The following is a 69,422-nucleotide window of genomic DNA, read 5'->3' on the forward strand; positions in this document are numbered from 1 at the left end:
CTGTACTGGGAGAGGACTCTCGGGGTGCTTGGCAAGAACGCGGACACTGAGGACAATACCAAAATGATAAAACCTTTATTGCTATTAACATAAAAACAACGAATGCAATTCTCAGAGGGGTCGCCGTGTTAGTCTGGATCTGTAAAAAGCAACAAAGAGTCCTGTGGCACCTTATAGACTAACAGACATATTGGAGCATGAGCTTTCGTGGGTGAATACCCACTTCGTCAGAGGAATGCAATGAAACGTATAACTGCAAAACAGTAAAAGAATTCCAAAACTCCTGGTGGGAACATTTCTATTCTAAGTACCTTAACCTAACATACTCACACCCTTCCTTGAGCTCCCGGTAATAGGAGGTGAAGGCCCAGCCTCGCTCCTGGCATGCCCAATAACACGATGGTGCCGGCTTCCCCAATGGTTAGGAATGGTGAGTAGTTGTATGATACTGCACAAGCTGAACTGATAGCGTGAGAGACGCTAGAGTAGAGGGAGAGATGAAAAGCACTCCAAGAAACCAAAGCTTCAGGCGTTAGAAGAGCTTAGAACAGGGGCAGGCAACCTATGGCACAGGTGCCGAAGGCGGCACGTGAGCTGATTTTCAGTGGCACTCGCACTGCCCGGGTCCTGGCCACCGGTCCGGGGGGGCTCTGCATTTTAATTTAATTTTAAATGAAGCTTCTTAAACATTTTAAAAGCCTTATTTGCTTTGCATACAACAATCGTTTAATTATATATTATTGACTTATAGAAAGAGACCTTGTAAAAATGTTAAAATGTATTACTGGCACGCAAAACCTTAAATTCGAGTGAATAAATGAAGATTCAGCACCACCACATCTGAAAGGTTGCCGACCCCTGGCTTAGAATTTAGAGGAGCGAAAAACCTAACTAACCAAGAGTTCTCTTATGAGGTATTTTATAGGATCCTGACCACTGTAATTCAGGCCCAAGCTACTATACCCAATTTCCGTACCCTAACAAATGTATGGGTACCCTTCTCCTATAGGTTAGTAGATTATGACACTTACTTTCTAACTACGCCTCTACCCCGATATAAAGCTGTCCTTGGGAGCCAAAAAATCTTACTGCATTATAGGTAAAATGACCCGGTTTACCTGGAGAGAAGACAATGGACAGAGGGGGGGGGGCTTGGGGCCAGGGATATCAGAGGCCCAGCTGGGAAGCAGGGGAGCTCTGGGCTGGAGAGGGGGAGCAGGCAGAGCCTACCCGGATGCAGGGGGACTGGGATGTGCTGGGCTGAGGGAGGCCAGGCCTGAGGCCCTGAGAGTTTCCTGTGCTGGGTTCAATGCTCAATAAACCCTCCTGTTTTGCACTGGCTGAGAGTCGCTCCTGGCTAGAGAACAGGGGGGCATCAACCCCTTCGGGGGGTGAGGAAGCCTGGGGGGTGCAGAGCGAGGGGACTCCCCGACGGGGCCCACGGCAGAGACAGACGCGCTAAGGCTCAGAGAGGTTCCAGGAGGTGGAGGGGCCTGACCCCGAGAGAGAGTGGACCCCCGAGAAGGGCTGTCGCACTGAAAGGGGCACCCCCCACGGACTGTACACGGCCAAGAGTGGGCACGATCTGTGAGTCCGTGACACACCTGAACTGGAATCCATCTTTAACCTGGTGCTTTTCCATTGAGAAGGAGCGGTGGGAATCCAGAGAGGGGCAAAGGATTCCCGCCTTGTGCCAAAGATCTATAAGGGGTGGAACCGAACAAAGGGGGCGGCCAGTCATGAGAAATCCCCTAGTTACCACCGGAGCTGGAGCTAACAAGGGCTGTTCCAGGGGAAAGGATTGGGCCCAAACTAGGAAGGTGTCCAGTCTGTGAAAGAAGCTTATTGGAACTGAGTGCGGTGAGCAGCTGGGGAGAGCGAGGGGGACCCTGGGCAGCGAGGGGCCAGCACAGGGAGACACCCCCAGCCAAGAGGCCCTGCAGGCCAGACTCGAAGGGGGATCATAACTCCAAGAAGGGGAACGATGCTGGGAAGAAGGGTCCTGCCACCTAGCGCCTGAGGGCATCTGGTCACCGCCAGAGCAAGTGTCTGAGCTGTGAGTGACGGGGTTCCCGGGGTGCAACCTGGCCTGTGGGACCGCTGAGCCCTCCAAAGGCACCAACCTAGGCTGCCTCTGACACTGTGATGCTGATGTCAAGCTAAGAACCTCGGAGAGGCTCTGCACCCACCCAGCCAGCCACAGGCAGGGACCCACCCAGCTGCGTTACATAAATAGTCTCCCAGACCCAGGGCTGGTGCAAGGAAGTTTAGTGCCCCCAGCCCCGCGGCAGCTCCCCGCTCCCCCTCCGCCCTGAGGCGTCCCCCCGTGGCAGTTCCCCCCCTCCCGGGGAGCCGGCAGCACCTCCCCACCCCAGCTCACCTCTGCTCCACATCCTCCCCGAGCACGCCACCCCCACGCTAATTCTCCTCCCCTCCCAGGCTTGCGACGCCAATCAGCTGTTTGGCTCCGCAAGCCTGGGAGGCAGGAGTGTAAGGAAAAATTAAGTAGGCCCAAAGTTCGACCAAGATAACTTTGGTTGAAATGACTGTGCACAAGAGGTAGGGGGACAGAGAGAATGGAAAATATAAGCGGAACAATTTGTTACAGTCAGTCGTACAGAATATAGCTGTAACTGCTAGTGTTAAAAAAGCTAGTAACCGCAAGAGTACAAAGTGTAAATAACAGAAAAAAGGCTTGTTTTGATGTATTCCTAATAAGGAAGTGTGTGTTTAGTAATTTATTGTGGTTTTGAGCTATATAAGCGTATGCATTCCCTTTCAAGGGGGTTGGCAGCTATAACTGGCTGTCATCCGCTGCACACATGCATGCTTGTAAATGGAAGCAGAGTCAGGATGAGCTCTACCCTGACATCTGGTGGTGAATTATGGCGAGTGTGGAAAAGAACCTCAGGGGCTGATCTTGTTTGCATAGGCACACCCACCCCGCCTGGCATGAGCCCCAGTGGTCACTTTGGCTGCTGTGGGATCCCCAGTTTCTCTGTTATTGGAGCAGGCAGAATAAAGTGTTGTTACCCTGATTATGTGAATCAAGGCCAGTGGAACTGTTTTATGACAGAGGGTCTCACCATCAATTAAGAGGCACTCGCTAGACAAGGGACATGGGTCTAGTTACATACTGCTGAGCTGAGTTTATTTTAGGCTAATGGTGTGTTGGTAAGGAGGTTCCTGTACTACAGGCTGAAATCACTGAAGAGTGGAGATTGCTGAATGCAGTATAAAGTAGTGGGGGAACCTGAAGATATGTGGTGGAGTAGAGCAGAGCAGTTTGTGGGATAGCTGGTGGAGCAGCTGGCAGAGCAGAGCAGTTTCTTGGGACTGTTGGAGTGGCCTACAGGATGGCGAGCAGAGCGGAGCAGTTTGCAGGATGGCTGGAGCAGCTCACAGGATGGTTGGTGGAGTGGAGTGGAGCAGCTGGCAGAGCAGAGCAGTTTGTGTGATGGCTGGAGTGGTTCATGGGACGGCTGGTGGAGTGGAGTGGCTCGTGGTGAAGGCTGCAGCAGAACCCCATGGAGAGGCGGGGCAGTCAGCCTCAGGCCATGTAAGGTGCCCCTTAACACCCCACATGCCCCTTTCTCCCTCCATCTCCACCCAAGCTGGGGTGGGGCAATAAAACTCTGCAGAACTTTTGAATTCTGGGGCTGCACCGACTAGGGACAGAGACTTTTGGGTTCTTGGACTTTTGGGACTTTGGGTGATTTTTGGGTTGCTGGACTCAAGAACCAAAGGGAAAGGACATGGCCCAATTTAGTGGGGTGGGTCTTTTGCTCATGGTTTGTGTTAGGAATCCTGTTTGTGGTGTTTCCCCCAACATAATGCCACATTGTTTCCCTCTTTTATTAAAAGGATTTTGCTACGCTCAGACTCCGTGCTTGTGAGAGGGGAAGAATTGCCTCTTAGAGGCGCCTGGGCGGCTGAAGGACATTTAACAGTGCCCCCAGCGTTACCCAGTGCTGTGTGAGAACGGAAGGGTGATGGTGCAACCATCACACCTGGAACCTGGCTCACAGCCCCCTGCTCTAACTGTTAGACCCCACTCCCTTACCAGAGCTGGGAACAGAGCCTCATGACCCCCAGCTCTCTACTGCTTTCTAGCCAATGATGTGTAAACAAAGCCTGTGTCATGTCCCTCTCTAGGGGCCTGCAGGGACCTTAAAAGGTCCCTGGGTCTCTCCCGGCTGGTGACCAGTTGGGGGCCTGGGATGGAATTTGTCTTTCTCTGAATTTCTTTTGAACCTGGTTGATTTAATTCACATGCCAAGAAAAGCCCCTTAGAACCAGGTGTTACAGTGTAAACCATCACCGCTCAGCTATGGCGCAAGGGGCAGGAAACCTGTGCGTCCCCCATTGCACGCGCTCCTCACAGGATGCCATGGTTTGTGTTGCACGTGGATAGGTTTGCAGGCTGAGCGAGAAGGCTGCAGAGTCAAATCCTCCAGCACCAGGAAATGCCACAGTTAAGGTTTCCCAAACACCCTTAACTCTGCCCCCTTGTGCACATGCATTATGATGCCATTCTTTAATTTTGTGATCACATACTAATTTTACCTTCATGGGTCATCAGCAATGTTTGAACCCAGAATGTAAGAAATAACAGATTGGGGTGGGATCTGCATGGAAATCGTGGTCAGTCAAAGATTGAAGACCAGACCCCGTGGTCTCCTGGCCCCAGCCTGGTGCAACTTTCCCCAGACTGCAGGGAAAGCTGTCCCTCCTCCCCACAGAGACAAGAACAAGCTCTGAGCTGCATGAAGCTTGGCCAGCGCTGACAGTCCCAGGGTTGGGTTTTGCAGGGACCTCAGCTTACTTTGACCGCACTAAATTTCAACTGCAGACTAGAGACAAGGTGTGATGGATGCAGGCAGACATGAGACTCTGTGGACTTCCTGTAGCTGGAGCTACCAGCTGAGTTACTTATTTGGGGCTCGGTGGAGCTGGTCTCCGGGGCGTTGATGTCAGCACTCAGGGCCCCATCATGGCATCTGCTATCACCGTCCTTTTCCTCCGTGAGTATCAGAGAAAACCAGGGCATGTGCCCTCGGGGGTGAGGGGATCCGAGACAAGGGCATGTGTGTGGGGGGAATTGTAAAGCCATCTGCTTACTTTGACCGCAGTAGATTACACCTGGAGATTAGAGACAAGGTGTGATGGACACAGGAAGAGACAAGATATCGTTAACTTCCTGTAGGTAGAGCCACCAGCTTAGTTCCTTATTTGGGGCTCGGTGGAGCTGGGCACCGGGGTGTTGGTGGCAGCGCTGAGGGGCCCCTCGCTGCCCTTGTCATGGCATCTGCTCTCACTGTCCTCTTCCTCGGTGAGTATCAGAGACAGCCAGGGCGTGTGCCCATGGGGGGGATCTGAGACCAGGGCATGTGCCCATGGGGGGGTGGAGGTGGGGATCTGAGACCAGGACGTAGGATCCAGTTGCTCTGGGATCTGGTCACTAATGAGCTGTCTCCCCTCCAGGCTGCTGGCTGGCCCGGCACAGCGGGGTGTGGGGAGGTGAGTATCAGTCTGTGGGGAGGATGGTAACATCAAGGATGGGGGAGGGGATGCATGGGGTGGGGAAAAGAGGAATTGAGCCCTGAACCTTCCCCAAAATTCAACCCAAACTCCCCCTGTGAGCTCAGACCTGGCCCCGTTCTTCTGTGACCCGTCCCCCACCACACTCCCCGGAGTAACTGGGAGCTGAATCTGGCTCCCAGGGTCTGACGAAGCAGCCGGGAACCATCCCCTGGTTCAATGTCCTGCCCCCGACAGGCTGTGAGGATCGGGGGGGGGGGGGATGTGGATTTATTTCAGCTCATGCAAACGCTCACAGCACCTGTCCATGGGCTCTAGATCCCCTCAGGGAACCAAACTGTCCACGTTCAGTGCCGCCATGGGCAGAACCCTCCAGATCCATCCCCAAGAGCTGCCTCCTGTGCACTCACAGCCCCCCCCCCCCCCGGCGTTCCCAAGGCCTGGGGAAAGGTGGGTCTTGTGCAATCCCTGCGGGTCACAGACTCTATTTCCCACCCCGGGGTGGGGGGCAGAGCTGCAGGGGCCCATGGCTCAGGCTCTCTGGCTGGCCTCAGGTGGGGCCGTGGGGGGGGGGCAACAGATCTCTCATGCAGCCGGGTCCTGAGCTAGGTCTGGGTGACCCCCCTGCCCCCGAGCCCCATGGGCAGGCAGTGCCAACCCTGGTAGGGGACAGACTCCTAGAGAGGCCGAATGACGGATGGACAGAAATGGGGGCAGGAGGAGTGGTGATGGTGGTGGGAGGTGGGGAGCTGTGTCTCCCCTGTTTAACTCCTGTCTCCTGTTGAAAGCAGGGCGTGAATACCCCAAACCCACCATCTGGGTGAGCCCCAGCAGGGTGGTGGCGCTCGGGGGAAGCGTCACTATCTGCTGTGAGGGTCGGTACCTGGGCATGGAGTTCGTTCTGCGTAAAGCTGGACACCCGAACCTGCAGGTGCGGATGGTGCCTGATGGGCCCGTGGCTGAATTTCCCATCCCCAGTGTCAGCCGGGAAGATGGAGGGAGCTACACCTGCGACTATCGCTCCATAATGGAACCGAGTCGCTGGTCGTATCCCAGCGACCCCGTCGAGATCATTGTAGCTGGTGAGGGGCTCGGCTCAGCGTCCCGGCTCCCAGCCCCACAGCCAGCCAGACCCACAGGGGATCTCTGCATCGATGGGACGCTCAGAGCCAGGCTCTGCCCTGGGCCCAGCAGAGGGGACGCCCGGCTGGGGAGTGGGGATGGAGTCACTGGGGGTTCCCCAGCCAGGGGAGAGCAGCAGCCACTGGAGATTTGGAGCTGAGGAAGGGGGATCCCTGCCCCCAGGGGAGCTGCAGAGCAGGGGGGGCTTTCCCAGGCCACACATCGGTTACGGGGTGATGGACGGAGCTGAAGGTTATAAACCTCAGTGTACAGTAGAGACTTGCACAGTCCCCTACAAGTCGGTGGTGGTGCTGTGAACAGAACCCAGGAGTCCTGGGCCCCATCCTCCCTACTCTCCCAACTAGACCCCACTCCCCTCCCAGAGCCGGGGACAGAACCCAGGAGTCCTGGCTCCCAGCCCTCCCGGCAGAGAAGCCAGGGAGTGACTGGACCCTGGAGACTGGACTGGTCTGTCACCCGCCGGGGAGCAGAGCTCTGGGCCCCAGGAGCTGGAGTTGTCCGTGTCTCATGCTGTGAGCCCAGGGCTGAGGGGAAACTCTGGCCCCTGTGGAAAGGGATCCAGGAGCCCGTCCGCAGGGCCACTGGGTCTGAGCCACCACTGAGGCCGCGTGGTGAGGATGGGCCCCAGAAGTGTGACGGGGCCTGTGTCTCACGGCCTGTCTGCTTCCCACTGCAGAGCCCAGCTACCCCAAACCCAGCATCTCCCTGAGCCCCAGCGGGGGGGTCTCCCTGGGGGGAGCCGTGACTGTCCGGTGTCGGGGGCAGCACAAGGGTGTGTGGTTCGTGCTGAATAAAGAGGGACGTCATTTCACATCTATGGATTCGGACGGGTTGGAGGTTGTGTTTCCCATCAGCGACGTTCACCAGGAGGACGGCGGGAGCTACAGCTGCTCCTATCACAGCAAATCGGAGCCGTTCAACGTGTCGTACCCCAGCGACCCCGTGGAACTGGTGGTGAGAGGTGAGGGGCCCGGCTCGGCGTCCCCGTTCCCAGCCCCACCCCCAGCCCGACCCTCACGGGGGCTCGGTGCCAATGGGACACTCGGAGCCAGGCTCTGCCCTGACCCCGCAGAGGGGACGCCCGGCCGGGGAGCAGGGACGGAGTCACTGGGGGGTTCCCCAGCCAGGGGGGAGCAGCAGCCCCTGGAGACTCGGGGCAGGGAGGCTACTTTAACGCTGCCCCTTGTGCATAGGAACCGGGAGTCACTATTTAATCCCGTGATCCCATCCCCTCTGTTCTCCAGGCCCAGCCCTAGGCAGTGCCCCGTCCGGGGCTGAATGAGGCAGGGGCTGCAGGAGCAGTGACTTGGTGGACATGGCGCTGGGCTGGGACCCAGGAGATCTGGCCCAGCTCCTGGCGCAGCCACACTCTGTGTGATGGGAGCACGTTGCAGTTTTTGAATACGTCCTTCCTTGTGAGTGGGGCCTCAATCTTGGGTGATCTCAGGCCGAGTGCCCACAAACCAAGACGCCCACAGTTAGTGGAGACGTCTGCAAACGCTGCCTCAATCGTGCTGGATCCCTTGTGTTGGGGGAGTATGTAGGGCCCCCGCCATGATCAGGGCCCCTTGGTGCCAGATGCTGCCTAAACACAGAGTGAAGAGACAGTCCCTGCCCCTGGGACCTCACTAAGGAAAGTGAATCTGTCTGTGCCTCAGTTTCCCCCCATGTAGAATGGTGATAAAGATTTCTCACTGCCTCCCTTCCTGTGTGGGGCTCAGGCTCTGCAGTGCCAGAGACCAGCCCGTGAGTCGCTCTGTGCTTGGGGGGCCAGACGCAGTGAATGAGGCAGGGGCCACACACGGCATATGAGGACCCCAAGAACTAGGCAGTCGGGGCTCTGTGTCTGTGGGGCTCGGAGCCCATCTCGCAGGGCCGGGATTCTGGGTGGGGGGAACTCTGGGATCTGGAAGAGAGTCTCCTCCAGGGGGCCCCTGGATCTGCCTATGGCTGGGGCTGGCCGGAGAATCATAGAATATCAGGGTTGGAAGAGACCTCAGGAGGTTCTAGTCCAACCCCCTGCTCAAAGCAGGACCAACCCCAACTAAATCATCCCAGCCAGGGCTTTGCGAAGCCGGGCCTTAAAAACCTCTAATGAAGGAGATTTCACCACCTCCCTAGAGAACCCAGTCCAGTGCTTCACCACCCTCCTAGGGAAATAGTGTTTTCTAATATCCAACCTAGACCTCCCACACTGCAACTTGAGACCATTGCTCCTTGTTTTGTCATCTGCCCTCTCCTGTGCGCAGATCCCAGCTTACCCAGACCCTCCATCTCCCTGAGCCCCACCGGCGTCATCGCCCCAGGGGCAGACGTCACCATCCGGTGTCAGGGGCAGCACCGGGACGTGAGGTTCTTCCTGCACAAGGCTGGAGACCTGAACCCGCAGCGACACATGGACCCTGCTGGGGCCAGGGCTGAGTTCCACATCCCCAGCGTGGGCCGGCAGCACGGAGGGAACTACAGCTGCAGCTACCGGCCCCGGTCAGAGCCCTTCGTCTCGTCGTACCTCAGCAGTAGCTCTGTGCAGCTGGTGGTAGCAGGTGAGAGGCCCGGCTCCACGTCCCCGCCATGATCAGGGCCCCGTTGTGCCAGGCACTGCATAAACACAGAGTGAAGAGAGTCCCTGCCCCTGGGAGCTCACTAAAGAAAATGAATCTGTCTGTGCCTCAGTTTCTCTGCCTGTATAATGGGGAGCTCTCCTAGCGCTGAGACTGCTGCAGGTATCCAGACCTCCTCCTGTCCTGGGGCCACAGTGGAGGTCCTGGTGCTAAGGCTTCCCCTGTTCCCCAGCCTCGTGCTTCTGCGGGGAGCAGGGTTGGGATGCTGGAGCTTCCCCTGTCCACTCGCCCGGCGGCCGGGGCTCCGGGGACTCCCACTTGGCCGGGGATCCTGGGCACGGGCCTTGTAAGTCCACTGGCTCATCCATCACTGGTCGTGGAGGGTGGGGGGCTATCTCTGAGTTGGTGTTTCAGCCCCTTCCCCCCATCCTGACAGACGCTGGTTCTATTCCCACAGGGGGAACCGACCCAACTCAGGCTGGAGCAGCGCCGGCTCCCACCCGCCCAGGCAGCACAGGGCCAGGTACCGGGGCGGGGGGGGGGGAGGGAATCTATTGAGTCACAGATTATGGGGCAGCTTCCCCCAGTGGTTGTCCAGGGGGAGGGATGGAGGCTGTTCTCAGGGGCAGTGACTCCCCACTCTCACCACCAATGGATTTGGGAGGGGAGCGAAGCCTCCTGCTCAGACAAGAATCCGCTGCTAACGGGGCAGCTGGAGGCCTCCTCTGGGGGCAGCTGGGCCTATCAGTGGCCATGGGGGATGGTGCCCTGGAGCTCCCTGCTAAGCAGCCAGGAGCAGCCAGCATGTTAGGCGGGATACCGGGCTAGATGGGCCCATTGGCCTGAGCCGGTGTGGCCGTGAGGAAGGGGGTGAAATGCCTTAGAAATGACGGCCAGGCGGGATCAGACAGCGCCCCCTAGCGCCGTGCTGGGGCAGTGAGGCCAGCCCTGACCGATGGGGAGAGCGCCCCCTACTGAGCTCCCCACCCTGCGGCCCAGCACCCCCTAGTGCGACAAATCCCCCAAATCTTGCTGGCTCTGACCCCACTTGATGCAACATCCTCCCCATAGAGTTTTCTGCTGCCTGTGCCCTGGGGTGTCCCGGTTGGGTGGTGTCACGGAGTGTGGGGGAGTCCGGCCCTGCACCCCTCTTCCTGGGACTCACAGTGACTCTCAGCCAGCCAGTAAAACAGAAGGTTTATTGGACAACAGGAACACAGGCTACAGCCCAGCTTGTGTTCAGAGCCAGGACCCCTCAATCCGGCCTTTCTGGGGGTTCAGGGTGTCTGGATTCCAGCAAGGTTCCCCTGAAATCCCACCACCCAGCCCCCAAACCGAAAAAACTGACCCAACCCTCTCCACTCAGCTTCTTTCCTTTGTCTAGCTCCCCAGGCAGAGGTGTTGACCTCCCCTCCCCCCGGCCTAGCTCATGTTACAGGCTGAATACCTGTTTCTCACCTAACTCCTCCCCGGCTCTCCCAACCCCCGCACAGACAGTCCCTGCTCCATCACACCTCTCCCCCCTTCGAGACTGAACTGAGCGGGGTCACTCTGCCCAGTGACCCAGGGAAGTTCGGGGCCCCCTCTCCAGGACAGCGCGTCCGCTATCAGGTTGGCGCTTCCCTTCACATGGACCACGTCCATGTCATAGTCCTGCAGGAGCAGGCTCCATCTCAGGAGCTTGGCGTTGGCTCCTTTCATCTGGTGCAGCCAGGTCAGGGGAGAGTGGTCGGTGTACACGGTGAAGTGGCGCCCAAAGAGATATGGCTCCAGTTTCTTAAGGGCCCACACCATGGCTAGGCATTCCTTCTCGATGGCCGCGTAGTTCTGCTCCCGGGGTAGCAGCTTCTTGCTCAGGTACACGATGGGGTGTCTCTCCCCCTTTTCATCCTCCTGCATCAACACTGCCCCCAGCCCCGCGTCTGAGGCGTCGGTGAATACCATAAAGGGCTTGTCAAAGTCTGGATTTGCCAGAACTGGGCCTCTGAGCAGAGCCTCCTTCAGCGCCCGGAGAGCCTGCTGGCACTGCTCGGTCCAGACCACCTTGTCTGGCTTCCCCTTCTTGCACAGCTCAGTGATGGGGGCGGCTATGGTGCTAAAGTGGGGCACGAACCTTTGATAGTACCCCACTATCCCAATAAAGGCCTGGACCTGCTTTTTGGTCTGGGGAATGGGCCAGTCTCTGATCACCTCCACCTTGGCTGGTTCCGGCTTTAGGCAGCCGCTCCCCACCCGATGGCTCAGGTAAGAGACTTCAGCCATCCCCACCTTGCACTTCTCAGCCTTTATGGTTAACCCAGCCTCTCGGAGTCGGTCCAGCACTTGTTTAACCTGGGACATGTGGTCCTCCCATGTCTGGCTGAAGACGCAGATGTCGTCAATATACGCCACAGAAAAACTCTCCATCCCCCTCAGTAGCTGATCCACCAGGCGCTGGAAGGTGGCAGGCGCTTCCTTGAGGCCGAAGGGCAGGGTCAGAAACTCGTACAGCCCCAGAGGGGTGATAAAGTCCGATTTCAGCCTGGCATCTGCGTCCAGCGGCACTTGCCAGTAGCCCTTTGTAAGATCCATGGTGGTGAGGTACCGAGCGCCTCCCAGCTTGTCCAGGAGCTCGTCAGGCCTGGGCATGGGGTAGGCATCCGATACAGTGATGGCATTGAGCTTTCGATAGTCCACACAGAACCGGATCGACCCGTCCTTCTTGGGGACCAGCACCACTGGGGAGGCCCAGGGGCTGGCGGACGGCTGGATCACCCCCAAGGCCAACATGTCCCTAACCTCTCTTTCTAGGTCCTGGGCAGTTTTCCCGGTGACCCGAAAAGGGGAGCATCTTATAGGGAGGTGTGCCCTGGTCTCCACCTGGTGGACAGTCAAATTAGTGCGCCCAGGCTGGTTGGAAAACAGCTGTCGGTACAGATGCAGCACCCCTCTGATCTCAGCATGCTGGGCCGGGGTCAGCTGATCAGAGAGGGGAATCGCTTCCAGGGGGAAACCAGCCTTTGTCCCTGGGAATAGATCCACTAAAGGGTCATCTCCCGGCTCCTCCCAATGTCCACACACGGCCAACACCATATTCCCCCGGTCATAATATGGCTTCATCATATTCACATGGTACACCCGGCGGTGATGAGCCCGGTTCGACAGCTCCACCACATAGTTTACCTCATTTAGTTGCTTGACAACCTTGAAGGGCCCTTCCCAGGCAGCCTGGAGTTTGTTTTTCCTCACGGGGATGAGAACTATCACTTGATCCCTAGTGGCGAAGGCGCGGGCCCGTGCCGTGCGGTCGTACCAGACCTTCTGCTTCCTCTGAGCTCGGGCCAGATTCTCCCTGGCCAGGCCCATGAGCTCGGCAAGTCTTTCCCGGAAGGTCAGGACATACTCCACCACCGACTCTCCATCGGGAGCGGCCTTCCCCTCCCATTCATCTCTCATCAGGTCCAGGGGCCCCCTTACCCACCTTCCATATAACAGTTCGAAAGGCGAGAACCCAGTAGATTCCTGGGGTACCTCCCTGTATGCAAACAGCAGGTGAGGTAAGTACTTGTCCCAGTCCTGTGGGTAGTGGTGCATAAATGTTTTTAGCATCATCTTTAACGTCCCGTTGAACCTCTCCACCGGCCCATTGATCTGAGGGTGATACGCTGAGGCCCAGTTGTGCCGGACCCCACATTTCTCCCACAAGCACCGGAGCAGGGCCGACATGAAGTTGGACCCCTGGTCTGTTAAGACTTCCTTGGGGAACCCCACCCAGCTGAAAATGGTCAGCAGCGCATCTGCCACGGTATCTGCTTCGATATAGGACAAGGCCACCGCCTTGGGGTAGCGAGTGGCGAAATCTACCACCACCAGGATGTATTTCTTCCCCGACCGGGTCGCCTTGCTGAGAGGTCCCTCTATGTCCATGGCCACCTTCTGGAAAGGTTCTTCTATGATGGGCAAAGGCCTCAAAGCTGCTTTCCCCTTGTCCCGGGCCTTTCCCACCCGTTAACACCTCTGTGGGCAAATGGGGTGCACCCCCACATTCTTGGGGCCCTCCTTGGCCCCCCACTTCAGGTGCACCCTCGCCACAGGCACCTTGAATGGGGTCCCGCTCACACGCCTCATGGTCAGGAAGGTGTTGGGCACCATCCGATCTGGGGCCACCACCCCGGGCTGGGCCAGTGTCACCTCTGCGCCCGTGTCCCAGTACCCAGTGACCTCCCTCCCATCTACCTCCAGGGGAACAAGGCACTTGCTCCGGAGGGGCAGCCCCGTGCCCACCCTGTAAACGCAAAACTCAGAGCCTGGAGCATCCACCCCCTCAGAGGAGCTGACCTGGGGCCCCCCTCCCTCCTTCGCAGGTGGTACACGGCTAGCCCCCCTTTCCTGCGAACGGTGCCCCTCATCCGGCTGGGTCTCTACCAAGTTAACCCGGTGGGGGGTCGGTCTGCTCAGTTTGTCCTTGAGCCTGGGGCACTGGGACCGTATGTGGCCCCTCTGGCCACAGTGATAGCAGCTCATGTCCCGTTGGTCCCCTCGAACCGGTCGGTTGTCCCTGGCGCTGGCCGTTCCCCTTGGGAGGGGGCTCTCCCTATTCCCCCTTTGGGAGGTCCCAGGTTGACTCTCTCTCTGCGTCACGACGGGCCTGTTCCTTTGGGGTTCCTCCCTGCCACCCCCGACTGGCTCTTCACAAACTCATCAGCCAGCCGCCCTGCATGTCGCGGGTTCTGTGGCTTTTGGTCCCTCAACCACAGCCTCAGGTCGGATGGGCACCGCTCATACAGTTGCTCCAGTACCAGCAGTTTAATCACGTCCCCCTTCGTCTGGGCCCCATCTGCCCACTTGCTGGCGTACCCCTCCATGCGGACGGCTAGTTGCAGATAGGAGACCTCAGGGGTTTTATCCTGACTCTGGAACCTCTCCCGGTACATCTCAGGAGTCAGCCCAAACTCGCGCAGCAGGGCCTGCTGGAATAGTTCGTAGTTCCCTTTCTCCTCCTCTCCCAGCTGGCCGTACAATGCCACGGCCTTGGGGTCCAGTAAGGGGGTGAGAACCCGGAGCCTGTCCGCAGGATCCACCTGGTGCAGCTCGCAGGCCGTCTCAAAGGCACCCAGGAAGTCATCCATGTCCTCCCCCTCCTTGCGCAGGGCCAGGATGCACTTATCAAAGCTCCGCGCAGTCGCACTTGCACTGCTTGGCAAACATCTTCCTGCTGGCCGCTCGCAGGCCGGGGTGCTCGCTGCTCCCCACGGTTTCCAGGGGGACCCCTAGTGTGCCAGTCCTTCAGGTCACCATCTCTCTGCCAGGGTCGAGCTGCAGACTCCTCCGCCCCTGGGACCGCTCGCTGCGATCCCCCAGGGGACCCTGTTACTGCAAAGTCCTTCTCTCTGGTCACACTCTCCCAGGGGTTAATCGCCCCTACAATCGCTCCTTCATTTTACTGCTCCCCAGTCACTTACTGCAGGAAGTGCCGTCCACGGGGTGCAGTAGATCCCACCTCTGACACCAGTTGTCATGGAGTGTGGGGGAGTCAGGATCCTGCACCCCCGGCTTCCTGCGATTCACCAGGACTCTCAGGCAGCCAGTAAAGCAGAAGGTTTATTTAGACGACAGGAACACAGTCCAGCACAGGTCTTGCAGGCACAGATAACAGGATCCCCCTTGTTAGGTCCATCTTGGGGCCCCAGGAGCCCCACAGCCCCATTGGGAAATCAGAGCCCTGTCTGTGCTTCCCTTCCTTCCCCAGCCACCTCCAGTCTGCTCAGCCCCTTTCCTGGGCCAGGAGGTCACCTGACCCCTTTGTCTCCAACACCTTCAGCCAGCACCTTTGCAGAGGAGGGACCCAGGCCATCAGTTGCCAGGAGACAGAGTGTCAGACATTCAGGTGCACTGGCCTTTTGCTTTGCTAGATACTTAAAAAACTGCCTAGGGGTCACTGAGGCACCAACACAGCCTCCAGTAAGAACAGTCCCACTTCATCACAAGGGGCTCAATGACATGGGGGGATGAAGAGACAGCCCCACTTCCCCTCCCCCACTGCCAGTCCCCCAGCTTCCCCAAAGCCTCCTGCCCTGCAGGTCGCTGCCAGGAAGCTGTGGGGATCCCAGGGGCGGGGCAGTGTCTGGGGCGCTGGGCCTTGCTGGGCACAGGGGGGCTGGGGCTATAACCCCCTTCCCTAGGCCCCATGACATCCCCCTGGCAATGGGGGAGCCATTACCCAGAATTCCCTCTCCTTGCCCTCCCCTCACTGGGTTCTCAGGGGATCCCGACCCACCCCCCATTGATGTTCTGCTGCATCTGGCTGGGCCCTGGGCACCATTGGGACGTGGTGGGCAGCGAGTGACGTCCCAGCCTCCCCCCGCGCGCACTGCCTGGCCCTGTGTGGCAGGAGCCGAGATACCCGGGCTGGGTTCACTGCACAGCAGACAGGCCGGGGCAGAGGCACCTGTGGGGGTGGGCAGAGGGGCACTATGGGGGTGCCGGGTGGCTCAGGGGGCAGCTCAACTGCCCAGGAGCAACGTTCAGCGGGGAAGCTGAGGCTCAGCCCCCCGGGACAGCAGGACGCAGCCTCCCCTGAGTTGTCCGGCGCCAGGGAGGCCCCAGAGCTGCAGCACCTGGGAGACCCCAGAGGGGGGCTGGGCTGGACCTGCTGGAGAGAGGGGTTGGGGGCTCTGCTCCCGGGGCAGCACCAGCTGCCGACTTCCCCGTCAAAGCCGCCCCCCCTTTCCCTTTCCCTCTCCCTTTCCCCCTGCAGAAGCCCCCCCGGAGCATCCAGATTTCACCCACGCCAACATCACCCGCCTGGGGCTGGGCGCCGCGGTCCTGCTTGTCCTGGGGCTGATCCTGGCTGAGGCCTATTACAGCCGCCCGAGGGGGGCATCCTAGGTGAGGCGACCCCCCCTTCTGTGCCTCTTGCTCCCTGCAGGTGCAGGACCCAGGGTGACACGGGCCCCTCTAACCCCCCGTCTCTTTGCGTCCGCAGGAGCCTGGATCTGGCCGTACAGAGAAGAGAATCTCCCCCGGGGAGGAACCGCTTCTCCTTGGGGGAACTGAGATGCCGGCACAAACCCCCTGCCCCCAAACACCCCGCCTCGAAAATCCTGCCCCCCAGACTGCTCCCGACCTGACTGCTGCACCCCAGGATTGACCCCCCAACTTCTGGCCCCACAAGCATCAGCCCCTGTGGTACCAGCGCTGGGCACATTGGGCTCCCCACGGAGCAGCCCCTGGAGGGTGTCAGGGTCCCACTCACTGCCCCAGCCGGGCCGGTCTCTCTGCCTGGGGCTGTCAGTGGGGAGCGGGGACGCTGCGTCTGACCCTGGCTCTGGAATAACGGCCCTTACTGCCCCCCCAGGCGTCTGTCCCCCTCCTCTCTCTGCAGCGGGGTCCCCCAGCCTCTTTTCTCTCCCCCTTTCTCCCCACCCTGTATTTCTATTGTACAAATCCCCAGAGCTTCCTTCTTCCCTGACCCCCAAATCTCCCCACCCCAGGGGGCGGCTGTGATACCGGAGCCTCCAAATGTCCCCTCGTGGTGGGTGCAGCGGATGAAGGTGAGTGAGAAGTTCAGGCAGCGTCAGGAGAATCTGGACGAACGAACGTTGGGGGGAAAGTTGGGGAGAGAGAAAGCCGGGATTAGTCCAACCCGAGCGGCTGCCGGACAGAACCACGGGCCGGGCTGGGGCCCGCCTGGGACACGGGAGAAGTGGGGAAGCAGAAATCCATGACCCAAAATTGGGGTGTCGTAAACGAGGCCTCATTGATGGATAAAATATTGCAGTGATGGGCTGTGCTGCCCACCACTCTTTGGGGGCCTCAAAGAAAGAAACTCGCTTCACCCTTGTGGCTGCCACCCCCGTCTCCTGGGCCCCCAGGCCATCCCGACCCTGCTGCGCTGAGCAGAGCGGCCCGAGAGCAGGACCCCGATGCCATCGCCCCTCCCCCAGCTGAACCCCCAACCCGGGAGGAAACGGGGTTGGACTTTAACAGCAGCCACGGTGACACCGGCTCCAGACCAGCTCCGCTGGCTCCTCTGCCCCCCCAGGACAGTCACTAGAATCTCCAAGGCCAGTGGGGAGACACCCAAACCCGGGGGATTTTCCATCTAGAGACTTGCTCCAGCGAACAGAGCTGGGGCCGGGGCTGGAACAAACCCCTTGTTTCACACGGCACCTGCTACAGCTCCCCTGGTTCCTGTTCTGCTGGGTCTGTAACAGCCGGTCCCAGGGGTCAATGGGGGGGTTTGCCGTGGGGCTGAGCAAGCTGCAGGCTCTGGACCCCGCCCCCGGCCCATGATTAACCCTGTTCAGTGCGGGGCAAGGGCTGGGGCGTGTTCGCACCTTGGGCCCTTTACTGCGTCTCCATGAACACAACAGGGCGCAGAGCGATTTAGCTGCTGACACTTCTGGGCCCCCCCAGGGCGGGTGTTTTGGGGGAGCTGGGACTTTGAGGGAAGTAGGTTGTGGTGTATTTGACCTGAATTTGATAGGTTAGTTTTTATGCCTCGCCACTGATCGCATCCGACCAGAAGATTTCTAGGTTCTTGTCCAATTCAGACACAGAGTTCAAGAGCTCAGAGAGTTCTGTACCGGGAGAGGATCTTGGGGTGCTTGGCAAGAACACGGACACTGAGGACAATACCAAAATGATAAAACCTTTATTGGTATTAACATAAAAACAAGGAATGCAATTCTCAGAGGGGTCGCCGTGTTAGTCTGGATCTGTAAAAAGCAACAAAGAGTCCTGTGGCACCTTATAGACTAACAGACATATTGGAGCATGAGCTTTCGTGGGTGAATACCCACTTTGTCAGAGGAATGCAATGAAACGTATAACTGCAAAACAGTAAAAGAATTCCAAAACTCCTGGTGGGAACATTTCTATTCTAAGTACCTTAACCTAACATACTCACACCCTTCCTTGAGCTCCCGATAATAGGAGGTGAAGGACCAGCCTTGCTCCTGGCATGCCCAATAACGCGATGGTGCTGGCTTCCCCAATGGTTAGGAATGGTGAGTAGTTGTATGATACTGCACAAGCTGAGCTGATAGCGTGAGAGACGCTAGAGTAGAGGGAGAGATGAAAAGCACTCCAAGAAACCAAAGCTTCAGGCATTAGAAGAGCTTAGAACAGGGGTAGGCAACCTATGGCACAGGTGCCGAAGGTGGCACGCGAGCTGATTTTCAGTGGCACTCGCACTGCCCGGGTCCTGGCCACCGGTCTGGGGGGCTCTGCATTTTAATTTAATTTTAAATGAAGCATCTTAAACATTTTAAAAACCTTATTTGCTTTGCATACAACAATCGTTTAGTTATATATTATTGACTTATAGAAAGAGACCTTGTAAAAATGTTAAAATGTATTACTGGCACGCAAAACCTTAAATTCGAGTGACTAAATGAAGATTTGGCACCACCACATCTGAAAGGTTGCCGACCCCTGGCTTAGAATTTAGAGGAGCGAAAAACCTAACTAACCAAGAGTTCTCTTACGAGGTATTTTATAGGATCCTGACCTATGTAATTCAGGCCCAAGCTACTATACCCAATTTCCGTACCCTAACAAATGTATGGGTACCCTTCTCCTATAGGTTAGTAGATTATGACACTTTCTAACTACGCCTCTACCCCGATATAAAGCTGTCCTCGGGAGCCAAAAAATCTTACCGCATTATAGGTAAAATGACCCGGTTTACCTGGAGAGAAGACAATGGACAGAGGGGGGGGCTTGGGGCCAGGGATATCAGATGCCCAGCTGGGAAGCAGGGGAGCTCTGGGCTGGAGAGCGGGGGCAGGCAGAGCCTACCCGGATGCAGGGAGACTGGGATGTGCTGTGCTGAGGGAGGCCAGGCCTGAGGACCTGAGAGTTTCCTGTGCTGGGTTCAGACACTCAATAAACCCTCCTGTTTTATGCTGGCTGAGAGTCGCTCCGCGCTAGAGATCAGGGGGGCATCAACCCCTTCGGGGGGTGAGGAGGCCCGGGGGGCCCAGAGTGCGTGGATTCCCTGAGGGGGCCTGTGACGAAGTGGGACTGGTCTTACTGGGGGCTGGGTACAGATCCTAAGTATCTAGCAGCAAAAGTCCATGCAGCAAATGCCTGACACTCTGTCGCCTAGCAACTGATGGCCCGAGCACCTTCCCTGCAAAGGTGCTGGCTAAAGGTGTTGGAGACAAAGGGGTCAGGTGACCTCCTGGCCCAGGAAAGAAGCTGAGCAGAGAGGAGGGGCCGGAGGGGGTTGGGCAGACTGGAGCTGGCTGGGAAAAGAGGGGAAGCAGAGAGAGAGGGCTCTGATCCCCGGGGGGGGGGGTTATGGGGCCCCAAGATGGACCTAACAGGGGGGGATCCTGTTATCGGTGCCTGCAAGACCTGTGTTGGACTGTGTTCCTGTCGTCTAAATAAACCTTCTGCTTTACTGGCTGGCTGAGAGTCCTGGTGAATCGGCAGGGAGCCCGGGGGTGCAGGGCCGGACTCCCCTACACTCCGTGACAGGGCCCACGGCAGAGACAGACGTGCTAAGACTCAGAGAGGTGCGGCTCCAGGAGGTGGAGGGGCCTGACCCCGAGAGAGAGTGGACCCCCAAGAAGGGCTGTCGCACTGAAAGGGGCACCCCCCACGGACTGTACACGGCCAAGAGTGGGCACGATCTGTGAGTCCGTGACACACCTGAACTGGAATCCATCTTTAACCTGGTGCTTTTGCATTGAGAAGGAGCGGTGGGAATCCAGAGAGGGACAAAGGATTCCCGCCTTGTGCCAAAGGTCTATAAGGGGTGGAACCGAACAAAGGGGGCGGCCAGTCATGAGAAATCCCCTAGTTACCACCGGAGCTGGAGCTAACAAGGACTGTACCAGGGAAAGGATTGGGCCCAAACTAGGAAGGCGTCCGGTCTGTGAAAGAAGCTTATTGGAACTGAGTGCGGTGAGCAGCTGGGGAGTGCGAGGGGGACCCTGGGCAGCGAGGGGCCAGCACAGAGAGACACCCCCAGCCAAGAGGCCCTGCAGGCCAGACTCGAAGGGGGATCATAACTCCAAGAAGGGGGACGATGCTGGGAAGAAGGGTCCTGCCACCTAGCGCCTGAGGGCATCTGGTCACCGCCAGAGCAAGTGTCTGAGCTGTGAGTGACGGGGTCCCTGGGGTGCAACCTGGCCTGTGGGACCGCTGAGCCCTCCAAAGGCACCAACCTAGGCTGCCTCTGACACTGTGATGCTGATGTCAAGCTAAGGACCTCGAAGAGGCTCTGCACCCACCCAGCCAGCCACAGGCAGGGACCCACCCAGCTGCGTTACATAAATAGTCTCCCAGACCCAGGGCTGGTGCAAGGAAGTTTCATGCCCCCCCCCGAGCCCCGCGGCAGCTCCCCGCCCCCCTCCGCCCTGAGGCATCCCCCCGTGGCAGTCCCCCCCCGCCCGGGGAGCCGGGCAGCACCTCCCCACCCCAGCTCACCTCTGCTCCACATCCTCCCCGAGCACGCCACCCCCACGCTAATTCTCCTCCCCTCCCAGGCTTGCGACGCCAATCAGCTGTTTGGCTCCGCAAGCCTGGGAGGCAGGAGTGTAAGGAAAAATTAAGTAGGCCCAAACTTCGACCAGGATAACTTTGGTTGAAATGACTGTGTACAAGAGGTAGGGGGACAGAGAGAATGGAAAATATAAGCGGAACAATTTGTTACAGTCAGTCGTACAGAATATAGCTGTAACTGCTAGTGTTAAAAAAGCTAGTAACCGCAAGAGTACAAAGTGTAAATAACAGAAAAAAGGCTTGTTTTGATGTATTCCTAATAAGGAAGTGTGTGTGTAGTAATTTATTGTGGTTTTGAGCTATATAAGCGTATGCATTCCCTTTCAGGGGGGTTGGCAGCTATAACCGGCTGTCATCCGCTGCACACATGCATGCTTGTAAATGTAAGCAGAGTCAGGATGAGCTCTACCCTGACATCTGGTGGTGAATTATGGCGAGTGTGGAAAAGAAACTCAGGGGCTGATCTTGTTTGCATAGGCACACCCACCCCGCCTGGCATGAGCCCCAATGGTCACTTTGGCTGCTGTGGAATCCCCAGTTTCTCTGTTATTGGAGCAGGAAGAATAAAGTGTTGTTACCCTGATTATGTGAATCAAGGCCAGTGGAACTGTTTTATGACAGAGGGTCTCACCATCACTTAAGAGGCACTCGCTAGACAAGGGACATGGGTCTAGTTAGGTACTGCTGAGCTGAGTTTATTCTAGGCTAATGGTGTGTTGGTAGGGAGGTTCTTGTACTACAGGCTGAAATCACTGAAGAGTGGAGATTGCTGAATGCAGTATTAACTAGTGGGGGAACCTGAAGATATGTGGTGGAGTGGAGCTGAGCAGAGCAGTTTGTGGGATAGCTGGTGGAGCAGCTGACAGAGCAGAGCAGTTTCTTGGGACTGTTGGAGTGGCCGACAGGATGGCGAGCAGAGCGGAGCAGTTTGCAGGATGGCTGGAGCAGCTCACAGGATGGTTGGAGGAGTGGAGTGGAGCAGCTGGCAGAGCAGAGCAGTTTGTGTGATGGCTGGAGTGGTTCATGGGACGGCTGGTGGAGTGGAGCGGCTCGTGGTGAAGGCTGCAGCAGAACCCCATGGAGAGGCGGGGCAGTCAGCCTCAGGCCACGTAAGGTGCCCCTTAACACCTGACGTGCCCCCTTTCTCCCTCCATCTCCACCCAAGCTGGAGCAGTAAAACTCTGCAGAACTTTTGAATTCTGGGGCTGCACCGACTAGGGACAGAGACTTTTGGGTTCTTGGACTTTTGGGACTTTGGGTGATTTTTGGGTTGCTGGACTCAAGAACCAAAGGGAAAGGACATGGCCCAATTTGGTGGGGTGGGTCTTTTGCTCATGGTTTGTGTTAGTAATCCTGTTTGTGGTGTTTCCCCCAACATAATGCCACATTGTTTCCCTCCTTTATTAAAAGGATTTTGCTACACTCAGACTCCGTGCTTGTGAGAGGGGAAGAATTGCCTCTTAGAGGCGCCTGGGCCGTTGAAGGACATTTAACAGTGCCGCCAAGTCATGGTGCCCCCAGCGTTACCCAGCGCTGTGTGAGAACGGAAGGGCGATGGTGCAACCATCACACCTGGAACCTGGCTCCTAGCCCCCTGCTCTAACCACTAGAACCCACTCCCTTCCCAGAGCTGGGAACAGACCCCATGACCCCCAGCTCTCTGCTGCTCTCTAGCCAATGACATATAAACAAAGCCTGTGTCACATCCCTCTCTAGGGGCCTGCAGGGACCTTAAAAGTCCCTGGGTCTCTCCCGGCTGGTGACCAGTTGGGTGCCTGGGATGGAATTTCTCTTTCTCTGATCTTCTTTTGAACCTGGTTGATTTAATTCACGTGCCAAGAAAAGCCCCTTAGAACCAGGTGTTACAGTGTAAAGCCATCACCGCTCAGCTATGGCGCAAGGGGCAGGAAATCTGTGCGTCCCCCATTGCACGCGCTCCTCACACGATGCCATGGTTTGTGTTGCACGTGGATAGGTTTGCAGGCTGAGCGGGAAGGCTGCAGAGTCAAATCCTCCAGCACCAGGAAATGCCACAGTTAAGGTTTCCCAAACACCCTTAACTCTGCCCCCTTGTGCACATGCATTCTGATGCCATTCTTTAATTTTGTGATCACATACTAATTTTACCTTCATGGGTCATCAGCAATGTTTGAACCCAGAATGTAAGAAATAACAGATTGGGGTGGGATCTGCATGGAAATCGTGGTCAGTCAAAGACTGAAGACCAGACCCTGTGGTCTCCTGGCCCCAGCCTGGTGCAACTTTCCCCAGACTGCAGGGAAAGCTGTCCCTCCTCCCCACAGAGACAAGAACAAGCTCTGAGCTGCATGAAGCTTGGCCAGGGCTGACAGTCCCAGGGTTGGGTTTTGCAGGGACCTCAGTTTACTTTGACCGCACTAAATTTCAACTGCAGACTAGAGACAAGGTGTGATGGATGCAGGCAGACATGAGACTCTGTGGACTTCCTGTAGCTGGAGCTACCAGCTGAGTTACTTATTTGGGGCTCGGTGGAGCTGGTCTCCAGGGCGTTGGTGTCAGCACTCAGGGCCCCATCATGGCATCTGCTATCACCGTCCTTTTCCTCCGTGAGTATCAGAGAAAACCAGGGCATGTGCCCACGGGGGTGAGGGGATCTGAGACAAGGGCATGTGCGGGGGGGCGGGGGAATTGTAAAGCCAGCTGCTTACTTTGACCGCAGTAGATTACACCTGGAGATTAGAGACAAGGTGTGGTGGACACAGGAAGAGACGAGACATCGTTAATTTCCTGTAGCTGGAGCCACCAGCTTAGTTCCTTATTTGGGGCTCGGTGGAGCTGGGCACCGGGGTGTTAGTGGCAGCGCTGAGGGGCCCCTCGCTGCCCCCGTCATGGCATCTGCTCTCACTATCCTCCTCCTTGGTGAGTATCAGAGACAGCCAGGGTGTGTGCCCATGGGGGCTGGGATCTGAGACCAGGATGTGTGCCCATGGGGGGCGGGTGGAGGTGGGGATCTGAGACCAGGACGTAGGATCCAGTTGCTCTGGGATCTGGTCACTAACGAGCTGTCTCCCCTCCAGGCTGCTGGCTGGCCGGGCACAGCTGGGTGTGGGGAGGTGAGTATCAGTCTGTGGGGAGGACGATAACATCAAGGACGGGGGAGGGGATGCATGGGGTGGGGAAAAGAGGAACTGAGCCCTGGACCTTCCTCAAAACTCAACCCAAACTCCCCCTGTGAGCTCAGACCCGGCCCCGTTCTTCTGTGACCCCCCACCCCCCACCACCACACTCCCCGGAGTAACTGGGAGCTGAATCTGGCTCCCAGGGTCTGACGAAGCAGCTGGGAACCGTCCCCTGGTTCAATGTCCTGCCCCCGACAGGCTGTGAGGATCGGGGGGTGGGGGGGGGGAATGTGGATTTATTTCAGCTCATGCAAACGCTAACAGCACCTGTCCATGGGCTCTAGATCCCCTCAGGGAACCAAAATGTCCACGTTCAGTGCTGCCATGGGCAGAACCCTCCAGATCCATCCCCAAAAGCTGCCTTCTGTGCACTCACAGCCCCCCGTTCCCAAGGCCTGGGGAAAGGTGGGTCTTGTGCAATCCCTGCGGGTCACAGACTCTATTTCCCACCCCGGGGTGGGGGGCAGAGCTGCAGGGGCCCATGGCTCAGGCTTCCTGGCTGGCCTCAGGTGGGGCCGTGGGGGGGCAATTGATCTCTCATGCAGCTGGGCCCTGAGCTAGGTCTGGGTGAACCCCCTGCCCCCGAGCCCCATGGGCAGGCAGTGCCAACCCTGGTAGGGGACAGACTCCTAGAGAGGCCGAATGACGGATGGACTGAAATGGGGCGGGAGGAGTGGTGGTGGTGGGGGGAAGGTGGGGGGGGGCTGTGTCTCCCCTGTTTAACTCCTGTCTCCTGTTGAAAGCAGGGCGTGAATTTCTCAAACCCACCATCTGGGTGAGCCCCAGCAGGGTGGTGGCGCTCGGGGGAAACGTCACCATCCGCTGTGAGGGTCGGTACCTGGGCGTGGAGTTCGTTCTGCGTAGAGCTGGACACCTGAACCCGCAGGTGCGGACGGTGCCTGATGGGCCCGTGGCTGAATTTCCCATCCCCAGTGTCGGCCGGGAAGATGGAGGGAGCTACACCTGCGAGTATCACTCCATAACGGAACCGAGTCGCTGGTCGTATCTCAGCGACCTCGTCGAGATCATTGTAGCTGGTGAGGGGCTCGGCTCAGTGTCCCGGCTCCCAGCCCCACAGCCAGCCAGACCCACAGGGGGTCTCTGCACCGATGGGACTCTCAGAGCCAGGCTCTGCCCTGGGCCCAGCAGAGGGGACGCCCGGCTGGGGAGTGGGGATGGAGTCACTGGGTGTTCCCCAGCCAGGGGAGAACAGCAGCCACTGCAGATTTGGAGCTGAGGGAGGGGGATCCCTGCACCCAGGGGAGCTGCAGAGCGGGGGGGGGGGGGAGGGGCTTTCCCAGGCCACACAGCGGTTACGGGGTGATGGGTGGAGCTGAAGGTTATAAACCTCAGTGTATAGTAGAGACTTGCACAGTCCCCTACAAGTCAGTGGTGGTGCTGTGCACAGAACCCTGGAGTCCTGGCCCCCATCCTCCCTGCTCTTCCCACTAGACCCAACTCCCCTCCCAGAGCCAGGGAGAGAACCCAGGAGTCCTGGCTCCCAGCCCTCCCAGCAGAGAAGCCAGGGAGCGAATGGACCCTGGAGACTGACCTGGCCTGTCACCCACCGGGGAGCAGAGCTCTGGGCCCCAGGGGCTGGGGTTGCTCCTTGTCTCATGCTGTGAGCCCAGGGCTGAGGGGAGACTCTGGCCCCTGTGGAAAGGGATCCAGGAGCCCGTCCCCAGGGCCGCCGGGTCTGACCCACCACTGAGGCTGCGTGGTGAGAACGGGCCCCAGGACTGAGTGACGGGGCCTGTGTCTCACGGCCTGTCTGCTTCCCTCTGCAGAGCCCAGCTACCCCAAACCCAGCATCTCCCTCAGCCCCAGTGGGGGGGTCTCCCTGGGGGGAGCCGTGACTGTCCGGTGTCGGGGGCAGCACCAGGGCGTGCGGTTCGTGCTGAATAAAGAGCGACGCCATTTCCCACCTGTGGATTCGGACGGGTTGGAGGTTGTGTTTCCCATCAGCGACGTGAGCCGGGAGGACGGCGGGAGCTACAGCTGCTCCTATCACAGCAGATCGGAGCCGTTCGCCGTGTCATACCCCAGCGACCCCGTGGAGCTGGTGGTGAGAGGTGAGGGACCCGGCTCGGCGTCCCCGTTCCCAGCCCCACCCCCAGCCAGACCCTCACGGGGGCTCGGTGCCAATGGGACGCTCAGAGCCAGGCTCTGCCCTGAGCCCTGACCCAGCAGAGGGGACGCCCGGCCGGGGAGGGGGGATGGAGTCACTGGGGGGTTCCCCAGCCAGGGGGGAGCAGCAGCCCCTGGAGACTCAGGGCAGGGAGGCGACTTTAACGCTGCCCCTTGTGCGTAGGAACCGGGAGTCGCTATTTAATCCCGTGATCCCATCTCCTCTGTTCTCCAGGCCCCGGCGCAGGCAGTGCTCTGGCTGGAGCTGAATGAGGCAGGGGCTGCAGGAGAATCAGTGGCTTGGTGGACACGGCGCTGAGCTGGGACCCAGGAGATCTGGTCCAGCTCCTGGTGCGGCCACAGACTCTGTGTGATGGGAGCACGTTGCAGTTTTTGAATATGTCCTTCCTTGTGGGGGGGCCTCAATCTTGGGTGATCTCAGGCCGAGTGCCCACAAACCAAGACGCCCACAGTTAGTGAAAACCTCTGTAAATGCTGCCTCAATAGCGCTGGATCCCTTGTGTTGGGGGAGCATGTAGGGCCCCTGCCACGATCAGGGCCCCTTGGTGCCAGGCGCTGCATAAACACACAGTGAAGAGACAGTCCCTGCCCCTGGGAGCTCACTAAGGAAAGTGAATCTGTCTGTGCCTCAGTTTCCCCCCATGTAGAATGGTGATAAAGATTTCTCACTGCCTCCCTTCCTGTGTGGGGCTCAGGCCCTGCAGTGCCAGAGACCAGCCCGTGAGTCACTCTGTGCTTGGGGGGCCAAATGCAGTGAATGATGCAGGGGCCACACACGGCATATGAGGACCCCAAGAACTAGGCAGTCGGGGCTCTGTGTCTGTGGGGCTGGGAGCCCATCTTGCAGGGCTGGGATTCTGGGTCAGGGGGACTCTGGGATCTGGAAGAGGATCTCCTCCAGGGGGCCCCTGGATCTGCCTATGGCTTGGGCCAGCCGGAGAATCATAAAAGATGAGGGTTGGAAGAGACCTCAGGAGATTCTAGTCAACCCCCTGCTCAAAGCAGGACCAACTCCAACTAAATCATCCCAGCCAGGGCTTTGCCAAGCCGGGCCTTAGAAACCTCTAAGGAAGGAGATTTCACCACCTCCCTAGGGAACCCAGTCCAGTGCTTCACCAGCCTCCTAGGGAAATAGTGTTTTCTAATATCCAGCCTAGACCTCACCCACTGCAACTTGAGACCATTGCTCCTTGTTCTGTCATCTGCCCTCTCCTGTGCGCAGATCCCAGCTTACCCAGACCCTCCATCTGCCTGAGCCCCACCGGCGTCATCGCCCTAGGGGCAGACGTCACCATCCGGTGTCAGGGGCAGAGCCGGGACGTGAGGTTCTTCCTGCACAAAGCTGGAGACCTGAACCCGCAGCGACACATGGACCCTGCTGGGGCCGGGGCCGAGTTCCGCATCCCCAGCGTGAGCCAGCAGCACGGAGGGAGCTACAGCTGCAGCTACCGGCCCCGGTCACAGCCCTTCGTCTCGTCGTACCTCAGCAGCAGCTCTGTGCAGCTGGTGGTAGCAGGTGAGAGGCCCGGCTCCACGTCCCCACCATGATCAGGGCCCCGTTGTGCCAGGCGCTGCATAAACACAGAGTGAAGAGAGTCCCTGCCCCTGGGAGCTCACTAAAGAAAATGAATCTGTCTGTGCCTCAGTTTCCCTGCCTGTATAATGGGGAGCTCTCCCAGCGCTGAGACCGCCGCAGGTATCCAGAGCTCCTCCTGTCCTGGGGCCACAGTGGAGGTCCTGGTGCTAAGGCTTCCCCTGTTCCCCAGCCTCGTGCTTCTGCGGGGAGCAGGGTTGGGATGCTGGAGCTTCCCCTGTCCACTCGCCCGGCGGCCGGGGCTCCGGGGCCGGGGACCCTGGGCACGGGCCTTGTAAGTCCACTGGCTCATCCATCGCTGGTCGCGGAGGGCGGGGGCCGATCTCTGAGTTGGTGTTTCAGCCCCTCCCCCCCATCCTGACAGACGCTGGTTCTATTCCCACAGGGGGAACCGACCCAACTCAGGCTGGAGCGGCGCCGGCTCCCACCCGCCCGGGCAGCACAGGGCCAGGTACCGGGGCCCGGGTGGGGGGAATCTATTGAGTCACAGATTATGGGGCAGCTTCCCCCAGTGGTTGTCCAGGGGGAGGGACGGAGGCTGTTCTCAGGGGCAGTGACTCCCCCCTCCCACCACCAACGGATTTGGGAGGGGAGCGAAGCCTCCTGCTCAGACAAGAACCTGCTGCTAACGGGGCAGCTGGAGGCCTCCTCTGGGAGCAGCTGGGCCCATCAGTGGCCATGGAGGGGGTGCCCTGGAGCTCCCTGCTAAGCAGCCGGGAGCAGCCAGCCTGGGAGGCGGGATACCGGGCTAGATGGGCCCGTTGGCCTGAGCCGGTGTGGCCATGAGGAAGGGGGTGAAATGCCTTAGAAATGACGGCCAGGCTGGATCAGACAGTGCCCCCTAGCACCGTGCTGGGGCAATGGGGCCAGGCCTGACTGATGGGGAGAGCGACCCCTACTGAGCCCCCCGCCCTGCGGCCCAGCACCCCCTAGTGCGACAAATCCCCTAAACCTTGCGGGCTCTGACCCCACTTGATGCAACATCCTCCCCATTGAGTTTTCTGCTGCCTGTGCCCTGGGGTGTCCCGGTGGGGTGGGAGGGGCTGGGGGGAGTGGAACAGACCAGCCGCCTCCGGCACTCACAGCTGCTGCTGTTTCCCAGGTGGATCAGAATCGCCGGCACCTCCGGGTCTGACCAGCCCCATCATCGCTGGGGTGAGCGCAGCAGCCACCATCCTCCTTCTCATCCTCCTCCTCCTCGTGGCCTTCGTCTGCTTCAGAAAAACCCGAGCCAGTGAGTGTCCCGCCCAGCGAGGGGAGGGTTAAACCTGCCGCTAAGCAGGGTGGGATGGAGGACTGTGCTGGGGAAGCCAAGGAGTGGGGTGGGGGCTTAGCAGGCAGTTCTGCTGCATGTGTAATCCCTGTACATGCGCACCTGTCCCACCCCAGAGGGGTCGCACCTCAGCACTGGTTGAGGGGTCCCCATACAACTAGTCCCCGTTCCCCACCCCAGAGGCGGCCGCATCTCAGCACCAGGCGAGCGAGGGTCCCTGGATAACGAGCCGTCGGTACTGTGCCTCTCAGGTACCAGGGATGCCAGGGGAGCCAACCTGTGGATCATTATAATGGTTCGTTATAATGAGTCACTAACGGGGGAGGTTTGGAGACAGGAAAAGCCCCCTGAGTTAATCTGCCCCTCCCCCCGGTGCATGCTCTGGTGTTGCGCTGCCCCCTGCTGGTCTGTCCCACCCCAGCAGGGATCCGGGCTCAGCACTGGCAGCAGAGGGGACCCCCCCAGACCCCCATCCCTGCTGCCCTGTGGGGGTGAGTGGCCGGGCGCTGGGACCGGGGGATCCCGATACACTTATGGGCAATTCTGGTTTGTGTCCCTCTGCAGGAAAAGGAGCCGCATCGAGACCGAGCAGGTAGGAACCTGGATCCTCCTCCTCCCGATCGACCTGCCTGGGTCACAGGGCTCCTGGGTTCTGTCCCCAGCTCAGGGGGAGGAGGGGGAAATGGGGTCTAGTGGTTAGAGCAGGGAGGTGTGTGTGGGGGGGTGACCAGAAGTCCTGGGTTCTATATCTGCCTCTGGGAGCAGAGTGGGGTCTAGTGGTTAGAGAGGGGTGGGGGTGGGGTCTGGTGGTTGGGGCGGGGGGATTAGGGAACTGGGTTCAGTGTGAGGCAGGATGGGGGCTCTCTGAGTGTATTGAGAAACCTCCCCGTGGGTGGGGGGATATGACCTTTACAAGGGGATTTTCTCTTTTAGCACCAGCCCTATGGTGGCATTAAAGGCTCCAGCTCAGCAAGATCCCATCTGTGAGTAACACACCCAAGGGGGTACCAGGGTGGGGCAGGACCCCTGGGGAGGGGAGGGGCTTGTGGGGGCTCCACCCATATGGGGCGGTGCCTGATTTACAGCTGCTGCTGGGCGGGGCTAAGGAGAGGGCCCCAGAGGTAGCTGGTGTCAGCTGAGAATATTGGACTCCCAGGAGCTCCCTGGGGCCACCCTCCCTTCCTACTTTAGGTCCCCATCCACTCCTGGCTCCCAGCCCCCTGCTCTAACCACTAGACCCTACTCCCCTCCTGAGCCAGGGCAAGGACACAGGCGTTCTGACTCCAAGCCCCCATCCCGTACTGTAACCCCAGACATCTCTGTGCCTCAGTTTCCCTCTCTCTAACACGGGGCTAATGACCCTGGCCCATGCTATGGGGTGGGAGAGGGGTGGCTCTGCTGGGCTCTGACCCCCTGGCTGGACAGAGGGGTTCGAGCTGGGTGTGGGGTTCTGCTCTGGGCTGGCCGGGGGTGCAGCTCAGCGGGTATCTCTGTTCCACAGACGCCTCCATCGATGAAGGAAAAGAGCCACAGACCCCGGTAAGTGTCCCCTGTTCCCCCATGGGGCCTGACCCCCAACCTGGACCCTCATGGGCCCCACTCACCTTATGAGGCACACTCAGTATTTTGGGGTGGGGGTCGGGTTGCTGGGAGGGGCTTATGGGATCACCAGTTGGGATTACAGTGTGTGTGTGTGTGTAGTCTGTGCTCTGTGTATGTTGGGGTGTTAGTGGATTCACACACATGCACATCCCAGTGACTCTCTCCCCTCCCAGCCCCAGGAGCCCGACCCCGGCGCCGATGGACTCACCTACGCTGAGCTGGACGGCCGGGCGCTGCGGGCCAAGTGGGGGGCCTGGGCCCTGGCCCCCGAGCCTGTCCTGTACGCCGCGATCAGTGTGAGCAGGGTGGCCCCACAGTGAGAGCTGCTGCCCTCCCCCCCACTGCTGCCCCATCCCATCAAGCTGCTGTCCCCCTGCCCTGCTCTGCCCTGGCCCACATGTAGGGGCTGGGGGGAGCTCAGCACCGGGACGGGGAGGGGATGATCACATGCTCAGGCAAAAGGCGGCTTCTTTCAGAACACAAAATCCTATTCAATGAGGAAAAAGAACACAGGGAGTAGAAAGTGATGAATTCCTACTTCTCTCATCTCAGGAAATGTGGCACAAAGATCGGAGGGAGTTTGGGTGTGGGGAGGAGGTCTGGGGTGCAGGCGCTGGCCTGGGGATTAGGGTGCAGGAGGGGAGCCGGGTGCAGACTCTGGGATGGAGTTTGGGTGCTGGGTGCAGGCTCTGGGCTGGGGCAGGGAGTGGGAGTGCAGGAGGGTGCAGGCTCTGGGACAGAGTTTGGGTGTAGGCTCTGGGCTGGGGCAAGGGGTGGGGGTGCAGGAAGGGGTGAGGGGTTTAGGCTCTGGGAGAGAGTGGGGAGGGCTGGGGTGCAGGCTCTGGGAGGGTGTTTGGGGGCAGGCTCTGGGCTGAGGCAAAGTGTGGGGGTGCAGGAAGGGATGAGGGGTGCTGGCTCTGGGAAGGAGTTTGGGGGCAGGAGGGGGTGTGTGGGAAGGGGGAGGGGTGCTGGCTCTGGGAGGGAGTTTGGGGCTAGGAGGGGTGCAGGAGTGAGGGCTGTGGGGCTGGGGTTGAGGGGTTCGGGGTGTGAGAGGTGTGACGAACTGGGACTGTTCTTACTGTGGTCTGTGAGTGCTGAGTGGGGGGTGTTGGCCTGGGAGGACGGTCTGCATTGGGGGATGGGAGACTGGCCTTGGAGGCCAGGTGACACCTCTGCCCGGGAAGCTGAACAAAGGCTGGGGGAGGAGACGCTGGGGAGTGGGAGAGTTTCAGGAGGTGGCTGGGGAAGGGAGGGAAGGTCAGACAGGGCTCTGACCCCCCAAGGGGGCTGCGGTGCTCCTGGGACCCCAAGATGGACCTAACCGGGGGGGATCCGGTTATCTGTGCCTGCAAGACCTGTCTGGGACTGTGTTCCTGTCGTCTAAATAAACCTTCTGCTTTACTGGCTGGCTGAGAGTCCTGGTGAATCGCAGGAAGCCGGGGGTGCAGGGCCCTGACTCCCCCACACTCTGTGACAGGAGGGGGCTCAGGGCTAGGGCAGAGGGTCGGGGTGCAGGGGGATGAGGGCTCTGGCTGGGGCTGAGGCGTTTGGGGCATTGGAGAGGCTCAGGGCTAGGGCGGAAGGGCAGGGTAAGTGCAGCCTGCCCTGCCATTAGTGCATGGGAGGGGGGGCACTAGGACCCTGCGGCAGCAGTTGATGCCGGGAGCCGGCAGAGCAGAGTCAGCGGGAGCTGCAGGCTCCGGGGAAGGCGAGCGGGGGCAGCAAGTAGGGACTGGGGGACGCTCGGGGGAGGTGCTTGGGGGCGGCAGGTGGGGCTGGGGGAGAGACCCAGCCCCAAACATCAGTGGAGCTGGGCCCCCAGGCCCTAAATATTGCTGGAGCCTGGGCACCACGAGTGTATATAACTCGCCGTCCCTGGGTCTGGGCGGTATCGGACGATACGGACTGGCCTGAACTGGAGACCTCTGAGAGTTGTTCCTATACTGGGGAGGTTGGTGACCGTCTATTGATCCAACGCAAGGCTGCCAAGCCAATTAATGCGTCTTCCTCGTCATCGTCCCCAGAATTTAACAAGGGGCTTTCTTCGTCCTCTTTCACAATGAGATGGGAGTATGAAGGGGGTTGGGATCGAGCCGAGTCTTCTCGGGGAACGGGATAAAGGGGAGCGCTCGGTCTGTTGATGGGAGAGGAGGCTTCCAATAAAGCTTTTAACTTATCATTTGAATCTTTGAGAGAGGAGAGTTTCAATTCTGTCCACCTACAATTTGCCTCTTCCCACCACTGAACGAAACAATCAACCTCTCCTCTAGCCAATTTAGTTTTAGTTTGGCCGAGTTTGTCTTTTAAGGCATCCACTCGGTCTTTGTCCCAAGATCCTAACAGTGGCCACTGAGTTTTGGGATTCCTCTGAGTTAACCTAGACCATTTTTCCAGAAATTTACAGGAGTCCGGACCCTTCCTAAAATACATAAAATGAGCCAAGTATCAGAGAGGTAGCCGTGTTAGTCTGGTTCTGTAAAAGCAGCAAAGAATCCTGTGGCACCTTATAGACTAACAGACGTTTTGCAGCATGAGCTTTTGTGGGTGAATGCCCACTCCGATGAAGTGGGCATTCACCCACGAAAGCTCATGCTGCAAAACGTCTGTTAGTCTATAAGGTGCCACAGAATTCTTTGCTGCTTTTATAAAATGAGCCGGCATTCGTTTAGGGAACAGTCCCGACTTAGATGTCTGGTTACCCCTACAGGAGGACTTCACACACCAATCGCACAAGAAGGAAATACGGGTTCGTCAGAGCGATGCCTGGTGCAACACACAAAAGGAGCCCACAGGCTACTGCCACAATCGCCCTTGCTTTCACACCAAGGGTTTTACCCAAAGTGCGGTGCGGCTGTGATAGTGCAGATTTCATTCACTCAGACCGCGGGGATAGGAGCCCCTTGGTCGGCCGATTCCCGGACGGAGACGGCACCCAGACTCAAACACTCCACAGGGAGGATGGATAGACGTAGAGACAGGACAGTCCTCAGTCCAGACAAAACACAGAAATAATTACCTGACCAGATTCCTGATGTCAGATCCCTACCAGAACAGAGTGGGAACCAACAGGTTTGATGGTATAGACTTCACTGTGGTCGTGCACCTTTCTGTTCCAACGGAGGACAGCTCAGGCCAAATGCCCAGGTGCCGGCTGCCACGGTCGTCCTACAAAAACGGTCAGGAATCACACGGCCCCAGCGAAGACGGTTGCCATCTCAGTGGGACCTCCAAGTTGTCAAAGTCAGACTCAGGACTCAGAATTTGTCAGACCACTCTGTTTATTAGCAAAAGCGCTCTGCTGATGCAACCAGAAAATGTAAGCGCCATGCAAGGCTCAGACCACCTTATTTATACAGATAAAAGGGCGCGAAATTAACAAGATTACAAAGGGAGCAGAACTGATAAAATTACCTGGGGCTAGACACATATCTCATGTCCTTATTAACTCTCACCAATCTCCTGTTAATATCCCACCAGCAGCTTAAGTGGACCCATTGTTTAATACCTTAATGTTTCTCTTCCTGACAACTTTATCTCAACATTCCTCACTCCTGCCTAAAGGAACATACGGCATTTCTTTAATTCATTCTGCTTCTACAATATAATTCAGTCTATTTTCACAGTGTGGTCTTCACCTTGGTTGGTTTTTGAGGCCTTTGAGTGCAAAAATTGTTGCATTGGTTTTTGTCTTTTCATTTGCTCTGCAATATATAAAAGAGATATGAATAAATTAAATGTTTTGTTAGGATAATGCAAATTTAACATAAGGATAATGCAAATTACACCAAAAATACATAACAGTTCTGTATATAACAAATATATATATATTTTTAATGACACCTCTACCCCCATATAACACGACCCGATATAACATGAATTCGGATATAACACGGTAAATCAGCGCTCTGGGGGGGGTGGGGCTGCGCACTCCGGTGGATCAAAGCAAGTTCAATATAACGCGGTTTCACCTATAACGCGGTAAGATTTTTTGGCTCCCAAGGACAGCGTTATATCGAGGTGGAGCTGTGTCATCGAAGGGCGCCAGGCACGGAGCTGGCAGGGAGACAGTCCCGTTCAGAAGGGACAGAGATGGCATGGATGGAGGACTAGCTGTCTTGATTTGAGCTGGAACTGAGAACTAGGGTGAACAGATCGCGGATCGTTGTAGCAGGTGAGAGGTCCGGCTTGGCATCCCCATTCCCAGCCCTACAACCTGCCAGACGTACAGGGGGGCTCTGGGCCAGTGGGGCGTTCAGAGCCAGGCTCTAACCTGAGCTCTGGGCCCAGCAGAGGGGACACGCAGCCGTGGATCAGGGACAGGGTCACTGGGGGGTTCCCCAGCCACTGGAGATTGGGGGATGAGGGAGGGGGGATCCCTACCCCCAGAGGACCTTGGGGTGTCACTTAACCTGCCTGTGCCTCCATTTCCCCTTGTACAAATGGGGGATAATCATTGTTCCTGCACCATGAGCCTGGTTAGATAGTCAGGGCTTGGCTTTAGGGCAGGGGCTTTAATTCACTGTGTCTGTGCAGCACCCAGCCCCTCTGACTCCCAGCCCCCTCCCAATCTAACCACTAGACTCCACTTCCCTCCCAGAGCCGGGGATCAAACCCAGGTGTTCTGGCTCCCCGACTGGGGGAGGGGGGGCATTAAATAGATAGACGGGTACAGAGCATGTTCTGGATTTACCATTCACCGCGGGGAGGGGCAGATCTCTGGGTTTTCTCCCAGGGGCCCATCTCTGGGACCATGTGGCGAGGACAAGGAGCAGTGACTGTGCCTGGAAGAAAATATAAAACAGGGGAAGTGACATAATCCATGGGCTGCTCTTCCTCACAAATCAACACCTGGAAGAACATCTGGAGGACAAAGCCTTTGAACTGGGGAAGGGTGGTCCCAGGCTGGAATGGAGTCCAGTCTGTGTATTGAGGATTTGCAATCTGGTTTTACCATCTGTCAGGGGGAGACACTGCCTGATTCAAATCCAGTTTAGGTTGCAGAAGTTAGACGGCAAATAAATTTTTATTTCTTAAGTAGCCACCTGTGATCTCTGCTCCTGCTCCTTATAACCACTTAAAATCTCTCCTTCAGGAGTTAATAAATCTGTTTTATATTTGAGCTAAAACTGTGTATTTTGGCTGAAGTGCTGGGAAAGCTCAGCTCAGTTTACAAAAAAAACAAAACAACCAGGTGTCCGATGGCACTTTAAAGACTAACAGATTTATTAGGGCATAAGCTTTTGTGGGTAAAAACCCACTGCTTCAGGAACTGCCCATCCCGCTGCCATTTCCACCCCCCCCAGACAGAGGCCTTGGCACAGTCCCTCCTCCAGCCCTATGCCCAACCAGGGCTGACGAGGCCCCCAGGGGGCTGGTCAGCGGGGCCGGCTCAGATGGGATCGGCTGCACTGGTCCTTCCAGCTCCATCCTGATGTTGCCTCGGGTGTAATCTGGGGGTGACAAAGGGAGGACTGGGGTGTCAGCAGCTGCTCCAGGGGGTGGGGCAAGAGGGTCACCATCCAGATAAATGGACAGGGTCCCCCCAACCTTTTTCTGCCCCCCAGAGCAGAAAACCACCACAGCCCCCTATACCCGTCCTCCCCCTCTACCTAATCTAATCTGTCCCCACCCAGCTCCCCTCTATCCCGGGTCACTGGAACAGAGGGGTCATGGCACTCCCATTTTTTTACCAGCGGTAAGGGTGAGCAGGAGGGGTCAATCAAGTGGTGTCAGAGCAAGCAAGATTTGGGGGATTTAGGTGCTAGGGGGTGCTGGGTTGCAGGGAGCTCAGTAGGAGGCGCTCTCCCCCGGCTGTCAGGCCTGGCCCCAATGCCCCAGTGTGGCACTAGGGGGTGCTGTCTGAGTCATCATTTCCAGTTCCCCCACTGTGCCGCTGCCCCTCATGGTGCCATGGCACCAGCCTGGCCTGGCCACACTGGCTGACGCCAAGGGGCCCATCTAGCCCGGCATCCTGCCTCTCATACTGGCTGCCCCTGGCTGCTTCGCAGGGAGCTCCAGCCCCACACCCGTGGACACTGATGGGCCCATCTGCCCCATAATCTGTGACTCAATAGATTCCCCCCCGGCCCTGGTACCTGGCCCTGTGCTGCCTGGGCAGGTGGGAGCCGGTGCCGCTCCAGGCTGGGTTTGGTGGGTTTCCCCTGCGAGAATAGAACCAGCATTTGTCGGGACGGGGAGAGGGGCTGAAAGAGCCACTCCGCGATCGCCCCACTCCGCAACTCAGCACTGATCATGAGAGTCATTCTGGGTGTGAGGAGGGAGATTTTTTGTGGCTGGGGGCCAGTGCTGGCTGGGTAGTCCCTGGGCCCCGACTCCTCTGTGCAACCCCAGAGCTGGGGCAGCCGAGGGATCATCCCCTGGGACAGACCCCTGCTCTGCAGCTCCCCCATTGGGGCAGAGCCGTGTTCCCCCTCATTTCTTACATCCATGTGCGGAATGAATTTTATGATGTGCACAGAGAGGTGATGTGTGGCAGGGGTGGGGCTGAGGGGTTCGGGGTGAGGGAGGGGCCTCAGTGCTGGGGCAGAGGGTAGAGGTGTGGGGGGTGAGGGCTTGGCTGGGGGTAGGGGCTCTGGGTTGGGGCTGGGGATGAGGGATTTGGGGTGAAGGATGCCACAGGGCTGCGGTGGGGAGAAAGTGAACTTAGGGGAAAGATCTTTGCTGTGACCCGGGGATCAGGCAGTCCCCACTGGTCAAGCAATCTCCATTGTGCACAGTCGCTGGGATAGTGGATTCTTTCCTTGAGGGGTGTTGATGAGCCATTAATAGCGTCTGACTGGTTCTCTCTTCCAATTGAAAGTTTGGCTGTGAGCATCTCTCAACCTCATAACATATTTCAGTTGCACATACATCAATGCTTCATAACTTCTCACACAAGGACAGCACATACAATCCAACAGGGCATGAATGATCAAGAGATCAAGACTTTTAAGATGATGTCTCACAAGGCAGACCGATCATAATTCTATCATAGTGGTTAATACGAGGGCTCCACGGTGCTACTTTGAGGTACAGACTGTCACACTGTGGTATCACCACGACACGGCCAGGGCCTGGGCAGGAGGCCTGGGACGTGTGAGAAACAGACTGTGAACTTCCTTTCCCTTGCAGAGACGGCTGTTTGTGGTGTCCCCATGCACACAGGGCTCGGTGACTTGTTTCCTTTAATCTTCCCCATACTTACTTATTTATGAGTTGTTCTTTAATAAATTATATATGTTCTGAACTCTATGTAATGATCAGTGGATCAGGGCAGCATCCGGTGCAAAGAGACAGCCCCGGAGTGGAGACACCCTCGCCCCTGTCCTAAGTGACCATGACAAGACTGGGGGTTGAGCCCCCAGGGATCCGGGGTCCAGCCTTCCTGGGGTTACGAGGACTCTGCTGCACAGGAGGGAGGAAGGGGCAGGGCCGGCTCTAGCGTTTTTGCTGCCCCAAGCAGCAGCAGCAGCAGCAGCAAAAAAAAAAAAAAGCCACGATCGCTGCTTCATTCTATGGCAGCAATTCGGCGGCAGGTCCTTCGCTCCGAGAGGGAGTGAGGGGCCTGCCACTGAATTGCCACCGAAGAGCCGGACGTGCTACCCCTGTTCACTGGCTGCCCCAGGCACCTGCTTGCTGCGCTGGTGCCTGGAGCCGGCCCTGGGAAGGGGAGCCCTCAAGGTCGGGCAGGCCTCTGGGTAAAGTGGGAATGAGGAATTAGATCCTTTCACTAGCCAATCCCACCGGGGCGGGTATAAGCCAGGAAAGTTCCCCACAATAGCGGGACCCTTCCCCCACTTACACTAGGAGCGGGATCAGTGGCCACCCTGCCCTTCTGTCCGGAGAGTGAATGAACCGGTTCCTCCCCCCACAGCCCGGCTGGTCTGGACACAAGCGGCTCTGCTCCGGTGACTCCTGAAGGAGCGAGACTTGGAGCCGGGCTGACTCCGGCTGTTGGCCGCGGTCGCTCAGCCCCCGTTTCAATAGACAGGCCGGGTGTGATTCCTTGTCCGGGGGGTTAACCCGAAAGCTTTGCCTGTGAGCGGCTGCTGCTGGGGGTTTGCCCAGAAGCCGAGTAGAACCAGGGGCTTGGTTTGAAACCAGCCCCGGCCCCCGGCCTGGGTAACGCCGGCGAGGGAGAGAGTTTCCAACCCCCCTGAGCCCTCTGGGCTTGTGAGATGCTTGCAAAGAGCAGCAGGGAACGGGAGTGTGGGGGGCAGGCCGAGGGCGGGGGAGGGATTAGAGGGGAGATGGGCTGAGGTCAGGGAGGGAGTCGGGGACAGGAATTTGAGAGGAGACAGAAAGGGGGCAGGTGGTTGGATGCTGGAGGGGTGACGGGACGGGTGTTTGAGGGGAGACAGGAGAGGGGAACGAGGGTTGGTGAGGGGAGGGGGCGTTGAGGGGAGACAGGACTGGGGCAGAGAGGATGGGGATTTTAGGGGAGATGGGGGTGGAGCTTTGAGGGGAGACAGACCCAGGTCTGTGTGTGGGGGACGGATGGAGATTGGAGGGGGGATGGGGAGAGGAGGGGCTCCCCCTTCACAGAATCAGGGTTGGCGTGTGTGTGGGGGGGGGCGGGATTTGTTTTCCCACCAAAACTCCGGCTCAGCTGGGGTCCCTCTCGCCAGTGGAGGGAGGGAAGGGAACGAGGGGCAGCCAACACCACCCAGCCCCCCACGGTTATGGGGCAGATTCACCCTGAAACACGAGGGGGAACCCAGGTGCCCCTCAAATACTGGGGGCAGCTTCCATTGTCCCCTCTTCCTGTCACTGCCCTGCCTCCCAGCTCCTGCCCGTTCAGCCCCTCAGCCTCCACCCCAAAGGTTCCCCCCACATTCTCCCACCCCCCTATTCCCCTGCCTGCCCCCACCCCCTCCCCAGGTGACTGCCATTTCCCAGACGGCAGCCTGGTGCCAAGCCCACTGGGGACACTGGGAGATGGCGGCCATCTTAACTGAGGGCAGGGGTTGGGCAGTTGAGGGGAAACAGGGCAGGCGATGGGGGTGTGAGGGGGACACGTGTGGGGTGTGAAGGGGCCAGACTGGGGGAGATTTGAAGGGGGATAGACAAGGAGGCAGGATGGGAGATGGGGGGGCAGGCAGAGTTTGAGGGGTGTTAGCTGTGGGCAAATCTGCTACTCATCTCCCTCCTGCTCCGTGGGGCCGAGAGCAGCTATAGGGGGAGGCTCCCAGGTGGTTATGGGGCGGCAGGTGAGTACGGGGGTGGGGCAGTTAAGGCCCATTGGGACCATCCGGCTGGGCTCCTGAACCACCTTTAACGCTGCCCCGCAGTCGCGGTGCCCCCCGGCGTTACCCAGCGCTGGGTGAGAACTGACGGGTGACGGAGCCACCATCACACCCGGGTCCTGGCTCCCAGCCCCCCTGCTCTAACCACTGGACCCCACTCCCCTCCTGGAGCCGGGAATGGAGCCCCCTGACCCCCAGCTTCCTGCTGCCCTCTAGCCAATGGGGATCTGGGATGGAATTTCTCTTCCTCCTGTTTTCTTTGAACCTGGTTGATTTAATTCACACACTGAGAAAAGCCCCTTAGAACCAGGCGTTACAGTGTAAAGCCGCCATCACCACTCAGCTATGGCACAAGGGGCAGCAAACCCAGGCGTCCCCGATCGCGCCCGCTCCTCACATGGTGCCACCGCTCGTGTCACAGGTGGGCAGGTTGGCAGGCTGAGCGGGAAGGCTGCAGAGTCAAACCCTCCAGCACCAGGAAATGCCAGTTATGGTTTCCTGAACGACCTTAACTCTGCCCCCTCATGCTGCTCCATTACGACACCAGCCTTTAACTGCATGATCACATATTAATTTTACCTGCAGGGGTCATCAGCAGCTTGAACCCAGAATTAAAAGGGGATGGAATTTTCATGGAAATCGAGATCAGTGTATGATTGAAGACCAGACCCCGTGGTCGCCTGGCTCTCAACCTGATGCACCTTGCACAAGGCTGCAGGGTACATTGAGGGTGACCTGTCTCCCCCCTCCACAGAGACACAGAAAAGCTGTGAGCTGCATGAAGCTTGGCCACGCTGACAGGCCCCGGGTTACTTAGGTTTTGCAGGGACCTCTGCTTACTTTGACCGCACCAGATTTCGCCTGCAGATTAGAGACAACGTGTGATGGACGCAGGAAGAGACGAGACATCGTTGACTTCCTGTAGCTGGAGCCACCAGCTGAGTTTCTTATTTGGGGCTTGGTGGAGCTGGGCGCTGGTGTGTTGGAGACAGCGTTCAAGGTAGCGTGACCAGACAGCAAGTGTGAAAATTCGGGACAGAGGGTGGGGGGAAATAGGAGCTTGTATAAGTAAAAGCCCCAAATATCGGGACTGTCCCTATAAAATCGGGACATTTGGTCACCCTACCTGAGGGGCCCCTCGCTGCCCCCATTATGGCATCTGCTCTCATTATCCTCTTCCTTGGTGAGTATCAGAGACAGCCAGGGCTTGTGTCCATGGGGCAAGGGGATCTGAGACCAGGGCGTGTGCCCATGGGCGGGGGGATCTGAGACCAGGGCGTGTGCCCATGGGCGGGGGGCATCAGAGACCAGGTTGTGTGTCCGGGGTGGTGGTGGTGGGGAATCTGAAACCAGGGCATGTGCACAATGTGAGGAGATCTGAGACCAGGGCATGTGTCCATGGGGCGTGGCGGGGGGCGGGGAGAGCTGAGACCAGTTGCTCTGGGATCTGGTCCCTAACAAGCTGTCTCATTACCAGGCTGCCGGCTGGCTGGGCAGAATGGGGTGTCCGGACGTGAGTACCTGTGGGGCAGGGGAAACTCTAGTGTTCAGGATGGGACAGTGAGGGGAAGTGATTTCCAGCCTGTTCCCAAGCTGCAGGCTCCACAGCAGCCCCCCGGGGAGGGGCATAACACCCTCTTTGCCCCCCACCCCCTCACCCTGGGTCCTGCCCCCAGGGAGTGTGGGGCTGCTCCGTCCCCTGGCACCCTCCCCTGCTGAGCCCCCTCTCTGGCCGGGCTCACTGAGGCCCCTGCAGGCAGGTTCCCTGGGCCCTGGGGCACAGTGCAGCCTTAGGGCTTAACCCCTTCCTGCCCGTGCTGGGGGACAGGAGGTGGCTGGGTTATGTGGGTGGCCAGCAGCAGCTTGGGGGTGTTCGCTGATTGATTGCTGTTGAACTTGCTTGAATACAAGGAATTTTACCAGGTGTCCCATATTCAGCATAGGGAAATATGCTCACCCTACTGGTGGGCTGAGATCAGAACTGAGCCCTGCCCCCAGTGCAGTGAGGGGTGACTCCAGATTGACCCCAGGGGGCTGAGATCAGAACCTGGCCCACAGGTTCCCTGTGGATGCAGTGAGGTGTCTGTTAGCCCCGGCGCTGTCCCTGGGCACTAAGGGCAGGTTACAGACACACGGGGAGGGGTTTGTGTCTCCCCATCTCACTCCTGTTTCTGTGTGAACACAGAGCTCCCTGCGCCCGGACCCTCCATCTCTGTCAGCCCCAGCGAGGTGATCGCCCCAGGGGCAGCCGTCACCATCCGCTGTCAGTGTCGGTGTGAGGCCAGGAGGTTATTTCTGTATAAAGGTGGAATTGAAATCTGGGAGCTGGATGCTGCTGGGCACGGGGGTGAATTCACCATCCCCAGCGCCAGACAGGAAGACGGAGGGGCCTACAGCTGCCGATCTCGCTCCAGATCGGAGCCGCCCAACTGGTCGGATCCCAGTGACATGGTGTGGATCACTGTTGCAGGTGAGTGGCACGGCTCGGTGTTCCTGCTCCCAGCCCCACACCCAGCCAGACTGTCATGGGCATAGGCGTTGACTCTGTGGCTGCTCCGAAGCTGGAGCACCCACAGGGAAAAAATGGTGGGTGCTTAGCACCCACCAGCAACTCCCTGCCCACCCGCCCCAGCTCACCTCTGCCTCCGCTCTGTCTCCACCTCCTCCCCTGAGCCTGCCCACTTTTCCCCCCTAGCTCCCAGCACTTGTACCGTGTGAAACGGCTGTTTCGCACGCTGGGAGGGAGGGGGAACGCGGCACGCTCGGGGAAAAGGCTGGGCCAGGGTGGGGATTTGGGGAAAGGGTCCAATAGGGGCAGGGAGGGGGCAGAGTTGGGGCAGGGACTTTGGGGAAGGGGTTGGAATGGGGATAGGATGGGGACAGAGAAAGGGTAGAGTTGGTGGGGGTGGGGGGGGGGGTGTGAGCACCCACCAGCACCGGTGAAATTTGGTGCCTATGGTCATGGAGGTCTTTGGGCAGATGAGACACTCCTTGGAGTATCACTTTACCTGCCTGTGCCTCCATTTCCCCTTCTGTGAATGGGGCATAATCTTCCCTGCTGCACCTTGTGTCTGGTTAGATAGTCAGGACTTGGCTTTAGGGCTGGGGCATTTTCTCGCCGTGTCTGTGCAGCACCCAGCACCTCTGACTCTCAGCTGCCTCCCCCTGCTCTAACCACAAGACCCCACTTCCCTCCCAGAGCTGGGGATAGAACCCAAGAGTCCTGGCTCCCAGGCTGCAGGGCCCCATTAAGGAGATAGATGGGTACAGAGGGGTGCTCTGGATTTTAGGCAGTTTTGGGCGTAGTTCCCAGGAATCTCTGGGATCTTGGGCAGGTTCCTCGGGCTGGGTTTTCTCCCAGGGGCCCCGTCTCTGGGACCGTGCAGTGATGATGGGGCGCAGTGATTGGCCTGGGCTCTGTCTCACGGCCTGTCTCCTTCTCACTGCAGAGCTCAAGTACCCCAAACCCTCCATCTCCTTGCGCCCCAGCAGGGGGGTCCCCCTGATGGAAGCCGTGACCATCCGGTGTTGGGGTCGGTACCAGAACATGAGGTTCCTTCTGTACAAAGATGGAAACCCGAACTCACTGCGGGATACGGAGCCGGCTGGGAACGTGGCTGAGTTTCTCATTCGCAACATGAGCCAGAGAGATGCAGGGGCCTACAGCTGCTATTATTATGACAAATTGTATCCATTCATCTGGTCGCGTCCTAGTGACCCCGTGGAGCTGGTGGTAGCAGGTGAGGGGCCTGGCTCAGTGTCCCCGATCTCAAACTCCCCCCCACATCTGGAGCCTCAGGGGCAGGGGCATGTGCAAAGGGGGAAGTAGGTGCAGGGTCCCCCTGAATCAGTGGGGCCAGAGCACAGAACTCCGGGAGCAGAGCCAGCTCCTCTGGCTGGGGCGGGGCCACACAAAGAGCCCCTCCAAAAGCGGCCACATTTTTATTCCTGTGCACGCCCCTGATCGGGGGTCTCTGTGCCAATGGGACGCTCAGAGCCAGGCTCTGCCCTGAGCCTTGGGCCCAGCAGAGGGGATGCCCGGCTTGGGGGAAGGGACGGAATCACTGGTGGGTTCCCCAGCAAGGGAGCAGCAGCAGCTGCTGGAGGTCCGAGGCCAAGGGAGGGGGGATCCTTTCCCCGGGGGGGAGCTGCAGAGCAGGGGCCTTTCCTAGGGGGATGCTCCCCTGGCTGCTCCAGCTCTGGGGGTGCATAGAGGAGTTGGGGCCCAGGGGCTGCCCAGCCGGCCCCGCCCCCGGCCTGTGACTGCCTTCCAGGGCCGGCTGTGTGATGCCCACCTGGGCTGGGGGCTGTCGGGTTACAGAGCAGTGGGAGCTGCACACGGCTGCTCAGAAGCAGCCTGGAAACAACAGCTGTGGGGAGACCCACCAAGGATTCCCGGGCAGCAGAAGTGGGGGGAGCTCGAGCCTGGGACGGTATTTTTTTGTGGTGGGGAGAGAAAGAAAACAGCGGAGGACAGCAGGCAGCATCTCCTCCCCCCGCCCCAGCGCTCCGGGTGGAATCAGCTGGTAGAGTTAGGCGGGAGGCTGCCCAGCGCCGGGAGAGAGACACCAGCAGCCAGCGAGGTACCAACCGGCACCAGAAACGCAGGGACCCAGCGAGTGGGAGCCAGTGGAAAGGGACCCGGTGGCCGAGCTGTGTCATCAAAGGGCACCAGGCACAGAGCTGGCAGGGGGAAAGTCCCCTTGAGAAGGGGCAGAGATGGCAGGAACAGGGGGAGGCAGAGAGAGGAAAGACAGAGGCAGGAGGGGGAAAGTTAGAGGCAGAACCATGCAGTGAAACACGAATAAAAAAGTCTCTAAGTTACCATAAGAAATTGTTACAAAACCACAGGAGAAGTAAAGTACGAATGAAACGTAATGGAAACCAGGTCTGAGCAAAGAGAAATGGGCTGAAGAAATGAGGACGTGAGCTGTAGTGAAAGTAAAGCAAATAGTACGGACACAATGTCCACCCGGAACCTTCAGGAGCAGAGACAGGAAGGGAAAAATTGTCCGAGATCAAAGGGACTCTAGAAAAAGCAGCGGAGGGACAGTTGTTGCATTGAGAAGCCGACCCATCGCCTGGAGAAATCGCTGCAGGTGTCTGAGCTGGAGCTCAGAGCAGCAAACAGAGACGGCGCAAGGGGAGGGCTCAAGATACAACAAACCAGCCTAGGAACAGAGAAGCCGAGAAGGGACCGTAACGCGGTGGGTTCCGGCCTAGTGCCTTGGATGGTCCAACTCCAGCTGGGGCTATGAAAAATGGCAATTCAGCCAATGGCAGTCAAGCAGCAGTTCCAATAGCAGTAGTTCAGCAGGCAGCCCCTCCAGTTCCTGCTACACACACCCAGCACACCAGATTCACCTGATCCCCCACTGAACTGAACTCTCCTTCTGACTGAGACTGATCTGAGCTCCTCAGCTAATGGCTGCTACTCCAACTTACCTCCTCACACCTCACCTTCACCTCAACTGTTTGATGGACCATGAATTATCACTGACCATACTTGGACTGTTCTTAATGTTTCATCTGTAGTGTGCTGTTTGTGTGCCTTTCCCCTATGCATTTCTTTTCCATGCATTTCATAGCGTGCTCCAAATGCCTGTGCCCTGGCAACAAAATGGCTGGGCCCTTCTTCTCCCCTGCCCTGCATGAGTGGTGAAAGTGAGCAAAGAGATCAGGTGGAAAGAGACAAAGGCCAAGGAAAGAAAGGGGAGGGGGAGGGGTTTCAGTTTGTTGCTGGCTGGGCTGGGGGTGGAGCAGTGCAGCAGGGGGTCTGGCTCACTGCCCCCAGAATGGACCGGGAGCTGGGGGTCCGGCTCTACACCCTCAAGCTCTTTTTTACCCTGTGTGTCCTGTGTCGAAAAAACCTCTGTGTACTGGGCTGGCTGAGAACGTCTGTCTGCGAGTGGGGTGGGGTGACCCTGTGGCTTCCCAGGACCCCCGCCTGGGCGGACTCGCTGGGGGAAGCGCACGGCGGGGCAGAGGATGCTGAATGCTCCAAGGAGAGACCCAGGAGGTGAAGCCATGTGAGCTTCTTGCCCTGGAGACAGTCTGCTCCAAGGGAGAGGAGGCTCCCCAGAGTCCTGCCTGGCTTGGTGGGGAGCAGGACCAGAGCATCGCCCGGGGAGTCCGTGACATCACTACAAAAAATTTTTTTCTCCTTCTGATAATAGCCCACCTTAATGAGTTAGTCTCATTAGAGGCAGTATGGCAACACCCATTTTTTTCATATTCTCTCTCTCTCTCTCTCTCTATTGTGACAGACCCAGACCGGTGGGGTACAGGAGTCTGCTAGAGGGCAAATATACTGGTCACTGGATGAGGAGTTTTCTGTTCCCTGAGTGACCAGAGCAGGGGCTGCACTGGAGTAATCAGGAACCTGCTAGAACCAATTCAGGCCGACAGGCTGATTAGATCACCTGCAGCCAATCAAGGCAGGCTAATCAGGGCACCTGGGTTTAAAAAGGAGCTCACTCCAGTCAGGTGGGGGGAGCCAGAGGAGAGGAGGTGTGTGTGAGGAGCTGGGAGCAAGAGGTGCAAGGAGCTGAGTGAGAGAGTGTGCTGCTGCTGCTGGAGGACTGAGGAGTACAAACGTTATCAGACACCAGGAGGAAGGTCCTGTGGTGAGGATAAAGAAGGTGTTGGGAGGAGTCCATGGGGAGTAGCCCAGGGAGTTGTAGCTGTCATGCAGCTGTACCAGGAGGCACTATAGACAGCTGGGATCCACAGGGCCCTGGGCTGGAACCCGGAGTAGAGGGCGGGCCTGGGTTCCCCCCCAAACCTCCCAACTCCTGATCAGACACAGGAGCAGTTGACCCAGACTGTGGGTACCACCAGAGGGGAAGATCACTGAGGTGAGCAAATCCGCCAATAAGCGCAGGACCCACCATGGTAGAGGAGGAACTTTGTCACTATATATCTATATCTCTTCCTACTCTATTTTCCACTGCATGCATCTGATGAAGTGGGCTTTAGCCCATGAAATCTTATGCTCAAATAAATTTGTTAGTTTCTAAGGTGCCACAAGTCCTCCTGGTTTTTTTTTGTTTTTTTTTTTTTTGGAACCAGCGTCTCTTTGCCCTGCCCCAGCCACTCCTCCATGGGCTCCTTGCAGATGGATCCCTGCCATTGCCCTGCTGAGAGGTGGGGGACCTTGTGTCGCTAGCCCAGCTCTCTTGGTCTTGGATGTGGGGGAAAAGCATCCAGGAGACTCTCCCTTCAGGCCCCTGTATCAGCCAGGCTTTGGGGACAGGGAAACTGGCCCACGACAGAGGTTCCTGGTAATTAATACTCATCCCATCTTCTCGGGGACGCTGGCTCAGCCTGGGGAAGAGCCGCCATTGCCAACTAGGGGAAGGAGAGCTTCCCTGTATAACTAACCACAGACACCAGGGCTCCAGCTGTCTCCGCTCCGCACCCCTCTGCTGACAGATATTGGTTCTATTCCCGCAGGGCAAACCGACCCGACTCAACCAGGAGTGGCACCGGCTCCCACCCGCCCAGGCAGCGCGGGGCCAGGTACCAGGACTGGGAGCAGGATATTGCTATAAATCCCTCCAGCAACAGGTTTCAGCTGCCTCCGGGGGGAGCCATGAAGGGCTGGCTGGGTAGGATGGGGGCAGATCCCCACAGCGAATGCCTCATTGGAAACCCCCCCTTGGACTCATTTCATAAGCGAGGGGGGGGGCAGGGCCCAGGAGAGCTTCCCTACAATGCAGAGCCCCACCATGGGGGCCCCACAAACTGGGGTGCTGTGCTGCCCACTGGCGCCACAGAGCCACCCGTGTGGGGCACAGCTCAGTGCGTATCCCCCTGGTAGAACGATGCCAGGGCCAGGGAGCTGGGGATAATGGCCCCGTGTATCCTGTCTGTCTGCCTGAGTCTGCAGACAGCCCAGGGGAATGGCTCAGAAGCAGGGCTCCCCCTTTGCTGGGGTGCTACCGAGTGGGACATTAAGCCTGGAATCTATCAATCCAGATAAACAGTGTTAACACTAGAACCCAATGATTCAGAGTGACATATTGTTGACTCTGGAACCTAATGATGGCTATGGCAATGCTAGCACTGTTAAATCTTCCGCTGCTGATCACTTCACCAGGCCATTGTTCTCCCAGTGATCTCAAATCATCCTCCCCAGCCAGAAGCCCTTTCCCCCTGTCATTCCCCAAACCATATAATTCCTACGCAGAAGTGAGCTGAAGCTGCTGAGACATTCCCAGGACAGGGGCAGAACCCGAGTGGGGGGCTGTGCTGCAGGATTCGGGCTCAGTTGGCTTCACAAGCAAGGGGCCTGAGGTACATCCCTCCCCCCTTCCACACATCCTGCCCCCACCCCAGTACAGCCCTTGGCCATTGGGCGTGAACCCCCTGACCACTCTTACCCAGAATCCCCTCTGCTCCTGCCCCTCCCCACTAGCTCCATAGAATGTTCTGCGGTGGGTCCCCGGGTCCTTGAGAGGGAGGGGCTGGGGCAGCAGGTAATGAGATGCTCATGGCCTGGTGCTGCTTCCCAGGTGGAGCGGAACCAAGCGCAGCACCGGGTCTGACCCGCCCCATCATCACCAGGGTGAGCGCAGCGGCCGCCGGCCTCCTCCTCCTCCTCCTGGCCTTCCTCTGCTACAGAAGAACCCGAGGAGGTGAGTGCCCTGCCCAGCGAGGGAAGGGTTAAACCCGCTGCTAAGCCGGGCTGGGAAGGGGTCACGGCTTGGATGGGAGACGGGGAAGGAAACCCAGGGGGTGGGGCAGGGGCCCAGCAGGGGGCATCTCCCCTGGCAGGGAGAGCTGGCCCCAAAGCCCCTGGGCAGCACTAGGGGGCGCTGTGCTGCAGAGGGTGGGGGCTCAGCAGGGGGCACTGGGCTGTAGGGGGCTGGGACCTGTCTCTAGGGTATCCAGGCTCAGCAGCTGGAAGGGGCAGGGCTCCCTCTGGCAGAGCGTGGGGCGGGGCCCATCCTAGCAGCCCTATAGGGCTGTGGGGCTCGGCCTGGGGCCATGATCGAACCCAGCCCCTCACCGGTGGATGTGTCTCTGTTCCACAGACACTCTCATGGATGAAGGGAAGGAGCGGGATGTCCTGGTAAGTGCCCCCCTCTCCTTGACCCACCTCCCAGCACCAATGGACCATCCAGCCTCCTTCCCCGCCACACACCGAGGGGGGCGGGAGACCCAGAACACAGAATAAGAGCCTGACCCTGCACCCCCCAACTCACCTTGACCCCCCTCAAACCGTCCTCCAAACGTTTGCATTTGTCTGAGATTTGGGGAGGGTCAGCGGAATTCCATGGGGGGCAGGTGCCGGGGGGGGGGGAGATTTCCCTGATCTCTGCCCCATGGGGCTCTGTGGGCTGGAGTGATTGGGGAGGGGGAGTTGTTGGATTCCCTGGGGGTGGCAGGAAGAGCAGCCCTGGAGAGCCCCCTGCTGGACAGGACAGAGCCTGTCAGAGTAACTGTGCCTGGCGGGAGGGAGGCTGCGGGGGGCGTCACTGCCCCTGGTGGCTGGGATCAGAACAAGCTGGTGTGTGTTGTGTTGTTTTTGTTGGCGTGCACACACACGGGTGTCTCTCTCCCCGCCCAGCCCCAGGAGCTCGACCCCGGCACCGAGGGACTCACCTACGCTGAGCTGGACGCCCAGGTGCTGCAGGCCAAGCGGGGGGGGCCCATCCCCTGCCCTTGAGCCCATCCTGTACGCTGCCATCAATGTCAGCTGGGGGCCTGATGGGCAGAGCCCCTGGGGTGCAGGGGCGCCCCCTACCCACCCCCATAGCATGAACCCAGGGGGAGTTATCGCAGCGACGGGGCAGGGAGCATCGGCCACCAGAGGGTAACAGAGTGATTTCCCCCCTGCAAAGAACGGGCTTGGCTTATAGCCCTGCCGTAGCCCTCCCTCCAGCCGGTTCTGCCCCACCCAGCCCCATGGGTGGGGGGCCAGGGGGGCTCAGCACCGGGCGGGGGAGGGGATGTGCCAAGGCAGCGCTGTGTGTTATTTTGCATCCTGTTAATCTCCAGATTTGTAATAAACACAGAACCACAAACCGGCCTGTGACGTTCCCCTGGTGTTACCCGGCCGGTGAGCTGCTCGGTCACTCCAGCCCTCGACCCTGGGAGCCAGCCCCACCCTGCTGTGCTGGGAGACCCCCACCCCCGGGCTGCTCCCGCATGGCCTCTGGCGTGTGAGCGGCTCCCAGCTCCGGGACTGAGCACTCTGGGCAGCCGCTGCTTGGACTGTGCAACCGAATGTCACTGGCCAATAGCTCCGGTCCCAGACACACCCCTGGGAACCTCCGTCCTGCAGTGCCCAGTTCTGCTGCTGGACGCTGCAAGTTTCTGTGAGTGTCGGGGGCTCACGTGGCTCAGGCCTGACGCCTTGGTGAACCAGCGTGTGCCCCCCCATCCTCTCCCCTCACCTGCTATGGGGGAGCCTTCAGCCTCCGCACTCTCACTCCACTGAGGCACTGGGACACTGGGGGAGTCTCATCCTTTCAGAGCCATGGGGTTTTCTGTTAGTTTGGACCAGAAGCTTCAATTCAGGTATCAATTCAATTCACTAGCTACAGATAATATTTCCTTTAAGAACTCAGTTTTAAGTGTGAACTTGATAAATACTTTTGATAAATACTTTTTTTATGCTTTTCATCCTGGCTCTGCTGCAGCCTTGCTGTGTAACCACGTTCTTGCTTCTTACCTCTATTTTCACTTCCTCTGTTCGGGATAGAGACACTTCTCTAACTCCCAGCTGTAGTGCGATTTGAGTAGGTCATGAGCGTTACACACCTTTGGGCTCGAAAGGACAATGGGTGATTGTTGTTTGGGGCAAGAATTCCTAGTGATTTCCTGCTTCTCCTCAACCAAAGCCAATGTCACATCTTTGGGCTTGGAATCAATGGTTGGAAATTCTCAGTGTCCCTCAGTCTCCTATTTCCTTCAATTGTTCCTTGGATTTAGAGACTTGGTTGCTAACCGGATTAGACTTTGTTCCTGGGTTCCTGGCTGTTCCTAGTCAATGAGGGTCTCAGTCTGGCCTCCAAAATTCAGAATCCCAGAACTAGACATCAGGGTGGATTGCTTTAACCCACTGATTTTTAATCATGTTTTACACTTGTACTTTTTAGTTATTTTCCTAATGATAGGCTGATTCTCATTAACTGATAACCATTAAAAAGGTCGATCTGCAACTCAATATAGTCTTTACACTTTTTCTGTTGCTAACCATGATAGTAAACTATATCTATGCACATTGATTTAAGCAGTTATATGGAGTAATTTACATTTCTTCCGTCTAAATTTAACATTTTTATTATATTGGAAAATGGCACATGATTCACTTATTTCCTAGATGAGGATGATTTTTTTACTTCAGATTTGTCCAAGCTCTGTCTGGATGGAAATTCAAATGCACAGAAACAGCATTTTCATTATGTTTATTAATTCAATAAAACTCTCTTAATTGTGCTGAATATATAATAAGTGTACTGAAACATATCTTTCATTTAAACCTAACTGAGGCAAGGAGGTATCTGGAGCTAGTTTAGGCATTAACATAGGTCGACATAATTTCAAATTTAATCCCCAATAGTCTTGGGTTTTTTTAAAAAACACCTGTTTTTAATTTACATGAAAATAATACAATTGAAATTATTTTAAAATCCCTTTTATGGCTTTTTGGTTTTGAAAAAATCTTTTTTATTCACTCCGATTTTTGAGGAACTGCCACATTCAAGAGAATCATAAATGGCCCATATTTGATTATAGAAGAGAAGGCAGCAAAATTCATCACATCAATAATTCATTGAAAATTGTTTACTCAATCTTAAAAGAGACTAACTAGAGGGTCGGACACTTGTTGGTTTACGTAGGGCCAGTTTCCATCCCTGGACCAGTAACAATTGCACGGGATAGTGCCCCAAACCCTCCAGTTTATTGGAAAATCCCGAGTCGTTCCTCTCTGGTCGTCTTGTTTTATAAGTTTCAGATCAACAAAACCTTCCCCTGGGCCATCGGTGCCCATGTGGTGCTGCAGGCAGAGGAGCCTGAGCAGTCGCCTTGTGACATCGAAGGTAACTCAGCAACTCACCCGTCACTCACTCACTCCCCTAACCCTGATCTTAAATCCTCCCCCTGCCACCTGCCTGGGTCATGTCCCCCATTGAAACCGCCAGCTTGACTCATTTTAACCAATGGGGTTGAATTATGCAAATCACCTGCCGAGAGTTAGCACTGACTGGCTGAGTTAACTCTGATGTCACAAAGCGCCTCTGCCTACGGCACCAATTTAACGGGGATGGTGCAGAAAATCAGGCTTTTCTGTGCTGCTGTTTTCCAGCTGTCACCAAAACCAACAAGGTTCTTCCAACCGATGCCCAGAAATTTTGGAATCAGTTTAATGCAGTTTTCAAAAATTATCATGTTACAGACAAAGAAACGCCCCTGAACTGAGCATTCGGCCTCGCTGCACTCAGCCAACAGGGACCTGAGTCTCCTTCCTGTTAACTCAGTGAGAACCCCAAACTCAGCCCATCCGTGTGGAGACTCTCCGGGCTGGGAGCTGAGCAAGGGAACAGACGAGCAGACGACAGCATCAGTCCCCACAGGAGATCATTCTGGGGGAGATCACCATCCGCACACGATTCCTGCCCCACCTCTCTGCGAGGGCCCCTTACAAGGACAGCTGGTGAACAGCCCCACCCTCGTCAGGAAGACGAGCAGCAGAGAGAAATGGGACAAGAAAAGAAAGGACAAGAGGACGGGAGGTGAAGGCAAGTGAAAAAGGACAAATTCCAAACGCCCCAGTGAATCATAGATTCCAAGGCCAGAAAGATTCACTCTGACCATCTCGTCTGACCTTCTGTGTTACACGGGCCCTGAAAAATTCCTGTTTGAATTAGAGCCGATTTTTTTAGAAAAACATCCCATCTTGATTTTAAAAATGCCAGTTATAGAGGGTTGTGATGGTTCCAAACCCCCTCAGTTAAAATGTTTGCCTTATTTCCAGTCTGAATTTGTCTAGCTTCAACCTGCAGCCATTGGATCTTCTTATCCTGGTGTCTGCTAAAGTGACGAGCCCATTAGCCAATATTTGTTCCCTTATGCTCATCCCTTAACCTTCTCTTTGTTCAGCTAAATAGATTGAGCTCCTTGAGTCTATCGTTATCAGGCAGGTTTTCTAATCCTTTACTCATTCTTGTGGCTCTTCTCTGAACCTTCTCCAATTTATTGGCATCCGTCTCAAATTGTGGACACCAGAACTGGACACAATATTCCAGCAGGGGTCACACGAGTGCCAAATACACCTCTCCACTTCTAGCTGAGATTCTGCTGTGTATGGCATCCAAAGATCACATCCGCTGGGAGCTCCTGGTCAGCTGATTAGCAAACATGACCCCAAACCATTTTCAGGGTCACTACTTCCCCAGAGAGAGTTCCCCCATCTTGTACATATAGCCTAGGTTTTTTGTTCTAATAACTTTACATTTGGACAAACTAACAGGTATGTTGCTTGTGCTCAGCTTCCCAAACAATCCAGATGACTCTGTATCGATGCCATGTCCTGTCTGTTATTTACCACTCCCCCGATCTGTCTGTCATCTGCAGGTCTTAACAGTGATGATTTTATATTTGCTTCCAAATCACTGATCAAAGTGTTAAATCGTGTAGGGCCAAGAACCGATCCCTGCAGGAACCTACTAGGAAGACACCTGTCCGATAATGATTCCTCATTTACAGTTACATTTTGCAACCCATTAGTTACCTAGTTATTAAGGGGTGGATTCCTAGGTGGGACATTTTCCTGCCAACTTACCTTGTGTTTTCCGAGCCCAGCACTCAGTGGAAATGTTTGGATCAGACTGAACATGTTCCAGCCCTCACCGAGAATCTGACCTTCGCCACAGGGGGTATCTGCTTTCTACAGAATCAAGCTGGAAAGGAGAAAACGCCCACTGAAGCTCCTCCTCAGCACTCAGGTGCGTGAACACAAATCCCCCAGGAGAGAGGCGAGAAGGGGGTTTGCTGCAGCAAGGCCACAGGGGTCTCTGAGGTCCCACCTGCCCTGCCCCCTGTACTGCGTGTCTGATGTCAAGGGAGCTCTGTGAGGTCACAGCCACCTCACCACCTTTTGTCCAATAGGCTGAGTTCCTGCCCAGGCCCTTGTGAAGTCACTGCCATGCCCACCTCTCCCTTGCAGGGCTGGTGTCTGCTCCTGGCCAGCCTGTTTGGGTGTCTCAGCTGCTCCCCAAATCACCCCACTGCTCAGTAGCGAGTCTAGGGAACAAGCAGGAGAAACAGTAAAACAGCAGGATCTGTTCCTGCTCCCGCACACTTTATAGATTCACAGATTTTTAGGCCTGCCGTGGCCACCATTTGATCTCCTAATCTGACCTGGATTTCACAGGCCAGGAAGTTTCACACATTTACCCCCATATTAAGTGCAATAGCTTGTGTGTCACTAAAACATGCCTCCCAGACAGACACCCAGCTGTGATGTGAGGACATCAGGAAACAGAGAATCCACCACTTCACCCTCACTGTTAAAAATTGGTGCCTGGCTTCTAATTTGAATGTCTCTGGCTTCAGCTGGCAGCAGTTGGTTTTTGTTCTGACTTTCATGGCGAGATTAATGAGTACTTTGGGACTCGTTATTTTCTTCTCTACTGTAATCAAATCACCTCTCAATCTTCTTCCACGGTGAAATGAGATTGAGCCCCTGAAATGTCTCATTTCAAGCCACATTCTCGAGCGCTCAGATGATTTTTATGGCTCTTTTATGCCCCCCCTCCAATATTTCACCGTCCTTTTTACAACACGGACACCAGAACTGTACAGAGTGTTCCAGTCGCAGTCTCACCAGTGCTGCGGGGAGCCAGAGATGCAGCAGCACCTGCAGATGACAGACAGATCGGGGGAGTGGTAAATAACAGACAGGACACGGCATCGATACAGAGTCATCTGGATTGTTTGGTGGCTGCTGTGTGCTCATCCGGGGGGAGATATGGGCTAGATGGGCCCATGGGGGGTTGGGGATAGGGAGGGGAGACACTGGGCTGGGGGAGCCCATTAAGTAGGGAGAGGGGATTCCTCAAAAACAGGCGCAAAACTGGGAGCAAAGTTCCTTCTGAATAAAGCAGGATAACCGGACACACAGTGTATGATGGGCCCCATGGGGGATGTGGCTGAGTTTCTGATTCGCAGTGTGACCTGATGAGACTCAGGGAGCTACAGCTGCCGATATAGCACCAACTCCAACCTGCTCGTCTGGTAAGAACCAAGCAACCTCATGGACCTGGTGGTAGCAGGTGAGGGGCCTGGCTCGGCATCCCTGCTCCCAACCCCACACCCAGCCAGACCCTCAGGTGGGATGCTCAGAACCAAGCTCTGCCCTGGGCCCAGCAGAGGAGACGCCTGGCCGGGTAGTGGGGACAGAGTCAGTGGAGGTTCCCTAGTCAGGGGGGAGTAGCAGCTGCTGGAGATTTGGGGCCGAGGGAGGGGAGATCCCTGTCCCCAGGGGGAGCTGCAGAGCATGGGAGGGATGCTGCCTCCGCTCTGGGAACGCACAGAGGAGTCGGGGCCCAGGGGCCACTCAGCCAGCACCATCCCCAGTACTGAATTCACTTCCCATGAGCCTGGACAACTGTATGCTCCTGGGGAAATTCTCCATCCAGTATTTGAAAATTCTGCAAATTTAATTTGTCAAAATAACACAATATAATCATGCCAGTATTGATTATTTTGGTCATTTATTTCAAAATACCTGTCAGCGAGTATGCTTGTAACAATACAGTACAGACCCCCCCCCCCCACCAAATTCTGATAATTTAAGGAAAAAAATAGTTTCCTCGCTAGGCATATTACCACCGAACTTTGAGTAATTCATTTAAATTACATGACTGTATTTCCTGCACCTGTCAGAAGCAGTGCAAAGGCTTGGGGGAGTAACGGAGGAGCTGAGGGAGAGGGAAGGAGACTGGGAGTGAACCTGGAAGGTGTTGGGTGTGGGTGGGAGAAGGTTTTTTTGGGAGGGGCGGGGGGCGGGAATGTTAGGGAACTGGGAAGCCTCCCCTATGCAGACCCTGGCTGACCTCAAGCCTCCCCCATTCAGTCAGGCACATCAGCCCCTGTCCCTGCAAACCCCGTCCCCATGTGTCCCTGCAGCCCCCATCCCCAGACTCAACGCTGGCAATTACAGACCGGTAAGTCTAAAGTCGGTACCGGGCAAATTAGTTGAAACAATAGTAAAGAATAAAATTGTCAGACACATTGAAAAACATAAACTCTTGAGCAATAGTCAACATGGTTTCTGTAAAGGGAAATCGTGTCTTACTAATCTATTAGAGTTCTTTGAAGGGGTCAACAACATGTGGACAAGGGGGATCCGGTGGACATAGTGTACTTAGATTTCCAGAAAGCCTTTGACAAGGTCCCTCACCAAAGGCTCTTACGTAAATTAAGCTGTCATGGGATAAAAGGAAAGGTCCTTTCACGGATTGAGAACTGGTTAAAGGACAGGGAACAAAGGGTAGGAATTAATGGTAAATTCTCAGAATGGAGAGGGGTAACTAGTGGTGTTCCCCAAGGGTCAGTCCTAGGACCAATCCTATTCAATTTATTCATAAATGATCTGGAGAAAGGGGTAAACAGTGAGGTGGCAAAGTTTGCAGATACTAAACTACTCAAGATAGTTAAGACCAAAGCAGATTGTGAAGAACTTCAAAAAGATCTCACAAAACTAAGTGATTGGGCAACAAAATGGCAAATGAAATTTAATGTGGATAAATGTAAAGTAATGCACGTTGGAAAAAATAACCCCAACTATACATACAACATGATGGGGGCTAATTTAGCTACAACGAGTCAGGAAAAAGATCTTGGCGTCATCGTGGATAGTTCTCTGAAGATGTCCACGCAGTGTGCAGAGGCGGTCAAAAAAGCAAACAGGATGTTAGGAATCATTAAAAAGGGGATAGAGAATAAGACTGAGAATATATTATTGCCCTTATATAAATCCATGGTACGCCCACATCTCGAATACTGTGCACAGATGTGGTCTCCTCACCTCAAAAAAGATATTCTAGCACTAGAAAAGGTTCAGAAAAGGGCAACTAAAATGATTAGGGGTTTAGAGAGGGTCCCATACAAGGAAAGATTAAAGAGGCTAGGACTCTTCAGCTTGGAAAAGAGAAGACTAAGGGGGGATAAGATAGAGGTATATAAAATCATGAGTGATGTTGAGAAAGTGGATAAGGAAAAGTTATTTACTTATTCCCATAATACAAGAACTAGGGGTCACCAAATGAAATTAATAGGCAGCAGGTTTAAAACAAATAAAAGGAAGTTCTTCTTCACGCAGCTCACAGTCAACTTGTGGAACTCCTTACCTGAGGAGGTTGTGAAGGCTAGGACTATAACGATGTTTAAAAGGGGACTGGATAAATTCATGGTGGCTAAGTCCATAAATGGCTATTAGCCAGGATGGGTAAGAATGGTGTCCGTAGCCTCTGTTCGTCAGAGGATGGAGATGGATGGCAGGAGAGAGATCACTTCATCATTGCCTGTTAGGTTCACTCCCTCAGGGGCACCTGGCATTGGCCACTGTCGGTGGACAGATACTGGGCTAGATGGACCTTTGGTCTGACCCGGTACGGCCTTTCTTATGTTCTTATGTTAACGCTGTCACCCCACTAGCTCCTGAGCCCCAGTCAGTGACCCCCCCAGCACCCCTGGGTGCCCCACTCTGCCCTAACGGGGCTCTGCGGGCAGGTGCTGTGATGAACTTCTGCTCCTGGGGGATTCTGCAGCACGGGGCAGGCAGAAAATTTTTTTCCCCACAGAAAATACATTCTGCCCCAGAAGTGCTGCAGTTCCGCCTCTGACCACCAGGGGCCGCTGTGGCGCCAGAACAGCGGGCTGTGTTCATGCTGCTGGCTGCTCTGGTGCCACAGCGGCTCCTGGTGGGAAGAAGGCGGAACTGCAGCACTTCCCAGGCAGAATGTATTTTCTGCGGGGAAAAAAAAAATTCTGCAGGATGGATGAATTATGCGCATTCTTGGGTTGCCAACCCTCCAGGATTCTCCTGGATTTTCCAGGTATTATAGATTAATCTTTAATTTAAGATTATGTCATGTGGTGAAATCTCCAGAAATACATCCCAACCAAAATTGGCATCCCTAGTGCATCTGCAGATGTGCAGAATTGCCCCAGGAGTAACAGACTGTGGATACAGTGAGGGGTCTGTTAGCCCTGGCGCTGCCCCTGGGGCTGGGTGCTAAGGGCAGGTTACAGACACACGGGGAGGGGTTTGTGTCTCCCCATCTCACTCCTGTTTGTGTGTGAACGCAGAGCTCCCCGCGCCCGGACTCTCCATCTCCGTCAGCCCCAGTGGGGTGATCGCCCCGGGGGGAGCTGTCACCATCCGCTGTCAGTGTCAGTGCGAGGCCAGGAGGTTATTTCTGTATAAAGATGGAATTGAAATCTGGGAACTGGATGATGCTGGGGACGGGTTGAATTCACCATCCTCAGTGCCAGATGGGAAGACGCAGGGAACTACAGCTGCCGATCTCGCTCTAGATCGGAGCCGCCCAACTGGTCAGATCCCAGTGATTACGTGCGGATTGTTGTAGGACGTGAGAGGTCCGGCTTGGCATCCCCGCTCCCAGCCCTACAGCCTGCCAGATGCACACACGGTCTCTGGGCTGATGGGACGTTCAGAGCCAGGCTCTACCCTGAGCTCTGGGACCAGCAGAGGGGACACGCAGCCAAGGATCAGGGACAGAGTCACTGGGAGGTTCCCCAGTCACTGAAGATTGGGGGATGAGGGGGGGGGTGTCCCTGCCCTAGGGGACCTTGGGGTGTCTGTCGCTTAACCTGCCTGTGCCTCTATTTCCTCTTGTACGAATGGGGGATAATCATCATTGCTGCACCTTGTGGCTGGTTAGATAGTCAGGACTTGGCTTTAGGGTGGGGGCTTTTTCTCACTGTATCTGTGCAGCACCCAGCACCTCTGACGCCCAGCCCTCTCCCAATCTAACCACTAGACCCCACTCCCTTACCAGGGCCAGGGATAGAACCCAGGCATCCTGGCTCTCTGACTGGGGTCGGGGTGGTGGTGAGCCCATTAAGTAGATAGATGGGTGCTCTGGATTTAGGTCCTCAGGCAGTTTCGGGTATAGCTCCCAGGAATCTCTGGGATCTTGGAGAGGTTCCTCTGACTGGGTTTTCTCCCAGGGGCTCCGTCTCTGGGACCGTGCGGTGAGGATGGGGGTGCAGTGATTGTGCTGGGATCTGTCTCACGGCCTGGCTCCTTCTCACTGCACAGCTCAGCTACCCCAACCCCTCCCTGTCCCTGAACTGCAGCAGAGGGGTCACCCAGGGTGGAGCCGTGACCGTCCAGTGTCGGGGTCCATAGCAGAACATGAGGTTCCTTCTGTACAAAGGCTGGGGATGCTGCTGAGTTCCCCATCCACAACGTGAGCCGGGGAGACTCAGGGAGCTACAGCTGCTGATATAGCACCCGCCCGTCTGGTCAGAGCCCAGCGACCCCATGGAGGGGGTGGTTCCAGGTGAGGGGCTTGGCTCAGCAGCCCTGCTCGCAGCCCAACTGCAAGCCAGCCTCTGGGTGGGGGTCTGTACTGTTGGGACGCTCAGAGCCAGGCTCTGCCCTGAGCCCTGGCCCAGCAGAGGGGACGCCTGGCTGGGGAGCGGGGACGGAGTCACTGGGGGGTCCCCAGCCAGCCAGGGAGGAGCAGCAGAGCAGGGGGTATTTCCCAGGGGGCTACTCCCCAGGCTGCTCCCATTCACACACATACACAGAAAAGTCACCGTCCCAGCTACATAAATTCCCGTCCCCCACACACAGGAAAGACTCTGATGATCGATGCTGAGTCATGGAGGGGAGGGATCTCTGAGTCGCTGTTTCAGCCCCTCCCCCCACCACTGAGAGATGTTGGTTCTGTTCCCGCAGGGGGAACCGACCCGACCCAGCCTGGAGCGGCCCCTGCTGCCACCCGCCCGGGCAGCCTGGGGCCAGGTACTGAGGCAAAGAGGACTCTATTGAGTCACAGATTAAGGGGCAGCTTTCCAAAATGGTTGCTCAGGGAGAGGGACGGAGGCTGTTCTCAGGGGCAGTGACTCCCCCCACAGTGGATTTGGAAGGAGAGTGAAGGCTCCTGCTTCAGACACGAATCCATCTCTAATGGGGCAGCTGAGCCCACCAGTGGCCAAGGCGGGGAGCAGGGGACCGAGGACTGGGACTGGGGCTCCCTGCAAAGCAGCCAGGGGCAGCCAGGATGGGAGGCGGGATACCGGGCTAGATGGGCCCGTTGGCTGGAGATGGTGCGGCCAGGCCTGACTGGTGCCATGGCACCGTATGGGGGAGACTGGAAATGGCTAGGCTGGATCAGACAGCGCCCCCTAGTGCTGCGCTGGGGTAGCGAGGCCAGGCCCAACTGCCAGGGGAGAGCGCCCCCTATTGAGCCCCCCGCCCTGCAGCCCAGTGCCCCCTGGTGCTAAGAATCCCCCAAATCTTGCTGGCTCTGACTCCACTTGATTCCTTGGGGCTCCCCAACATCCTCCCCATAGAATTTTCTGATACCTGTGTCCTGCGGGTGGGAGGGGATGGGGAGAGGAACAGACCAGATGCTCCCGGCACTCACGGCCTGCTGCTGTTTCCCGTCATTGGCAGGGTGAGTGCGGCAGCCGCCATCCTCCTCCTCCTGGCCTTCCTCTGCTACAGAAGAACCCGAGGAAGTGAGTGCCCCGCCCAGCGAGGGAAGGGTTAAACCTGCCGCTAAGTCGGGCTGGGAAGGGGTCACTACTTGGATGAGGGACTGTGCCTTCTATGAGGAGATCACTGGATCTGTGGATGAGGGGAAAGCAATGGACGTGTTATTCCTTGACTTTAGCAAAGCGTTTGATACGGTCTCCCACAGTATTCTTGCCCGCAAGTTACAGAAGTATGGGCTGGATGAATGGACTATAAGGTGGATGGAAAGCTGGCTAGATCGTCGGGCTCAATGGGTCGTGATCAACGGCTCCATGTCTAGTTGGCAGCCGGTTCGAAGCAGAGTGCCCCAAGGGTCGGCCCTGGGGCCGGTTTTGTTCAATATCTTCATTAATGATCTGGAGGATGGGGTGGACTGCACCCTCAGCAAGTTTGCAGATGACACTAAACTGGGAGGAGTGGTAGATACGCTGGGGGGTAGGGTAGGATACAGAGGGACTAGACAAATTAGAGGACTGGGCCAAAAGAAACTTGATGAGGTTCAACAAGGACAAGTGCAGAGTCCTGCACTTAGGACAGAAGAATCCCATTCACTGCTACAGACTAGGGACTGAGTGACTAGGCAGCAGTTCTGCAAAAAGGGACCTAGGGGTTACAGTGGACGAGAAGCTGGATATGAGTCAGCAGTGAGCCCTTGTTGCCAAGAAGGCTAATGCCATTTTGGGCTGTATAAGTAGGGGCATTGCCAGCAGATCGAGGGACGTGATCATTCCCCTCTATTCGACATTGGTGAGGCCTCATCTGGATACTGTGTCCAGTTTTGGGCCCCACAACTACAAGAAGGATGTGGAAACATTGTTAAAGAGTCCAGCGGAGGGCAACAAAAATGATTAGGGGGCTGGAGCACATGATTTATGAGGAGAGGCTGAGGGAACTGGGATTGTTTAGTCTGCAGAAGAGAAGAATGAGGCGGGATTTGATAGCAGCTTCCAACTACCTGAAGGGGGGTTCCAAAGAGGATGGAGCTAGACTGTTCTCAGTGGTCCCTGATGACAGAACAAGGAGCAATGGTCTCAAGTTGCAGTGGGGGAGGTTTAGGTTGGATATTAGGAAACACTATTTCCCTAGGAGGGTGGTGAAGCACTGGACTGGGTTCCCTAGGGAGGTGGTGGAATCTCCTTCCTTAGAGGTTTTTAAGGTCAGGCTTGACAAAGCCCTGGCTGGGATGATTTAGTTGGGTTTGGTCCTGCTTTGAGCAGGGGATTGGACTAGAACCTCCTGAGGTCCCTGCCAACCCTCATCTTCTATGATTCTATGAAAGGCAAGGAACAGGGGGCCTCCACAGCTGGTGCTGTTACATGTGAAACCCCTGTACACACACAGCTGTCCAACCCCAGAGGTGGCCGCATCTCAGCACTGAGCAAGGGGTCCCTGTATAATGAGCCGCCAGCACTGTGCCTCTCAGGTAACTGGGATGCCAGGGGAGCCACCGGCCTGTGGATCAGGTTTGTTATAACGAGTCACTAACGAGGGAGGATTGGGGACAGGAAAAGCCTCTCGAGTTAATCTGCCCCTCCCCCCAGTGCATGCTATGGTGTTGTGCTGCCCCCTGCAGGAGCAGCCTGCCCCAGCAGGGCTCCAGGCTCAGCACCAGCAGCAGAGGGGACCCCCCAGACCCCCATCCCTGCTGCCCTGTGGGGCTGAGTGGCCGGGCGCTGGGACCGGGGGATCCCGATCGGCTCATGGGGGATTCTGGTTTGTGTCCCTCTGCAGGAAAAGGAGCCGCACCAAGACCGAGCAGGTAGGAACCCGGCTCCTCCCCCTCCCAATCGACCTGCCGGGGTCACAGGGCTCCTGGGTTCTGTCCCAGCTTGGGGAGGGGAGTGGGGTCTAGTGGTTAGAGCAGGAGGGCTGGAAGTCAGGACACCTGGCTTCTCCCCCTGGTCTGGGGTCTGCCCCACACTGAACAGGGTTATGCAGCCGCTGAGGGTGCCCCTTTTCTCTTCCTCCTCTCCAACCCTCTAGATACTCTTGCCCCCCCCACATTCCCAGCCCCCCAGTGGGGGATGGGACACAGGACAGGGGGCAGACTAGGGGGCTATGGAGCCCAATGCGTGAACATGGGGGGTGAAGGGCAAATGAGCTGGGAAGACAGAGCTGGGACATTTGCCGGGGGGGGGCAGTTTCTCTTGAGCTCTGGCCCCATGTTCTGGCCCCTGCCCCTTTCTGGGGGGCTGGTTGCTCCCACCACCACCCCTGGTGTCTCTTTCACAGCACCCTGAGGTCGGAGAGGGAAGCTCGGCTCAGCTGCCAGCCCCTGTGAGCTCTGCCCCGGGCCCTGAGCTGCGCAGACCCACGGCCCCGGGGCTGGGCTGGGGAAGGGACACGGGGCCTTTCACCTCCAGGGGGCTGGCTCTGATCTGTGCCCTTTTCTCTAAGCACCAGACCCCACCCAAAACCAGACGCCCACCTCCCCAATCACTAGACCCCCTCCCCTCCCAGAGCCGGGGTATATTACAAGGTAGCCGCCAGGGTATCAGGTTTATGGTGAGAATCACTGGAAGTACCAGAAACAGGAAGCGAGCGCCGGCTCTGGGCAAACTTCCCCTTTCACGGATTTATCAGCTGCTCCTTTAACAACCCAGGATCTAAATTTACCCCTACATCCATCCCCTCACAGGTGCCGGGAACCACAACCCCTCCCAGCCCCCGTGGCGTCTCTGTCCTGTCTCCGTGCCAGATCCCTCAGCTAAGAACCGCGTCAGTGACGATACCAGAGAAGGAGGTTGGCCAGGCCCCTCCACACACTGGGCCCAGCTGGCTCAGGAAGGAATTGCTGCCCCACTCCATGTGGGGCTGGGAGGTGATGGGTGGGTGGGGCTGGGCACCTGCACGAGGGGATGTGGTTTCCTGGGCGAGGCAGGGATCTGGCTTTGCTTTGACCACTGTAGATTTGGGCTGGAGATTGCAGAGAAACCATCTGATGTGGAAGAAAGGGGCCGAGCGCATCACGGGCTTCCTGGGGCTGCAGCTCCCGGCGCAGTTCCTCATTCCCCTCGCACTCAGACCTCATGCTTCATGGAGCTGGGCACCGGGGTGTAAGAGGCAGCGCTGAGGGGCCCCTCCCTACCCGTGTCATGGCGCCTGCTCTCACCATCCTCTTCCTCAGTGAGTACTGGAGACAGCTAGGGTGTGTGCCCTTGGGGGGGGGGGGATCTGAGACCAGAGCGTGTGTCCATGGGGGCGGGAGGGTCTGAGGCAAGCATGTAGGATCTAGTATCAGAGGGGTCGTCGTGTTAGTCTGGTTCTGTAGAAGCAGCAAAGAATCCTGTGGCACCTTATAGACTAACAGATGTTTTGCAGCATGAGCTTTCGTGGGTGAATACCCACTTCTTCGGATGCAAGCAGTGGAAATTTCCAGGGGCAGGTGTGTATATATAAGCAAGCAAGAAGCAAGCTAGAGATAACGAGGTTAGATCAATCAGGGAGGATGGGGCCCTGTTCCAGCAGCTGAGGTGTGAAAACCAAGGGAGGAGAAACTGGTTCTGTAATTGGCAAGCCATTCACAGTCTTTGTTTAGTCCTAAACTGATGGTGTTAAATTTGCAGATGAATTGGAGCTCAGCAGTTTCTCTTTGGAGTCTGGTCCTAAAGTTTTTTTGCTGCAAGATGGCCACCTTAAAATCTGCTATTGTGGGTGGCCAGGGAGGTTGAAGTGTTCTCCTACAGGTTTGCCATTCCTAATGTCTGATTTGTGTCCATTTATCCTTTTCCTTAGAGACTGTCCAGTTTGGCCGATGTACATAGCAGAGGGGCATTGCTGGCATATGATGGCGTATATTACATTGGTGGAAGTGCAGGTGAATGAACCGGTGATGGTGTGGCTGATCTGGTTAGGTGCCGTGATGGTGTTGCTGGTGTAGATATGTGGGCAGAGTTGGCATCGAGGTTTGTTGCATGGGTTGGTTCCTGAGCTAGAGTTACTATGGTGCGGTGTGCAGTTGCTGGTGAGGATATGCTTCAGGTTGGCAGGTTGTCTGTGGGCGAGGACTGGCCTGCCACCCAAGGCCTGTGAAAGTGTGGGATCATTGTCCAGGATGGGTTGTAGATCCCTGATGATGCGTTGTTTAGGACTAAACAAAGATTGTGAATGGCTTGCCAATTACAGAACCAGTTTCTCCTCCCTTGGTTTTCACACCTCAGCTGCTGGAACAGGGCCCCATCCTCCCTGATTGATCTAACCTCGTTATCTCTAGCTTGCTTCTTGCTTGCTTATATATACACACCTGCCCCTGGAAATTTCCACTGCTTGCATCCGAAGAAGTGGGTATTCACCCACGAAAGCTCATGCTGCAAAACATCTGTTAGTCTATAAGGTGCCACAGGATTCTTTGCTGCTTCATGTAGGATCTAGTTGCCCTGGGATCTGGTCACTAACGAGCCGTCTCCTCTCCAGGCTGCTGGCTGGCCGGGCACAGTGTGGTGTGGGGAGGTGAGTATCAGTCTGTGCGGAGGATGGTAACATCAAGGACGGGGGAGGGGATGCATGGGGTGGGGAAAAGAGGAACTGAGCCCTGGACCTTCCCCAAAACTCAACCCAAACTCCCCCTGTGAGCTCAGAGCCATCCCTGTTCTTCTGTGCCCCCAATGCACCCATGGTGTAGCTAGAAGCTGAATCTGGCTCCCGAGGTCTGATGAAGCAGACGGGAACTGTCCCCCTGGTTCAATGTCCTGCCCCCCACAGGCTGTGAGGATCGGGGGTTGGGGCAGCCTGTGGATTTATTTCAGCTCATACAAACGCTAACAGGGCCCGTCTCTGGGCTCTAGATCCCCCGTTCCCAAGGCCTGGAGAAAGCTGGGTCTTGCGCAACTCCCGCTGGTCACAGACTCTATTTCCAACCCCGGGGTGGGGGGCAGAGCTGCAGGGGGATCACTGGTCAGGCTCCCTGGGCGGCCTCAGATGGGGCTGGGGGCGGGGGGGGGGGCAGGTGATCTCTCATGCAGCTGGATCCTGAGCTACGTCTGGGTGAACCCGCTGCCCCCGAGCCCCATGGGCAGGCAGTGCCAACCCTGGTAGGGGACAGACTCCTAGAGAGGCCGAATGACGGATGGACAGAAATGGGGTGGGAGGAGTGGTGGTGGGGGGAGGGGAGGCTGTGTCTCCCCTGTTTAACTCCTGTCTCCTGTTGAAAGCAGGGCATGAATTTCTCAAACCCACCATCTCGGTGACCCCCAGCAGGGTGGTGGCACTCGGGGGAAACGTCACCATCCGCTGTGAGGGTCAGGACCCGGGCATGGAGTTCTTTCTGCGTAAAGCTGGACGCCCGAACCCGCAGATGCGGACGGTGCCTGATGGGACCGTGGCTGAATTTCCCATCCCCAGTGTCGGCCGGGGAGGTGGAGGGAATTATACCTGCAACTATCAACCCATAACGGATCGGAATCACTGGTCGAATCTCAGTGACCTCGTCGAGATCATTGTAGCAGGTGAGGGAGGGTCCCGGCTCAGTGTCCCGGCTCCCAGCCCCACCCCCAGCCAGATCCTCAATGGGTCTCTGCACAGATGGGACACTCAGAGCCAGGCTCTTCCCTGATCCCTGGGCCCAGCAGAGGGGACGCCTGGCTGGGGAGCGGGGACGGAGTCACTGGGGGTTTCCCAGCCAGGGGGGAGCAGCAGCCACTGGAGATTTGGGACAGAGGAAGGGGGGATCCCTGTGTTACGGAGTCCCCGGGTGATGCTCTGGAACTGCTCCCCACCAAGCCAGGCAGGACTTTGGGGAGCCTCCTCTCCCTTGGAGCAGACTTGTTCAGGGCAAGAAGCTCACACGGCTTCACCTCCTGGGTCTGACCTTGGAGCATTCAGCATCCTCTGCCCCTCCGTGCGCTTCCCACAGCGAGCCCGCCCCAGCGGGGTCCTGGGGAAGCCACTGGGTCCTGCACCCCCACTTTGCAGTCAGACGTTTATTTGATGACAGGAACAGGGTCTAAAACAGAGCTTGTAGATACAGAGAACCGGACCCCTCGGCCGGGTCCATTCTGGGGGGCAGTGAGCCAGACCCCCACGTCTGCACTTCACTCCTCGTCCCCAGCCAGCTCCAGACTAACACCCCCCTCCAGCCCCTCCTCTCTGCTCAGCCCCTTCCCCGGGCCAGGAGGCCACCTGACCTCTTTGTCTCCAACACCTTTGGTTGGTACCTTTGCAGAGGAGGGGCCCAGGCCATCGGTTGCTAGGAGACAGAGTGTCAGGCATTTAGGTCACTGGCCCCTTCCTCTGCAGCAATCACACACCCTGATCCACCACCTAGATATTAAGAACTGCATAGGAGACACTGAGGCACCAACACAGTATTCAGAGCAAACATTATGAACATTCCCAGTTCGTCACACCCTGCCCCCAGGGGGAACTGCAGAGCAGGGGGGGCCTTTCCCAGGCAACACATCAGTTAGGGGGTGATGGGTGGAGCTGAAGGTTTTAAACCTCAGTGTATAATAGAGACTTGCACAGTCCCCTACAAGTCAGTGGTGGTGCTGTGCACAGAACCCAGGAGTCCTGGCCCCCATCCTCCCTGCTCTCCCCACTAGACCCCACTCCCCTCCCAGAGCCAGGGAGAGAACCCAGAAGTCCTGGCTCCCAGCCCTCCCAGCAGAGAAGCCAGGGAATGAATGGACCCTGGAGACTGGCCTGGCCTGGCACCCGCCGGGGAGCAGAGCTCTGGGCCCCAGGGGCTGGGGTTGCTCCGTGTCTCATGCTGTGAGCCCAGGGCTGAGGGGAAACTCTGGCCCCTGTGGAAAGGGATCCAGGAGCCCGTCCCCAGGGCTGCCGGGACTGACCCACCACTGAGGCCGCGTGGTGAGGACGGGCCCCAGGAGTGAGTGACGGGGCCTGTGTCTCACGGCCTGTCTGCTTCCCACTGCAGAGCCCAGCTACCCCAAACCCAGCATCTCCCTGAAACCCAGTGCGGGGGTCTCCCTGGGGGGAGCCGTGACTGTCCGGTGTCGGGGGCAGCGCCGGGGCATGCGGTTCGTGCTGAATAAAGAGGGACGTAATTTCCAACCTGTGGATTCGGACAGGTTTGAGGCCGAGTTTTCCACCACCAACATGCGCCAGGAGTATGGCGGGAGCTACAGCTGCTCCTATCACAGCCGATCGGAGCCATTTGCCGTGTCATACCCCAGCGACCCCGTGGAGCTGGTGGTGAGAGGTGAGGGGCCTGGCTCGGCATCCCCATTTCCAGCCTCAGGCCCAGCTGGACCCTCACAGCTGGACCCTCGGTGCCAACTGGCCACTGAAAGTCAAGCTCTGCCCTAGGCCCAGCAGAGGGGACACCCGGCCAGGGAGCAGGGACGGAGTCACTGGGGGGTTCCCCAGCCAGGGGGAAGCAGCAGCCACTGGAGACTCAGGGCAGGGAGGCTACTTTAACGCTGCCCCTTGTGCGTAGGAACCGGGAGTCGCTATTTAATCCCATGATCCCAACCCCTCTGTTCTCCAGGCCCTGACTGGGGCTGAATGAGGCAGGGGCTGCAGGAGAAGTGGTGGCTTGGTGGACACGGCGCTGGGCTGGGACCCAGGAGATCTGGCCCAGCTCCTGGCACGGCCACAGACTAAGTGTGATGGGAGCACGTCACAGTTTTTAAAAGTGTCCTTCCTTGCAGGGGGCCTCAATCTTGGGGGATCTCATGCCAAGTGCTCACAAACCGAGACACCCACAATCAGTGGAGACCTCTTCAAACACTGGCCAAAATAGTGCTGGATCCCCGATGTTGGGGGAGCATTAAGGGCTCCCGCCATCATCAGGGCCCTCTTTGGCCTAGTACTGCATAAACACAGAGTGAAGAGACAATCCCAGCCTCTGGGAGCTCACTAAGGAAAGTGAATCTGTTTCCCCCTATGTAGAATGGGGATAAAGACCCCTTCTGCCGCCTGGGGGGCTGACTCCCTTCCTGTGTGGAGCTCAGGTCCTGCAGTTCCAGGCACTAGATACCAGCCCGTGAGTCACTCTGTGTCCAGGGCAGGCCGGATGCAGGGAACGAGGCAGAGGCCAGACATGGGCATACGAGGATCCCAAGCACTAGGGAGCCACGGCTCAGTGTCTGTGGGGCTGGGAGCCCAGCTCGCAGGGCCGGGATTCTGGGTGGGGAACTCTGAGATTGGGAATAGAAACTCTGCCCAGGGATCCTGGATCTGCTCATGGCTGGGGCCGGCCGGGGAGGCTGAGGCTGGGTGGGTGCCTGGGTCTGGCTCTCACAGCCTGTCTCCTGTGCACAGATCCCAGCTTACCCAGACCCAACATCTCCCTGAGCCCCACTGGGGCAGACGTCACCATCTGGTGTCAGGGGCAGCGCCGGGACGTGAGGTTCTTCCTGCACAAGGCTGGAGACCTGAACCCGCAGCAACACAGGGACCCTGCTGGGGCCGGGGCCGAGTTCCGCATCCCCAGCGTGGGCCGGCAGCACGGAGGGAGCTACAGCTGCAGCTACCGGCCCCGGTCAGAGCCCTTCGTCTCCTCGCAGCCCAGCGACCCCGTGCAGCTGGTGGTAGCAGGTGAGGGGCCTGGCTCCACGCGCTCCCAGCCCCACTCCCAGCCCCACACCCAGCCGGACCCTCATGGGGGCTCGGTGCCAATGGGACACTCAGAGCCAGGCTGTATCCTGAGCCTCGGCCCCATCAGTGGTGACACCCGGCTGGGGAGTGGAGACGGAGTCACTGGGGGGTTCCCTAGCTGGAGGCAGCAGCAGCAGCTGGAGATTTGGGGCTGTGGGGGTATTCCTGGCCCCTGGGGCAGCTGCAAAGAAGGGGGCTTTTCTCAGGGGGATGCTCCCCTTCCCGGGTTGCTCCCTTTCTGGGGATCCAGACCGGGAGCTGGGGTGGTTCCCTGTTCTGGGGGGTTAAGACCCTGAGGCTCTGATTGTTCCCATCCCCTGGCCCAGTCCTGGGGTGTCAGGTGTCTTGGGGGC

At 57.2% G+C, this 69,422-nt stretch overlaps 2 protein-coding genes and 1 long non-coding RNA gene across 3 annotated transcripts; all 3 read left to right on the forward strand.

Annotated features, from left to right (window-relative positions):
- Nucleotides 1-5,301: 5,301 nt before the first annotated feature.
- On the forward strand, nucleotides 5,302-16,112 carry LOC120388461 (immunoglobulin superfamily member 1-like). The gene is made up of 4 exons (XM_039510284.1): nucleotides 5,302-5,332; nucleotides 6,333-6,623; nucleotides 7,481-7,645; nucleotides 15,982-16,112. Exons 1-4 carry the CDS (start codon nucleotides 5,302-5,304, stop codon nucleotides 16,110-16,112), a joined length of 618 nt encoding a protein of 205 aa, XP_039366218.1.
- Nucleotides 16,113-23,295: 7,183 nt separating this feature from the next.
- On the forward strand, nucleotides 23,296-30,836 carry LOC120388462 (leukocyte immunoglobulin-like receptor subfamily B member 3). Its single transcript, XM_039510285.1, has 8 exons — nucleotides 23,296-23,326; nucleotides 24,571-24,936; nucleotides 25,687-25,971; nucleotides 27,270-27,563; nucleotides 28,744-28,875; nucleotides 29,095-29,149; nucleotides 29,479-29,506; nucleotides 30,690-30,836. Exons 1-8 carry the CDS (start codon nucleotides 23,296-23,298, stop codon nucleotides 30,834-30,836), a joined length of 1,338 nt encoding a protein of 445 aa, XP_039366219.1.
- A 23,990-nt stretch (nucleotides 30,837-54,826) lies between these two features.
- LOC120388397 lies at nucleotides 54,827-63,626 on the forward strand. Its single transcript, XR_005590556.1, has 3 exons — nucleotides 54,827-55,048; nucleotides 62,242-62,269; nucleotides 63,420-63,626. It is a non-coding gene; the product is annotated as an uncharacterized LOC120388397 (long non-coding RNA).
- Nucleotides 63,627-69,422: the final 5,796 nt, after the last annotated feature.

The sequence above is a fragment of the Mauremys reevesii genome, linkage group 22 (genome assembly GCF_016161935.1).
Source record: "Mauremys reevesii isolate NIE-2019 linkage group 22, ASM1616193v1, whole genome shotgun sequence".
NCBI lineage: Eukaryota > Metazoa > Chordata > Testudines > Geoemydidae > Mauremys > Mauremys reevesii.

Coding starts and splice junctions, on each gene's coding strand:
- LOC120388461 (XM_039510284.1), top strand. CDS start 5,302: ATGGCATCTGCTCTCACTGTCCTCTTCCTCG. Junction 5,333..6,332: donor TCTCACTGTCCTCTTCCTCG/GTGAGTATCAGA, acceptor TGTTGAAAGCAG/GGCGTGAATACCCCAAACCC. Junction 6,624..7,480: donor CGTCGAGATCATTGTAGCTG/GTGAGGGGCTCG, acceptor TGCTGAATAAAG/AGGGACGTCATTTCACATCT.
- LOC120388462 (XM_039510285.1), top strand. CDS start 23,296: ATGGCATCTGCTATCACCGTCCTTTTCCTCC. Junction 24,937..25,686: donor CGTCGAGATCATTGTAGCTG/GTGAGGGGCTCG, acceptor TTCCCTCTGCAG/AGCCCAGCTACCCCAAACCC. Junction 29,507..30,689: donor GCCGCATCGAGACCGAGCAG/GTAGGAACCTGG, acceptor CTCCCCTCCCAG/CCCCAGGAGCCCGACCCCGG.